Raw genomic sequence first — 72,089 nt, 5'->3', positions numbered from 1 at the left:
TTTAACTGATGTTAAAGCTTTGGATGTAATACTCATACATCTTTCCTTAATAATCCGCCTCAATCTATGTTTTGCTTCGATCTGTGAAAAGCTGAAACAAAACTATGTGGTGATAGATATATATCCTCCCTGACTGTAAGACATATCTAAATCTGCAGTGAATACATCTGTCATCCCTTATTCGAATGGATCAAGAAGAAATCTTTTGTTGTCATACTTCTTTGATGGCTCCTCTTAAAGTCGTAGCTGGGGTATTTTTCTCAACTCATCTTTTAAGGCGGTCCATTGCTCTGAGTTTTTAAACAGATGTGGGATTCCCAATGTTAACTCCCTGACGTGCAGTGCCTAAATATGGAGATAATAAAGACTGAAAACAGCCTGGAACTGTGCAAAGCCATCAAAAACAAAAAAGAGAAGTGATGGATGTTGTCACCTTTGGAAAGAGCTATGCTAGTTCTTCTGCTAAGCTAAGCTAACCAGCTGCTGGCTTGAGGCCATTTTTTTGTGCAAGTCAAACAAAGAAGATATCATTTTCCCCTTGATAACAACTACGTATACAAAGATTACATTTATCTATAACTTGCCTTCTTTTATAAAAATAAGTTTAAATGACTCATTAAGGCGTAGTTGCATTGAGTGACAGATGGCTGTTGCTAGCTAAATTTCTGTTTTGAGATGGCTGACTTTCCAGGATAAACTAGGCTTGTCGCAACACTATTAACTGTTACAGCAACATAGTAACACACTTCTTAAGCTGTGTTATTAGGTTAGCTATTGTTCTTGTTGTGCAACACGTTAAACGGCTCAATCCCTTGTTCTCAGTTCCCTTTAAGCTGTTGATCAGGAAGTGGACTGAATGTTTTTCGGGTTTTCCAGCTAGTGACCTGAAAGACAGCGGGAGATGGGGGAGGTATGTGTTACAGTGCAATAGCCGGTAAATCTCTTTGCAGTAACCACACCAGAGCAGTGAGCACATGCTTATAGAGGGAGGCTAATCAGCTTTCTTCAGATGGGCTAATGTCCTTACAGTGGCCGAGAGGGGGGCCTATATTTAGCGTCCACTCTCTCCCTCTTAACAACGGATAACATTGGTCCTGTTCTCCTTTTTTATAGCTCATCTCTGCTTAAAATCGCCTAGAAGAACATGCAGACAAAGATACACGAAATGAGTGAGGAAAACAAATCAGAAGGGAAAGAAAATATGACACTACTAGACTTGCACGTAGCAGATTTTTGAAAGAATGGTATTCAAAGAAATGAAGTAGAAGCTGAAAATAAAGAAGAAAGAGAAAGGATTACAAACAGACAGACAGGCGGCAGATTGAAAAAGAAATAAAAGAGTCTAGGAAAATATCCTTTCTCAATGACAGCAGGGAAAGTGACATCTGGAGGCAGAGGCCTGCGGGCATTAGAGTAATGCAGACCTGAAGCAAATCTACTCAATCAGTTACCATGTGTCTCTGGACACCAAGGCTCTGCTGGTACTGAGGTCTGTGCATACGGTTGACATTTACCCGCTTACCTGTGTTACAAATACACTTACATTTGATGAAGTCTGCAAGCGCTGCCTTGACGGCGGTTGACGCTCGTTGTGACATCTCTTGGAGGGGAACCCGTTAATTTTAGCTTTCACTGGCAGCAGCTGTGGTGCTCGTCAGGATTGTGCGGGCAATTTGGGACGTTGACCTGAAGAAGACTTTTGCTCTATCTGTAACACCTTGGCACAACACTTAAATGCCAGAGCTACTTATCTGTAATGAAGTTAAATAAGGATAAAACCTTGTAAAAACATCATTAGGGCCAGAGCGCGAGAGCGCTAGGACCCAACGGCGTCCTAGCACGAAGTGCGAGGAACCTATTGTTATCCTACATATTATTATTTTTCCCGTTCTTAGAACCCTGTTTTGAGCGCTTTAAGACGCTTCCAAAGTTTTATAATTTTGCACAGACGCCAGGACCGATGACAAATTTGATATTCTGGAGTCAATGGGTTCAAATTGTCAAACACATTTTTTTTTAATTAGAAACAAAACAGTGAAATATTCACTCAAAACAGTGAAATATTCACTTAAATTTCCATTTTTAGTTTTTCGACACCAAACTTAATATACAGCATCGGTGGAGGTTCACACACATTACCCTAGGCCCTAGGAAATGAGCATATTCAGTCGATAAATATGGCCGCCATTAATCAAAACGTATTTGCAAAAAGGCGGGGCTTAGAAATAAATGCTCATAACTCATCAACAATGTATCCAAATATCACAGATTTTGGTGGATAGGTTCAGTCTGTCTTGGGGAATAGGCACACGAAAGCATTTTCATTTTGGACTATATGGTGCGCCAAAAACACCACAAATGTATAACTCAAGAACGGATGGACAAAATACTTCTTTTTTTTATAGACATACTCTGGAGGTGAGTATGAACTGAGAGTTAAAGTGTCGCGACGAATGACGAATGTCATAATCACAACGGGAACAATTTGCAGAGCTCTGCTTCGTTGACATAAGTCCAGCCATGCGTCACGCCTCTTTTAAACATCACTGTTGGCTGAAATCGACTCCGGAGAATACATCAGTGTACCCTCGGTTATAGCTCCTCCAGAGAGACTCCTCTCTCCTCTAAATCAGTGTATCCTTGGTTACGGCTCTCCTCCAGACAGCCTCCTTGATAATCGTTCCTCGACGAGCCTTTAGAGAAATGTGTTTTCCTTCGAGACGGCGCACCGACATCCGTTTCCGGGTCGCTGCCGGAGGACCGAGGTGTCGAGGACGTGAAAATTAGAGAACTGACAAACGGCTAATTTCTGAGGACTCGTGTGCATCGACTTGACGCCGGGACGACCGGCTACCCTCCCCGACAGGCGCATTCTTTCACACACACATACGGGTATTGGGCCGAGGGCAACACCGTACTTCCGGTATCCGCCGTTTTACGCGAGGTGCAAGCAGGCCAAGGGTTTAGCCGTACACCGTCTAGGTGTTGCTAAGCTTCCTGTACTGAATATCATAGTCTATTGCCTTAATCAATATCTAGTCAACTCTAAAATACCACATATATGCAATGGCATGATAATATTATTGTGACAAGTGGGGTATTCACCTGGTGTTTCCAGAAATTAGATGTAGATGCAGCCAAAATCGACGCAGTCTGTAAGGGCAATCCGACAACCCACACAGCTCTAGTTTATGCTGGTAACGACCTAGAGCACACCCCTCAAGTCCAGAGATGTAATCCGAAGACATGCAGCGATTTCTTCGGTCGTTAATTCAGAAAAAAAACCTAGTGCGCTCTGCCTTGCTACGTTAGCTAGCTGTTTATATTTGCACTTCCAGGATATTTGCACCTCCATGAAAATGGCGTATTTATATATATATATATATGGCGCGTGTTGCATTGTGGGTAGCTCGTGACGTCACTGTGTGTGAAAGAATAGACGCGTGGGCCTGCTCATCACTGCGCGCACGTCTGTGACCGCAGTTTTAATTCAAATTGTTATTGTAGCAGGTACTGTTTCTGAGTCAAAAACCGAACTGAACAACTCTTGTCTGGTTTTTTGTTTTTAATTCTCAAGTTGATCAACTTGAACACACTTATCAGATCATTATTTTCATGTCCACAAAGGGCGGAAGTTTAAAAACACGTAAAACAGTGTAACAATCTCTTTAAAGCAACATAAACCCATGTAAAACAGATCGGAGCACACATGTAACAAACTTAAGCTAAATATGTATCTCATCCTGTTCTGCTCTTCATCAACCCAAAAAACCCACACATTTGCATACACCACAAAGTACTCCACGACACAGCTTTGGATCTGCCAGCTACATCAGCCAAATACAAACTGTACAAAAATCGATAGAAAAATAGGAGATCTGACATGTTTGAGAGAATACGCACTTGCAAAGCAAAAAAGTTACACCAGTTATTTTCATCAATATATCAAATACATGTCTTATAGCCCTTCAAATATCTTTGTGATGGTCCTCATCTGAGCTACACACTTTTTGCATTGTTCCCCATTGTTTGGTGCTTTTCCATGCTAAGGAGTAAGAATATTTTTGAACGCTTGTATCTGAACATACAGCCCAATTTCCACACATCCCAAACAATCAAAACAAGCTGAAATGTACCTTGGCCAATATTCACTGTGCTTTAATTATCTTTGAAGCTTTTCAGGCTTCGTGTAGCACATTTCTCTACATTGTTTCTCCTCTGCTGGGCCACTTCTCTCAGGAGTTGCTCTGCTGCTACATCCTTGCACACACAATCCAACCTCCACCCCTCTGACAAACATACAGTTTGTTTTGTGCTGCAGCGGTTCTCTTTCTCTCTTAAACAAAGAAGGAACTCATGTTTTTACAGTGCACACAGCATGTCAAAATCAACTTTATATGGCATACAAAAGATGTAAAAAATTGTTGAGTTATATATTCGATAACAACAAGATATAAAATGAATAAAATAACTGCATTTAAACTTTCCAGTGTAATTTAAAATAAATGGTTGTCCCTGTTTCAGAATGATTTCATACAAAATGCTGCCCTTTTTTGTGTGTAACATTTTCTTTTTAAGTCAATGGTACCCTGTGGACCTTCTGATCACTATGGACAAATGTTTTTACCAGTAGGTCCTTTTTTGGAAAATCTTAATTCAAGCACACAAGGACACATGTGTGAGATATCCTGTTATCAATGTCACACTCTTCCAGACCAAATCTTGCTTTAGACGAAGTTAAGAAGAAGCAAACAAGGATGTGGCCAATGCAAAGAAAACAATGATCCAAGTTGGCTTTGCAAATGGTTGAGGAGGAAGAAATAGTGTGCAACACTTTTGGTGAGCCAGAATGTCAACATAACTTTTGTTTGTTTACATGGAAACTCCAGAGGGCACCTTTAAGTAAGTTCGAGTTCTATGTTTCAGTTTTCAATCAAACATGTCTCAAATGTATTTTAGCATAGACTACATGAAATGAAGATGCATTTTTGGAAATATTCATTATGGAAATTATTTAAGTAGCCATTCTGTGATAAATTGCTTTTTGGAAATCAAGCGTTCCACCTTCCCTCTTATTTTGCATTTCAATAAAACTGCAGATAAAAGCTTTCTCTCTAGTTTGCTCTCTCAGTGCCAAACTTCTTTCTCTGTACATTTCTCTTAACATTGATCTTCTATTTTACTCTCATAAGAATTTGTATTCAACCACCACCTACCCCCTCTCTCTAAAGATGATGAGATTATGTTGCTACTTCCTCTTTGGTAATCAGGATGTGAGTTTGTCAAGCAGGGCTGCAGATAAGGGCAGAACTAAACATTGTCAGAAATGATTGCAAAAGCGTTAGAGACCTTACTCATCATAGGTAAACTCTCCGTTCCACAGTACATTAATCACCTCGGAAATCAATGACTCAACCGTTCTACGATAAAGACTCATAAAGACATCTCTTCCCTTTAGGCTTGATCTAGGCACTTAAAGAAAACATGCATTGCTTCGTTGTTTTTTTTTGTTTCAGTATTCAGATGGGAATCAAAGTCAGTAAACAGTATCCAGTTCCTTTTTTGTGTTGCATTGTCTATGAAAAGGAGTTTCATACGAACAGTGTCACCTCTTGTCTGACCATAACTCGATACCAGCGCATCACGTGTGTCCTAAGCCACTCTCCCCAGCTGTATGCAAGTCTGTTTTGGTTATAATATGAAGGGAATGTGCAAGTTCCTGTCAGTCGCAACATTCTTACAAAACTCTTGTTTGCCAAGTCAACCATAGCGCTGATGAGAGGACCCTAAATGTGATGGGTCAGCCTCTCTCTCGTTGGCATCCCTCCCTGTGTGCTCAGCTTCTCCTACTGTGGCACCTTGACCCAAGGAAAAGCCTGTCTCTGGCCCACTGCCTCAATCCAGGTTCCTTGTCCTCATTTCCCCTGCTTCCTTTATTCCCTTTTTTGTATCTGTCAAATTATGTCCCATGTCCTTTTCTCATTTCCCTCAATTTCTAATCTCAAGGAGCAGTTTAAAATGCATCCCTCTTTAAGGAGTTGGTTCCAAAAGTTCCAAAGTTTAGTTACACGGCAACCAGGTGGCGTACATGGGATGGTGCTGAGGAGGAATGTACCGGTGGGAAGGCGAGGGAGGACAGTGGTACATGGGCTGAACCTGCGCTATGTAATAGTTGCTGAAGTTGCCGTCTGACACATAAGGAGCCGGCTGGTAGAAGCAGGTGACGTTGGCGGCGTTTGGGATGGCGTTCTGCTCGGCCAGGACGCGCAACGCCAGCGACGATATTAGGCTGAGCGTCTGGCGCCTCTCATGGCCCATCAGACACACCGTGCTCTCCTGCACCACTTCGTACAGCGTGGCCAGATAGTCGTACTTCCTGTCCTCCAGGTCCACAAAGTGGTTCTGCAGATAAGACTCCAGCTTCCTTCTTTGCTCGCTGACATCGGGAAAGTCTATGAAGAAGCGCGAGCACATGTAGCGCTGCAGCAGTTTCATCTCAGGTTCAGAGGCTGCGCGGAAACCCCGCACCAGCAAGTGGCAGTACTTCAGCAGACCCCCGCCTCGAATCTCCTCTGGGCTCCTGGTGCAGATGAGGCGCTTGCGCAGGTGGTCGAGGGCGGTGGGGAAGTCGCCGTAGACGCTCTCCCCGAGGATTGTAGGGTGGAAAGTGGCAGCCATGGGGTGCTCCGAGCACTCGTAGAAAAGGAGAAGTGAGTCCAGGCGGATCTGGAAGGAGTCCACGCTGAACTCAAACTGCCGTCGAAGAGAGTCCACAAATTTGAGCTCCACGTTCTTGCCACGGTTGTTGGAGAGGGAGATGAGACTCCAGCGGTCCGAGTCATTGCACACTTTCACCATCTTTTGCACATAGGCCTCCTAAAACAAGGCACAAGGGAATTGTTAGGAGTTTTTACAAACTAAATAATGCACCAAAGTTTAAAGACAGTTGGTTCCAAAAACATTGTTGGAGTTAATCGGTACACAAAGATAGATTTAACTGCCATATCATCCTGAATCAGAGCAAATGCATAATTATCAATATAAACTGTTGCACAGTTTTCAGACACATTCCTCGTTTTATTCCTATTTACACACAATCATTTAATGATAAGAGGTCAATAAATATGTTATTCCAACTTTATGGGCAACAGTGTATAACAAACTTCAAAACATGTGTTAATGTGTTTGTCTATATTCAAGTCCTGAAGACTACTCCAATATAATCAAAGCAAATTAAAGGCCACAATGATGAATGTGAGATTTTCTTTTTTCCATCACACAGGCCTATACTTCTTTCCCTGTGTTTATCTCTTTTGTTCCTCCTTTTGCAGCTGGTGTAATAAGGTGTTAGTGCATCAACATAAACATGCTTTTCTTATTCTTCTAAAGACCACTCATGTACCCATGGTGGTGTTTAAGCACTGTGGGTGTTACATTGAGATCCTCTGAATAAAACATGTGAACAAAAACAGGATTACTTTGATCAGGCTTCAACAATAGGACATTAATGCTATTTGCAGTAGATAGAAATCTTGGATTTGGTCTGTTAGTAATGATGTTTTGCTTATCACATCTGTTAGTGGGCCATTAGTAGCTAGGTCAGTCCTCAGTATCCAGGTAACTGAGGCCAGACTTATTAATGTGGATCCAACTACAATTGGATTAGACAGAATCCTCTTTGAATTGGAAACAGACCTTTTTACTATTTCAGGGCTTATGTATCTGTGCAGATTGCATGTATTCAGGTCAGATCTAAATCTTTTTTGTGTACGATTTATTTACAGTACATTTAAGTGCATTTACAAAAAGAAAATGCATGTGACTGCAGCAGTGTTTACTGTGTAAATAAATGCGAAAGGAAAATATATAATGATGTGCATATTCTGTCAGGTTTGATAATCATATGATCTACATATATGAGCCACGTTAAATATAGGCCTACCTTTAAAGTCACTGGTGTGATCTTTTCTTTATTCACCCCCTCGGGCAGGAAGTCCAGAAGAGAGTCCAGCACAATATCTTTCACTATCTGAAACTCCATCTCTGATTTCAGGTCAGCGCAGAATATTAAGTCCAAATCTTTCCAGCCCAGACCGCTGTCCTCGTGCAAGACGTAGCTAGCCGCAGAAACCGTTCAGCCGCACCTCCCGGACATGGATTCGCTTCTCCTCCATGCGGCTCCGGACCACCTTGACGATATCCCGGGGCTTCACCTCCAGAGTAGGGAAGCTCCAGCGGCCGTGGATGGGGATGGAGCTGGTGAGGATGGTGTCCAGCCGCTGCACCTGCTCCCAATTGAGCACACTGAGGTTGATGCTCTCTCCGTCCGAACAGCTGTCAACACTATCAACACTTTCGTTCATGTTGAGAAGAGGTAGACCGAATGATGTAGAAACGTGCCACTAACTCCTACTGGAGCTTTGGGAGCTAATGAGTATCATAACATCAAGATTCTGGATGAAACATAGTCTGCGCGTGGCGGAAAGAACTAGTTAGACGGTGTCCTAACTTCTTACATAAAGTCTGCAGTCCAGACACATTCAATGTATTAGCTTCCCAGCCGTAAGGCTTAGTCACCGTCCAGCATCTGCTGCTACACTGCGCGCTCCGCTCCGGTTCGGTCGCCAAACTCTAAAAACATCAACTGCAAACGTTTGAACAATTATTCTTCTCAGTGTCAGTTTCTCATTTTGTCCCAAAGGCACACAAACGCATCCATTGCAAGCATGACAACGTTTCTTCCAGCGCAGAAGTTTTACTTTACCCCCTCTGACTCACTTTTACGCACGGAGTAGTGCGCGCCTCTGCTGCCTAACAACAACTTTACGAACTCGTTTAAGGACTGCTACACTTTCCCACTGCCCACCCACTTTCAGAAAGTGGTGTATGGCAGTTTCCTTTCACATTTTGTCCGTTTCTTGCTCGTTGGTACTGTGTGGTGTGCCACCGAGGTCCCACTCCACAGCTGCAGGAGAAGTTGTGAACAAAGCGCTTCCCGTCTGAGAGGCGTTTGGGCGGGGTGGTTTGATTGACAGCCCACACCTACTAATAGCTGCAGCCGCTTCCCATACTTTGAGTTGCTGCAAGCCCAGGGAGGCGTGTCTGGAGAATGGGCGTTACACCAACAAATGAGACACATTGGACCCACTATGTATCGATGTATCGACACTCCATCCTCTCCAAACTAGCCATACATATGGGTGCTCCCCTTTCTGTTCCAAATTGTTACGTTTGATCATTGAAGTAATGATAAACATGCTTAGATATCAGCTTAATTTACCAATAGATGCCCAATATTTGATGTCTGGAATAAATTTTAACTTGGTACAATAATGGCCAGTAAACAGAAAGGGTTGCTCAAGCTGCTGCTTAATTACAATTACTGTAAATTATTTCACTATTATATGACATTTCCTTAAGTGATCATTCACAGGAGAGGAAGGGGGATGTACATACAGCCACATTCCCCTAGGTCTTTTTTTTTTTAACCCACTATCATTTGGCCCTGCATACATTTATGTGCATCAATCCGGGACTACTACACACTTTTACAGGTACATTACTTGTATACAGTATATATCCAATGTAATATACATTTATAAATAAATGTAAAAAAGGTCTGTGTTCGGTGCATGTTTGCAATGAACTCCCCTGATGTTTAGGATGTAGACAGTCTGTCAGTAGGGTATAGGCCATATACAGTTCTATTAAGAATCTATCAGTACAAAGCTTGGCACGGATATCTGCGTCACTGCAGACGAGCCCATAAACCAGCTTACCGCAGATTACCCTGTATGTGCTGTGACACACACATTTACACACAGGCATGCATAGAAACACATGCATATACATATAATTCAATGCTTATGCCCCTTAGCTTAAAAGTATTATCACTGCATTCTCTGTGCATCAGACCATAACACATCAATGGAAGCTTGTTTTTAATAAGCAACCTTTAGATTTCTTTCTACAAAATTACTTTGACATACTGTTGTTTGTGTGTGTATTTGTCTGGATAAAACTGAATCTGATAGCACTTTATTCATCAAGCATTCCAGCAATTAATACCGAGATATCAAATGAAACACTATTATGTACAAATATGGCCTATAAGTCAAATTTACTCTGACATGTTAAAGGCTTTTAAGAGTGTTTTTTTTTCTTCTGACGTTACTAAGTTTGTGTTAATCAAATGTTAATCAAAAATGACTATTAGTTCAATATTGAACCTAAAACTTTATTCATGCCACGGTACAGAGTACATGTTGTGTCAACAGATTGACTGAGTTGTAAGTGTCACTAAACTTTCCCCATTCACCAAGGGGCTCAATGTCAGGCTTACTGCTGGGGATGCTTACCGTGAATCTTCTCTTTACCTGACCTGTCAAGTGGATGACACCTTGATTTTCTAATTTCTGACGACATTAGAGGATTGGCAAGGGGATTTCAGACAGACCCCTTGTTTGGCTGCCAAAGCAATTGCCAAGCGGAAACAATTGTGTTAGTTTTTGTAAATGAGCTGAATGTGCCTACATCCCTCTTTATGCACGTATGCAGGATTGTCAATTAAATTAAGTTTGTTGAAAGTGTTGTGTACACTTAGTTAACTCACCACTCGGTCTATGGCCACCTCTCTTCTGACCACATCATTCCTTCCCTGTGTCCTATCCCATCCCACTCTTCTACTTTTTTAGCTGAGCCTCTTTTCCATCCACTTTTCTTTCATTCCCACACGTAGAAGTTCATTATGAGATTACAGTGAGCCCGTTAGCTGAATGGCCTCTGCTCTCTTGCTGCTGCCTTTTCCCCTCTCACTCCTTAACACCGTCAACTATTTTTATTCTTTGGTCTGGATTTCAATTAGAAGGGAAAACTATCTGTCTTTGAGGCCATATTGACTGAATGCCCTCTTCCTTAGGCCAATTAGCAAAAACGTCTTTATTTGTTCTAAAGTAGCAGACTTGGGAGTACAATTCATTAAAGGGAATATGATCAGCTTTTGTTAATATCGGTAGAGGGTAACAGTATCCATTTTTAAGGGCTAAAAAATACTAAAACCACCCCCACATTTCCTATACACTGGCTTCCACTTTTCCACTTAATATTGAATTCAAGCCCTGGTGTTTGTGTACAAAGTTGCTAACAAGGACGTGTTTCAAAATAACATTCAGCAAAAAAAAATCAGACCTAAATCAAATATCATGATCAGACATACAAACCTAGCTAACCTCAGTTTACTTGAGCGAATGCTAGAAGAGATTGGCGAGGTAGCTAGCTGTGAAGAGCAACTAGTGGTTAGCTAGTTTGTGAAGATGCTAATGTTAGCTGGTTACATTTTTGCTACCTATTTTATGTCAACTGGGTCGTTCAGTGCATTGTTGAAAAATTGTTTTGCTGTTAAAGTTGAGCCAGATTGCATACACAGTGAGAAGTTCTGCTAATAAAGTGGCTAGTTAGCAACACCTGTTGGTCAGCTGACAGACTGGACCTGGGTTACTGTTTGTGTCAACCTGTTAGCACAGATTAATTGATGTTTGCATAACTAGATATATATCTGCCTCACCTTAAAGGACCATTTTGTAGGATTTAGGTTGATCTATTAGCATGTGATACAGAATATCATATTTATTTCTACCTTTTCATTTGTGTATAATCATCTGAAACTGAGAACCTGCAAACTCACAGTTATTTCCCACTATAATTATAATTATTTTGTTATTCTAAATGGTGGCACAATTAGCATTATAAATTCATTTACAATCTCATTTAATCATGATATATTTGAGATGGAAAGGATCAGCAAAGTGCATTATTAAGAATATATTATATATATATATATATATATATATATATAACAGCTTAATTATTTAAGAGAGGTACAGGAGGGATCGGTATTGTGATTCAAGGTTGCGGTAAATGAAAAATGATATTGCGATTTGAAGTATTGAAGTTGATACACTTGCACTTTTGCAGTAAAAATGAATCTGCTACAGACCTTCCTGTTCCTTCTACTGTACTATGCAAGAAACTTAACATTTTCAGCCCATGTAAAGCAGTAGCTAATTTAGCTAATGACACTTCATGCTGGACGAACCTTAATATTAGGCCTATTTCCAATCAGTTTTAACCCTGACCTCAGTAAGAGCCCTTTGCTGAGTAGTAGTGTAAGCCCCCACTAAACTCTTCCACAGCCGCTAACGAGATTCTCTGACGTGCTCTGCGCTGTAAGCCATACTGCAGCGCTCCAAAGTGCTCCGTGTGGGAGTATGTTAATGGAACATTTACACTGTGAGAATATCTTGTTTAAAAAAAGGGTAGTGAAGATGGTGGCTTTCCATATCACTTTTCTTCACCAAAACATAAAGGAACACACACAGTTTTGCAAATGTTCACATTGTTAAATTTAACATCTGCAAAATGTTCTTTCTCACTAATAAAAAACGCATATGATCATTTTCAGACAATGCATTCATTCAGATGTGTGTTGCTCAAAACAAAACACACATATTGTCCATGAGAAAATGTTTATACAAGTCTTAGCACTCCTAAGGTTTACAAGTTGTTTACAATTGAATGATCTCAGAGCATATATTGTAGAAAAACACTGTGTGAACCGAACTCAGTATTTGAAAGAAGCCCCAGAGACAGCCTCTCTGCCAATGTGTTTCGCCATTTTGGTATCAGACTGTTCTGCGTTATCGACCAGTCATGACTTAAGGCAGTAAACTGCTGTGACAAGATAAACAGGAAGCAAATTGTTCTATCTGTGACTCAGCTTCCTGTTTGATGCGGTAGCTGGAGATGTCAAGACCACATTGATATCTGCGCTGATCTGCTGCCCCATGTAAACAGACATATGCACAGACACACATTATGGATGTCTCCTGGCTGTGACCTTAAATTAGTTTTATGGGCACTAAACCACAAGTGGTTATTGAACCTGAGCGGTCCAGGGATTATTGACAGGATAGGAAAGCACGAAAAATCAGGAGCATTCATTTCTGCCCGTCTCAGATATTTATTGATTCATTAAAAAAGACATATTGGAACAAAAACAGGGAGACATCAGTCTTGAGTTGAACTGGTTACAATTGGTTTGTGGGCCCCTGAACTCCAAGGCCCAAATGCTCCTGTTTTAAATTATTGTGCCATTTTCTAAATATGTATTCCTTGCATGATGTTTCAAAAAGGGTTCCTGTGTCAATATCTACCCTTAATGCATTCATACATTCAGTTTTGTAGGTATTTGTCACAAATTCCTAAAGGAATAAGTGGAATCAAATGTTCAGGTTGTAGGATACACACATTTAAAAACGTTGATACTGTAGTTGTTGGATTCAAATATCAACCTAAGGCAGGAATTCGACAAAAGGTCCATACATTACTTTGTATAACAAATTCCAAGCAATTTTAATTGTGCACATTTTTTTCTTTGTCAGGCTTGGTGTAAGGATTTGTTAGATCTAAATGTTGCACAATTAAAATGTAAGGGTGCTGGTTGTAAGTTACTTCTGTCTGATTCTAAAGTTATTAGAATAATTGCATTTAATAAAAAAGTACATTGTAATTATAGATGGACAATTTACCTACATTTTCTTCTAGTTTCATGGAGAAGCTGGAACACCCCTCACAAGTCTCGACATAGGTCCCGCAGCATGAAAGAACTATGGTGCCATCTGCTGGATTTGACCAGGCAACCCATGTTGTAGCGAACTAACATGAGATGTGTGACTCTGCGATCACGTCCTCTGATATCTCACGAGGTGTCGCTCTTTTCATACTATTTATTTTAGAATAAATCTTTCCTCTCTTCTATTCTCTCTTTCCCACACTGCAGCTTACACTGAAACGTTAGCACATGTATTTGTACAGCTGTGTTGAGTAAACAGTGTCATCCAAGAGCCAAGTTAGGTCATCTTATCCTTTAATGTGGTTTATTGTGATTCTGGTATTAAAAGCTGAAGGAGTTGGATGAACCAGTGAAATGTATGAGAACATAAACCAAATCAGCCATCAATCATTCAAAGCATGTCCATCTTTCTTCACATGTGTATCTTATGTGCCGAGAGAAGAGGGGTGAGCAGATTTGGTTGTTTTTTTTAGTCCAGTGTTTCCAAATCTTTCTCCCTAAAAAAGAGTAATCAAACTGATGACCTCTGACTTATTTTATGAATATTTCATGGTGTATTCAATGCATAGAGAACATTATTACTGAAAACCTGTCAAAGTGACAAACACTGAACGCAATAACTGTAGGGAGTTTGTAAAAAAGTGATTATCCCCAATGACTACTGAATCAGAGATAAGTTTGAATAACTTTTCAATACAATAATAGGCTCACCAAATTTAGAATTGTATTTGACCTTACACTTGGCTCTTTTTATTTAGCTCTTGGCTATTTTATCTGCTATGGCTCTGTGGACATATAGCAGCCAGTGTTTAGTTATTCACCATGCCTTTTTTCTGATCTTTTTCAAATGTAAATCTTACGATATCTTAACAATAATCCAAACATTATAAATAATAGAAATGGATGAAATCCTGAGATATTCACCGCCCAAAAAAACACCTTGTGTTAAGGTGAGTGAAGCAGGCAGGACCCAAATGCAGAATAAACAGAAAAAATACCTTTATTTCAAGGTTTCTAAGGACCAAACGGAACACTACCCCGTGAACACAGTCAATGACAAACAATGAACCAACAATGACAGACAGAAAAACCAGAACTTAAATACACACAAGACTAATCACACAAACAAGACACAGGTGAGGAGGGAGGAGAAAACACAGGGACACCAGGTGAACACAATCGGGTAATCAGGTAGGAGGGAACACACAGACAGAAAGCAACAGGCAAGACAGGGGGTGAAGACTTTTCAAAATAAAACATGAAACCAAAGACAGAAAAATAAAAGACAAAACACAACACAGACAGATCGTGACACCTTGAGACCCCTCATGAAGCTTTTATGACTTCCATTTGGGGTTCGGACCCCCAGGTTTAGAATAATGCTCACATTTGAGATATTGCCGGTATCTGCTGTGTACAAACGTTGGGTCATCTAGGTTTCATGCATGGTTTAACCTCAGTATTTCAACATGTGTATTCTCTTCTGCAGTTTAGTTTTGGGAGACTTGTGTCAGCAGTAGCCACGACAACAGTGCTGAGCCTTTTCTGTTCCTCGTCTGTGGGACGGAGGACTCAAATGATTGCGGAAGGAATGCTCAGACTCAGTTTTGTTTTGACTCAGAATGATTAATGGCGTTGCAAAAGTAGGAACAAATGCCTTTGAGCTGTTGGCCAAGATTGTTTATGCACATTTCTATAGACCAATGTAAAGCTTACTGGATTACCATCTGGCGATCTGTATCTCCTGCATGTGCTCATGTAAACGGTGAGAAAGATAATTTATTTATTGCGCTTCTGCATCTGCAACTTGTTAGCTCAAAGTGGCCTCGGTTACACCATTTGTTGAAATGGCACAGAAAGTGAAAGCACAGCAAACCCACACATGTGCAGTCACACCCTGCTGGTGACATTCAGTTTATGGGGTCAGTGGTGCAAAGTAACTCAGTACTGTTCTTAAGTACAATTTTGAGGTACATGTACTTTTCAAAAATAAATTCAATTTTATGCTACAGTACTTTACACTTCTACTACAATATGGAAGCACATATTGTACTTTTTATTACTCTGCATTTATTTGACACCATGTGTTAAATGTTATTTTTCGAGTTCAGATTATTATGACAAAAATATAAATCAATTTATGAATTATGATGCTTTATTAAGAAATAACTCATTACAGTTAGCTTCATTAGCTAAATTAACATGCTAAACATATTAATCCCTCACTAATTATATCAAATATGATTCTAAAAATGGCCAATATGCAGGACCTTTTTAGTTTTAGTTTATTTTTGTTTGATTTTATGTAAATACTTTGTACTTTACTAGGCCGCACTTTTATTTGTAAATTAATATTTGCACACTACTAAAGTACAATATCTGAGTTCTTCTTCCACCGCTGCATAGATCAGGTTGGGTTTTAGGGAGATGTTTTCGGCTCCAAAGAAACAAAGATGATCTGATTGGTAAGATCTTGAAGGAAATCCCAGCCCTGTACGAGCTGCAGCTGCAGGTGATGTGGCAGTCATTTTGCACCGAGGTCAGTCATTTGGCTCTTTGCCCTTTCATGATTGAAGGTTTAGGGTGGAGCTCAACTCCTCTGCTCTTCTGTCTGGACGTCTATGACCTCGGTGAATAGTGATTTAGGGTGAGGTGTTCTTGTCTCTCTCCCACCATGCAGAACAGTGGCGGGGGATTGGAGGGTAAGAGGAAACTGATTTAAAGATTAAACGATAAAAATAGTCTCTGGTGTATAATTGAGGTCTTGAATGAAGAGACAGAAGAGAGAGGAAAGTGAAGACTACACGATGAGTTCAGGGAAGAATGAGGGGGTAGGGAAGCATAAACAAAACATTAAAAGAAGAGGTGGATAGATGATGGGAGTCTGAAGTCAAATTGCTAACTCAAGCCCCAGAGGAACGAGTCCCCGCCTCATATGCCAAGCCTGATGTCACAAACACAGATTTCTCTATTTCACTCACATGAGACTGCTTCACTTCTATGGCCTACTTCTCAAACTAGCCCATGTTTCTTTTGAAAGATAGCTTAAAACTCCTGCCTGCACTTGATATTTTTTCTCCTGTCTTTCATTAAATCAGAAAAGTATTTATTTAATTAGTGAATACTGTGTTTAAAGCAACATTAAGAACACTTGGGATTTAAAGTCTCCTCTAACAAGTTTGCTGCACAATAAAGCTATATATATTGTGATTTTGTGAATCTATGGCGCCTGATCTTGCTCTTTTTGAGCGACACAAGATAATACGAAAAGTCTAAAAATACAACTAGCATTCAAGTGATATTCTAATAAAATTCTTTAAATTCAGTTCCTGTTTTATATTTATCGTTCACACTTGTAAACAGCCTGATATGTCCGCAGCAGAAGGGTAACATATCTCTGAACCACAATGTCACATTAGCTTAAATGTGTATTTACATTTTCAGAAAGATTAACTTCATGTAAACAACCAAAAGTGTGTTTAAATTTGTGTGCAGCCATCATATTTTCAAAAGGTCTTGGTTTAATACACGATGCTCTGATAGAAATGTTGTGTCAATTTAGCTATCATGTTATGTATAATCCCATATCTGCATATGAATGAAAAAGCCAGTTTTCACATCAGAAGTACTGTGGTTTCCATAGTCCGAGTAGACCAATCAGTGAGCTCGCTTGAATGCAGATAACAGCCGTGGCATGAGATAATGGCATGTGTGTTGGCAGACTGTGTTTTCTCATACTTGCAGGTTACCATCATTGTTCATTTCTACATGTTTTTTTAATTAGTTTGGACCCTCTATTGTAATTGTGATTATTAAATTAGAAGTTTTAAATATTTAATGGTAACATTTAAATATTTACCAAAATGTGACACAGCCAAGGGACCCTCAACAGTTTTCAGTGATTCGTTGAACTTGATCAACTCTTTCTGGACTCTGTTTCCCAAAGTATTTATTGGACTGGATTCTATGTTGTCTCGTAAATAATTGTGTGTGTTTATAATCAGATTGCTTCCTGTTTGGAGCAGAGGAACGGACTCTTTAAGGTCGATTGCGGTTATAGAGAAGTGTGTGTGTGTGTGTGTGTGTGTGTGTGTGTGTGTGTGTGTGTGTGTGTGTGTGTGTGTGTGTGTGTGTGTGTGTGTGTGTTGGTGTTTTTGCATGTGTTTGGTGGTTAAGAAATGGCAAGAATTACACCAGAGGGAATTTCATCTATCATAAATAATTAGTAGATGGCCCTGCTGTGTTGTTTAGTTGGACCAATATTTTACTTTCTGTTCCAGCAGCTGATTTAAATGCAACTCAGTGTTCCATGTTGACGTGTTCAGGGAAGGAAAAAGTCAGATTAAAATCAACAGCTGCGTGTTATTTTACTTCATTAGTCTCCGTCTCGACCTGCCACCTTTCAAGTATCTGCATCATCAGTGTAAATTACATGGATTTTTTATCTTTCTTTGACCGTTTTTCCACATAAATTCTTTTTACTTTTTATTGTATTTTTGATATGTGGATGGAAACACAAGTTGTTTGGTTGGAAAGGGTACTTTTGATGTACATTAGTCAAATTGATTTAAAGGTGGAACCACAAGGCAAATTCTGTATATTCATGTTATTTTGTTCATTTCTTTGCATTTTAAGCAAAAATAAAATTACTTGACTTGGTGGAACAATTTGAAACCTTGCAAAATAATCTAAAATTACTCCAAATTAGGGGTTTTATTCCTGAATATCTAAAGCATCCTTTGGTATCTACCGCACGCAAGTGTTTGGTTTTCAGCAAATGAATAGATAAGGAAATTCAGCATTTAAGGTATCTAGTGCACAACCATCAGAGGTCATACAAAGGACAGAGACATTCCCAAAAAGTCAAGTGAGGTGACATTATCTCTTACTCTAACTTCAGTTGTTTGTGAAACTTGGCAACAAAGCTTGTTATCCTTTTCCATACAGATGGAATCAGACATAAACATAGCCAATATAGTAAAGAGGTGGATGATTTATGGATGTGTCATTATGTATTCAGTAACTTTGCCAAACTGTCTCCCACTATCACACATGACTTAGTAGGATTTTCTTGTTCAATCCCAAAACAGTGGACCCACTACTTAAACAAGGCGGGCGGCTGTCAAAGCATAAAGCATGATATAGCACAGCTGAATCACAAAGACTGAAGTAATTGCCAAAATACAGAGGAAGTAGAAAGAGTAAATCTGAACACATAAATGGTTAACCAGCTTGTCGGTGGTCATATTTCATGTCAGGTATTATTTACTGACATTTAAAAAAAATTCATTTTTTGCAAATAAATCTGACCACGCAAACTATATCTGCCAGCAGTCAAACTCTTTTCTTTGTTCGGTCACTGCCATGGGTTCAACAAGCACAGGCTGTGAGCTGGTAAACACAACTCATTGTATCCATTATACTCGGTGCTGCAAAGTTTCAACAGCAGTTGTTAGAAAATGCTTGCTATACACTCGCACAGCCCTTTTTTTGGAGTTGAAACAGAAACAACATGCTAAATATTTTCCTTATCCGAGCATTTCACCAGCAAGAGGGCGTCATGTCTGAGGGGAGATTACCATGCAGAAGAATTTCTCTTAAATTACAATGATGCAAGCTAGCAGTGCCACTTCTCATGGTACTAAATCGTCATCATCGTGCTAACGACACATGTTATTTAGCACCACACACCAAGATAAAATGCAGTTTAGCAAAAATCTGTCCCCTACCAAGTAAACATCCAAGAAAAATACCTTTTTTTCATCCCATATTGGTTTCTAAGTGAAGCTCCTCACAGACATGTTTTCTTCAGACATTATGGATAGCAAATGTAGTACATATGCTATCAATAACTTTTTTAATATTCCAAGGTGTCAAATGTAGTAATTCAACGAATACTACAAATTTGGAGCTGAATCATTTTAGCTACAAATGCAGATTCAATGCACTACTAGTGTATGACTCCGGCCCAGGGCCGGACTGGGACAATAAGTCAGGCCGGGAATTATACACCCAGCCAGGCCACTACCAGTTTTCTTTTGTGCTATTTTCCTGGATTTGTTTGTCAATATTTACAGCGTTGCTGCCCATAGTGATAGCCCTAAACTTTAAATCTACTACCCCAGAATAAACATATGGACATGGGTTACTATTTAAAAAAAATGTTCAAATCTATTTAGGAACCTATCCATGTGAACATATTTTAAGTGGAGGTGGACCTCAAATCCTCTAGGGCGGTCCGGGGGCATGCCCCAACCCCCCCCCCCCGGTAAGATTTTTTTTTTAAAAAGGGGAGATAAAGAGACTACACCCATATGAAACAGAACTGTATACATTTAAATAATTATAAAATCATAAGAACATGGCCATAACCAATAACATACCATATCCAATATGAAAAAACATTGAAACTTGTTTATTTATTTGTTTTTGGTTCATTTATAGTGAGTGTGTCTGGGCTCCTGAACCAGCCTCACTCGTCTCCCCCCTCTCCCCCTGCTCCTCTTTGAGGCAGCAGCTTTTAGCTCTCAACACGTTTTTTATTATTATTCATGCATATTTTACTAATCACTCCCCCTTCAAATGGAAATATGTGTTTACATAAATGGTGACCAAACTGTTTGAGACCCACTGAGATAACTCAGACTAAATTAACTATCTAAACACTCAGAGAGTCCTTTACCTCACCTGAGCTGTAGTTATCAGTCTCTCAGTCTGACAGGAGAGGACTCTCCTCCACCTTGTTGACAGCTCATTATATCCATTAGCGCCGCTAGCTAGCACCAGATGCTAACAACAACAATACACGTAACCGGTGCGCGCGCTTTCTCTCTCGCTCGCGCCCGCCACACATACACACACCCTCCCGAGCTTGAATGAGAGACCAATCGAGGGCTTTAGTGTATGCTCTGTATGAAAGTGGCCATGTCGGCAGGCCACATCATGTAGACAGCCAGTCACCCTCTGTGAGGCAGAGTCAGACCCACATTTGCGCAGCGTTGCGTTCACAATATATATATAAAAAAATCCTCAGGCCAGCAGGCCACTTAACAGGCCAGGCCATCGGGAAACCTCCCGGTCCTCCCGATGGCCAGTCCGGGCCTGCTCCGGCCCTTATTTATCTAATTGATTAGGTTTAACGGCGCATTTCCACTGCAGGAAAGCGACGCTGCGTAAAACTGCCATGACGTCATCTTCGATGCGAACCACAAAACCATAACATCAGCCGTTAGCTGTTAGCACTCAGAGCTCACAGTTCTTCATATCTGTTCAGAAACTAGACAAAAGTTAAACAAGTACAAACCACAGACTGTCTGTGTCATGGTGAATACAGTCGCTGGTTTATTTATGTCTGTATAGGCCGTTGTTGTGAGTGTGGACGGAACATATACAACGTTAGCTTAGCCTGATCGATCCGATCTCCATTCAACAAACACGCATTTTAAAGGGTTTTTCAACTGCCGTCTTGTCCGCAGACCGGTATCAGTATGTTGTTACTTCTGCATCATTTTGAAACGTGTATTACAATTAAATCACGGTAAAATATGTTCATTTTGTTGTACTTGTAGCCCCCTTGCCAGCGATTCTCTCTGACCATTCAGCAGTCGAGAGTTTTTACGTCACTAGTTTAGCATATTCAGCCCGGTTGGAACCTCGATTTTGGAGGGCCAGCAAAAAGGTGCCGGGTTTGGCACGGCACGGCATGCTTAAACCGTGCTACGTGCTGCAGTGGAAAAGCGCCATTAGAGAACTTTTTCAGCTTTTGGCAAACACACAGCGAGCTATTATTCATCAAGGAGGAACAGAGAGACATGCGCTACATTGCCAAAGGTTTGCAGACACCTGAATATTATACCCATATGTGTTTATTGAACAAATCATTCAAAAATGTTTTTGCTGCTATGACGACCTAAACTTGTCTCATACAGACACTAGCCAGGACCCTTTTGTGTCAGTTTTCAATGCAGTGGGCGTGTTTAACGTAATGATTTAAACAGAACTGTTCTGTTAGGTTCAGCAAAAGATCATGGTTTGGGCTCAAATATGTTTGTTAGCCAAGTTAAGGAATTATTGCATAAATTAACTATATTACGTGCCTAAGTTAACTTTGATAGTATGTTACAATAAGCTAACATTGAGTTTTGTTTCACATTGGACACAGCAGTATCCTGGATAAAAGTATTTCGTTGGTTTGAACCATCCATCAAATCCTAACTCTTGCTTATGCAGACTTAGTTGCTCTTGTTGCTCAGTCATCAAACTTAGAGGCAGCCCTGAATGTCAGAAACTGTGGCTATGGTGCACTTGGAACGTCATAGTTAGAAGTAAAGAGCCACTGATCAAGGTGCTATATTTGACGTGTTGGGAGTGAGAAACCACTGATTAGATGGGGTAGAGGTCAGGGTACTTTCATTAAAGGGCCTTCCCTGAACTGCTTCTGAAAAGTTGGACATCTTAAAAGGGAGTAGGGTTACAAATAGGCATTGCTTTGGGTCACAAGCCAAAAAGGTTGGTAGCCATAACTTTATCCAAGTAATGGTCAATATAGACTGACTGTAAAGCTGGCAGCAGGAAATCAGGGGTTTATTCAAGGAACTGATCTAGTGAGGACTGGCCTGTCATGCCATGCATCAGTATCTAGGTTCATTTAGGGATTACACTTCTTTAGATCTGTCCAACTGCTATGGTGGTCAGGTTTGTGATGTGTAACGCTGAGTGATAAAAGAAAAGAAACACAACAAAAGCGTAAACAGCAGACCATTATTGTGCCAGAGAGTCTATAAACAGAAACTATGGACCACACACACTTGTAACTGGTATACACACACACAGTAAGAAACACAAACACACCAACAAACATACCAACAGCAGGATGGACGTTTAAGTCTGTCAAACACATGCACACATCTGTTTTGATTTGGACTAATAGAACAACAAAACCTCCTCCTTCTGGAGCGATAACATCATGACTGTCAGCACACACATCAGCATGTTTACCAGAACTAGGCTTCACAGATGTTTTAAGGAACAAAAACGTCATCAAATTATATTTAAATTGACTTCAAGCCACCTTCATTTGTGTGAAGAATTGAAACTGATGGACAAAATCAGCAACTAGCTAGCTGGTAAACACAATTAGCAGCTACAAGCCTGGTCAATTTCTCACGAGTTGGTGGAGATTTTGCATTTGGCATATTTGACAAGTCAATTAAAACCTTCTACTCGCCTTGAATATTGATATTATCAAATGCAACACACTGCAAATTCAACATAAGTTGACACATAAATAACTAGTTGAATGAGTGCCATCTCATCTTGGTATACTTGGCTTCTAGTGGTCTGTGAATGAAGCTTAACAACTAGCTACAATCCCATGAACCACAATCATTGCTTTATTTCCAACGTAATTACATTTTTGAGACCTCCATGATTTGTTTGTTAAATTACTCATGTCGAAACTTGTACAAGAACGTATAGCCCTTTTTAGCATCTAGCAAGTTTAGCATTTAGCAAGTATTTACACTGTATTTACTTTCTGTGTCCTCCTCGGTTTATCACAACTTTGTGTTCTGTTGGCTGAGAACGAGACTGGACCGAAAGTGTACACTTATTTCTACAGTAGAGCCCTGCCCTTTGTGTTATAAATCCTCCAATGAGACATCAACAAGTCAGAAAAACACCCCCTGAAAGCTCAAATGGCCCATAACTTCTACATTCCTCTTTCATTTCACAGTTGTAGGTTACTGTAGGTTCTTTATTTACACTTCTCTGAAAAGATGTAAAAATCTAAAGGCAGCTGTTGGAAAGTCATTGTTGTAAGTTACCTATAGGAACTCGAGCTGATGTTTTCAAAAACGTCAGATCTCATTCAAATGAAAACAAATGTTTGGAAAGTGGTGCTGTTGTCTTTATTTCAGGTTAATGTTTTCATAGAAGTCAAAGACTTACAGATGTGGCTCTTTACAGTGTAGTGTAACAATGCATGACTAATCACAGTTACTAAAACGCTTGTGGGTAGAATGATTTGTTGGCAACACAAACAAACACAAGTGAGTTATTTGTGCATGAACTGCATTTCATCAATGCATGCACATAAAATGTCAAAATGCATGGCATTGGTTTCCGCTTGATCTGTTGTGTCATTGTGCATATGCTTCCTGAGAAATTGCTTTCACCATTACTCCAGTCACATTCATTGGCACCTGCATTCGGCCACCGTCTGCTGCACTGATGAGTACTTCAACATGTGTGTCCATTATGTTCAGTGGTGGAATGTAATGAGTACATTTACTCAAGTAGTGTACTTAAGTACCAATTCAACTTACTATTTGCTCATGTCCTTTGTAGCGAAAACCATTATCTCGAGATTTTGTGATTTTGTATTTACAATATTTCTACTGAACTGAAAGAAGAAGTGTTCCTTCATGTTTGAGAAAATTACCTAGAAAAATGCTGTCTCATGAAGCTGAAAATAATGTGTTTTGTTCTGATAAAACTTGATGGATGGTGACCAGTGGCGGTTCTAGAACATTTTACATGGGGGGGCAAAGGGGGGGCAAGAGGTCATGCCAGGGTGGCATGGGAGGGCGGACAGTACGTGGTATTTTATACTGTATATAACCTATTTATTGTTAATTCATGCCCTAACACAAGTGTTCTTAATGCACAAGAGAAACAAGGTGTTCAGACAAACAATCGGGTGCCCTTTGAGTCCCCAAGCTTACCTCAACCATTTTAAATGAAAGGAAACTACAAAATGTATTTTAAAGCAATGAATTAATGGAACAGGTTTGTTTGCATTACAATGTCAAACTAAATATATATTTAGTTTTTTAAAAATTGGTTTTCTTAGTATTAGACAGACATATTTGCATGTCCTCACTAAGCATTATTACATATTAATTTAATATCAAACAAATCAAAATGGCCAATTATCCCAAAATGTTGCTGCTAATATAATCATATGCTTGTCAACTTTAACTGATCAAAAATAAATTCTGAAAAAATACTTGAATTATCTATGAAATTGCAATATTGTCCCTCAGTTTGTTTCAACCCAGTCACGCCATACCATTTACCCTCCTATTAAAATAATGGATCAGTCCGTGTGTGATCTGCATTGAGGGAATTACATCATAAAAGTGTCCGTTTCTTCTCTTACCTATATTTCAGTTTTTGTATTTTCAGATTAAGATTGACAAACTCAACATTTCAACTTATAATTAAGTACACAAATGACATCACCCATCTCTTCAGAGAGCTACAGGTGACCTGTGCAGCAACACATTTCAATCAATATTTGTCAATACTAAGAGCTGCTAGATTGTGCTGCTGTGATGGAATATGTAAGGAGAATAAGAACATACCATGTGGTCCAGCTGGAGTTTCATCTGCCTCCTGATCCCTGCCTCTGTCCCTCTTTCTGACACTTCATCTTTATTCCTCACATACATTTCTTCTTCTTCACTAATGTCTTCATCTCCTCCTCCTGCTCTGACCCTCCTGGTCTCTTCATCTCCTCCTCTTCCTCCTGCTCTGACCCTCCTGGTCTCTTCAGTGAACTCTCTTTTCCTTTTCCTCTTTCTGTTCGTCCTGATCACTTCTCATATGTCTTTGTGTTGTTGTTGAATCACTCCTACTCTGGCCTGCAAGAGTCTACTTGTGAAAAGCAATGGTACAAATGCTTGTATAACTTTACACGTTAGGGCCATGTAGCCTAGCTAATATGTAGCATATATAACATCAGAAAGTATTGATCAAGCGCACACAGGCAGCTGTGTTTGGATCCAGTTTTTACAGTAAAGCCCCTGTCACACTGTCCCGAAATTGACACCCGATGGACACACGAATATGGAATTTTGAATTTCGCACGAAGATGGCCCCGAACCACACACGAAGGCAACATTTATATTACAATTAAGACATACAACTGCAATGAAAGTACCAAAAACAATTATGTTACAGTACTATGATACTGTACTGATATCTTCAGACTTTGTTCTTTACTTTATCCGTCGTTATATGTAGAAAATATTACGTTTTCTCCGTAATGTTGTTTCCATAACAACAACAACTTCCTGTCAACTGTCCTTCAAAATAATATATTATATCCTTTTTAGTTTCACAGAACACAAATTGGGTTATTTACATAATATATTTACATGATTTTGTTGTGCAATAAAACAACCCGATGGACACACGATAAAGGAAATGTTCAAATTCGGCTGTGATCGTAGCAACATCGGGCCATTCGTGAGGGCATCTTAAGCCATCGTATGACCGCTGGTGGAGTTTCTCAGGCTCCGGCAGCAACTTCGTGAGCGGTGACAAAATCTTTGGCATGCCAAAAAATTGCCGAAGGACCTTGCGAAGGTTCATTTTTGTGTTGAATTCGTGTGTCAATTTTGCCCTTCGTAAGGCCATCGTGAGGGCATCTTGTTATCATCGGTGCCATCGGGCATTCGCCCCGATCAGAGTGAGGGTGAATGCACCGATGATAACACGAAGATGACACGATTTGACAAGATGCCCTCACGAGTGCCTTACGAAGTTGCCGCTCACGAAGTTGCTGCCGGAGCCTGAGAAACTCCACCGGTGGTCATACGATGGCTTAGATGCCCTCACGAATGGCCCGATGTTGCTACGATCACAGCCGAATTTGAACATTTCCTTTATCGTGTGTCCATCGGGTGTCAATTTCGGGACAGTGTGACAGGGCCTTAAAGGATGTATCCTGGTTTCATTGATCTGGCCTCATGGCTGTGATGTGTAGTTTACGTGGATGTAATAGTAGGCTACCGCGTAGTTTAGCAAAGTGATCGATCTCCCAGCTAACGCTGTCTGCGTAGTATTTTGTAACGTAACGCCCCAAACAGCGCCCGTCTGTTAAACGCTATCGATTCAAACGGCAGCGTTTTATTAATATTTAGTTTCAAGCTCTCGTCCTTAGTAAAAACAAAACTAGTGGAAAGGGAAATGCTCCCAGGGGAAGCTGATCCATAGGTGCTGGGACAGCTTGCTCCCTCTCTGCAGCGGTGTGAGCCGCGGTCTGTGTGAACGCCGCTCCGCAGTTTAATGCAGGGCCGTAGCTGCGTTTTTAACGGGCCTAAAATTATATTTAAAATGATTCTGTTACGCTCACCGGTAGTTACAGGAGTGAACTCACAATGCTGAACACAGGACGATGAAACAGAGCTTTTGAGGTAGAAAAAGGTTTATTAACCAAAAACCTATATAGAGTCAGACGAGGGAGTTAATATCCAATAAACCCAAAGCCAGGGTTTGTCAACTGAGGTGGTGCGGATATGCACGGAGATACTCTGGCGAGGAGAGCCGGGGAACCAGAGCTGGTGAGAGTTGACAGGAAGGAGCTGGTGTGCGTGGAAGCACGAAGGTACACTGGCGAGGGAAGCCGGGGATCCAGAGCTGGCGATAGTTGACAGGTTGGAGCTGGTGTGCGTGGAAGCACGGAGATACTCAGACGAGAGGAACGTGGCTGGATGTGGCAGGCAGAGGAGTAGGCAGATGGATTCTGACGGAGAACACAAGGGTTAGATTTGGCAGGCACACAGAGAGTTAGTTTTACCATAAACTACATGTACCAAGTCGAATTACCATCGAGGTGAAACGACGAACTGGTGAATACTGGATGAGAGGACCGGGCATATAAGCAGGTGAAGGTGAGTAGTGTAATCAGGATGATGAGCAGCAGCTGCGGAGGTGAGTTGGAGGGAATCAGAAGTGGGTCAGCCACACCCAGCCCGGGAGACAGACACACAGACAGACAGAACGAACATAACAAACATAAAACAAAGAAGAGAAGAAGGAGGGAGATACTGCAAATCCTCACAGATTCACTTTTAACTAATGTAATGCTTGTTTTGTTGCTTGAGAAGCTTGTGGAAATAGTGTAGGTTTGTTTTAGTACAGTTTTAGGGAAACAAAAATTAGGGGGGCAGCTGGGGGGGCAAGGCTCTACAGCTGCCCCCCCTTGCCCCCCCGTAGATCCGCCCCTGATGGTGACAGAGATGTGTGGTTCTCACAAGACAGCTGTGCTAATGACCAATGCTTATGACTATTTCTCAAATAATGTTTTGAATGCAGGGTTCATACTTGTGTCATTACTTTTGTAGTAAAGAAGAAAGAAAAGACAATGAACCTTTATTTATGCCCCTAGCGGGAAATTTAGTTTTCACTCTGGTTTATATTTTTGTACAGATACAAAGAGTTTCCTTTAGATGACATTAGTTACATATAATAATGTTAAAGGCATAAGGTAATATTTTTCATGGTGATGGTTGTTTATTTACAGTAGTTTATTCTCCATGTCCACAACCTTGGTATCTCATTGTATCATTTAAATATGTTGTTTCGATGAGGGTTAAGTGTTTAAGTGTCAATGCGTCACCAATGAGATGATTTCACACCCCGAAAACAAACCACTGTGAGGAAAGTACTCACTTCCTCTAGGCTTCTTATAAGCAATCAGAGATATAATGCATCAATGATTCAGTTATGTTTCAAACATTATTGAGAAATTAAAGTCAATTATCTTCTATCTATGTTTTTGATGATCCATTTTTATAAACCATGTTTTTGTTTCACATAATATGCAGATGAACTGTTTATTTCCTTAAAATAATAATAACCCGGAAGTAGTCTGTCTTTTTATAGAGATGACATTAATTACATAACTCATAATGTTTTGAGAAGTCATCATTATAAATGTTGCCATAATGGATTATGCAAAATGTTCACTTACTGTATGACATTTTGTAGGATGAAGGTTGAGTGTTCGAGTGTCAAAGCGTTACCGATTAAATTACTTTACACCTTAAAACTAAAACAAACGGGAAACACATCTGTCACTTCCTACAGGCTTCTTAAGAAGCTATCAGAAAAATATTATCAGTGGGAACGTTTGCATCAATGTAGCAGTTGTTTCACCAAATATAAAGGAACTTAATGCTAAAGTATGCAGGGCTACCTTAAGCTTTCAGTGCACACACTTAACACCCTAGGTCTATATAAAACAACTCAACCCAACATGTTTGCACAAAAATAATTACCCAGACATTCACCCACACCCTTGAGATGTGTTTACCCTTAACAAACCTTTCTGCCCAAAGTATGTCTTAAAAAGAAAGAAGCTAGTAATTCCTGACCTGTCATTATATTTCCATCTTTGTTGATTAATACTGGCAATAATGCTGGAGTTATTCAAGCAACCAAAGGCCACGTTATCAAAAAGATATCAACCCCCCACTCAGCAGGTCCCACTGAGCCTTAATACTCAAATATGTAATGCTGCTGATGGGGAAGCTTTTCCACTTACTTGCAAAATTCCACTCACTTCACACAATAGTTACGGTTAGACAGGAACCAGTAAAGCTCTAAATAAAGACACAGGAAGGTGAAGAGAGCCAATATAAACCAACTCCTTGTCTTTTTCCTCACTATCTCTCACACCTGGCTTCTCTGTGAATACTGCCAGCTGGAAGAAACTTAAATGGGGGAGGGAAGAGAAAGAAAAAGGAACGTACTCATCTTTTAATAAAACGTAAGAGAAAGATTGTAGAATGAAAGAAAGGACAGGACGTGAGAGGGAAAATGAGAGAAAATCTTAGATGCGTGAGAAGAGAGAAAAGCTCAGGCAACAATGAGTCATCTACCATCCCAGACTGTTATCACTAGTCCTCCATAGACTTGACCCAACTTAATTTAAAAAATCTAATTTCGTCAAGGTATTGGCGTCTTTCCATATGCTTGCTTCCCACAACTGTAGTTATTAAATTATCTGGGATAATAAAAGCATTTTTTTTTTTTCACTGAATTTCCTGAATTGGATGTAGGACTTGAATGTAGAACTCAAGTTATTTCCAAAGACACACATGTAAATAATGTTTAGAAAGAATAGGATAATAGGAGGAATAGTTCAACATTTCAACAACACATTTTGCTTTTTGGGGCGAGAGTTTTGTGAGAAGATTATAACCCCTCTCATAAATGTGAAGACATTCTGGCAGGAGGTAGGCCTAGTTAGCTTAGACTAGCATAAAGTACAAAAACGGGGAAACAAATACAGACCGGCTCTTATGGTAACACGGTTCAAGCGTTAAAGCAGCATGTTGCTGGACTATTACTTGACAAGTACCTGTAACTTCCTGGAGTGACGTCTTCACTGCTTGCTACATGTAACTGTTAGTTCCTTGTCCAGTCTAATGTAAGCTAACCGTCTACCAGCTGTAGCTTCATAATTACATAGTGTGTTATCAATCTTCTCATCAAGAAAGTGAATAAGGGTATTTCCCAAAATTGAATTAGACGTCAGACTGCTGAGCAAAAACAAAGATTAAGCTCAGTTTATTGCTTTATAATAAGCTTTGCGGTTTTGTAAACACTCCCTGATTAGATGGATGTAGCCATGATGGAATTTATGATGTTGCAATCTCCATCCATCTTCTCCCGCTTATCCGTGGTCGGGTCGCGGGGGTAGCAGTTCCAGCAGAGAGCCCCAAACTTTCCTTTTCCTGGCCACCTCAACCAGCTCTGACTGGGGGATCCCAAGGCGCTCCCAGGCCAGCGAAGAGATATAATCCCTCCACCTGGTCCTAGGTCTACCCCTTGGTCTCTTCCCAGCTGGACGTTCCTGGAACACCTCCCTAGGGAGGCGCCCAGGTGGCATCCTAACTAGGTGCCCGAACCACCTCAACTGGCTCCTTTCGACGCGAAGGAGGAGCGGTTCAACTCTGAGTCCCTCCCGGATGACCGAACTTCTCACCTTATCCCTAAGGGAGACGCCAGCCACCCTGCAGAGAAAACCCATCTTGACCGCTTGTATCCGCGATCTCGTTCTTTCGGTCATGACCCATCCTTCATGACCATAGGTGAGGGTAGGAGAGCTTTGCCTTCTGGCTCAGCTCCCTTTTCGTCACAATGGTGCGGTAAAGCGATTGCAGTACCGCTCCCGCTGCTCCAATTCTCCGGCCCATCGCATGCTCCATTGTTCCCTCACTCGAGAACAAGACCCCGAGATACTTGAACTCCTTCACTTGGGGTAAGGACTCATTCCCTACTTGGAGTGGACAGTCCATCGGTTTCCTGCTGAGAACCATGGCCTTCACACTCGGTTGCTAACCGATTCAGTGAGTGCTGAAGGTCGCAGACCGATGAAGCCATTAGAACCACATCATCTGCAAAAAGCAGTGGTGCAATCCTTAGTCCACCGAACTGCAGACCCCCTCCCCCATGACTATGCCTCGAAATCCGATCCATGTATATTACAAACAGGATTGGTGACAAAGCGCAGCCCTTGCGGAGGCCAACCCTCACCGGAAATGGGTCCGACTTACTGCCGAGGACCCGGACACAGCTCTCGCTTTGGGAGTACAGAGATTGGATGGCCCTGAGTAGAGACCCCCTCACCCCAGCACCTCCCACAGTAACTCCCTGGGAACTCGGTCATACGCCTTATCCAAGTCTACAAAACACATGTAGACCGGATAAGCGTACTCCCAGGCCCCCTCCAGGATCCTTGCAAGAGTAAAAAGCTGATCCATCGTTCCACGACCAGGACGGAATCCGCATTGTTCCTCCTCAATCTGAGGTTCGACTATCTGCCTGACCCTCCTTTCGAGTACCTTAGAGTACACTTTCCCGGGGAGGCTGAGTAGTGTGATGCCTCTGTAATTGGCACACACCCTCTGATCCCCCTTTTTGAAAAGGGGAACCACCACCCCGGTCTGCCACTCCTTCGGTACTTTTTCCGACTTCCACGCAACGTTGATGAGACGTGTCAACCATGACAGTCCCTCAACACGCAGAGCCTTCAGCATTTCTGGGCGGATCTCATCCACCCCCGGGGCTTTGCCACTGTGGAGTTGTTTGACGACCTCAGTGACCTCCCCCCTGGAGATTGGTGTTGATCCCCCGTCATACTCCAGCTCTGCCTTTAACATAGAGGGCAGAGTTGTCGGATTCAGGAGTTCCTCAAAGTGTTCCTTCCAACGCCCTAACACTCCATCAGTTGAGGTCAACAACGTCCCATCCTGACTGTACACAGCTTGGATGGTTCCCTGCTTCCCCCTCCTGAGGTGTCGGACAGTTTTCCAGAACAACTTTGGTGCTGCCCAAAAGTCCTTTTCCATGTCTTCTCCGAACTTCTCCCACACCCGCTGCTTTGCCTCGGCCACGGCTGAGGCTGCTGCCCTACCTTGCAACTGCCTCGGGAGTCCCCCGGGATAACAAATCCCTGAAGGCCTCCTTCTTCAGTCGGACGGCTTCCCTGACCACCGGTGTCCACCAGGAGGTTCGAGGGTTACCGCCCCTTGAGGCACCTAAGACCTTGAGACCACAGCTCCCCGCCGCGGCTTCGGCAATAGAGGCTTTGAACACCAACCACTCTGGTTCAATGTCCCCAACCTTCACAGGAATGCCCAAAAGGCTCAGCTGGAGGTGTGAGTTGAAGGCCTCCTGAACTTGGGCCTCCTCCAGACGTTCCCAGTTCACCCGAACTACACGTTTGGGCTTACCAGGTCTATCCAGAGGCTTCCCCCGCCACTCGACCCAACTCACCACCAGATGGTGATCAGTTGACAACTCCGCCCCTCTCTTTACCCGAGTGTCCAAAACATACGGCCTCAGGTCCGATGATACGATAACGAAATCGATCATGGACCTTCTGCCTAGGGTGCTCTGGTACCACGTACACTTATGAGCATCCTTATGTTCGAACATGGTGTTTGTTATGCCCAATCCATGACTAGCACAGAAGTCCAGTAACAAACCACCACTCCGGTTCAGATCAGGGGGGCCGTTCCTCCCAATCACGCCCCTCCAAGTGTCTCCATCATTGCCCACATGTGCGTTGAAGTCTCCCAGCAAGATTAAAGAGTCCCCTTCAGGAGCCCCATTCAGGACTCTTTCCAGGGTCTCCAAGAAGGCCGTATACTCTGAACTGCTGTTTGGTGCATAAGCACATACAACAGTCAGAGTTTTCCCCCCCATAACCCGCAGGCGTAGGGAGGCGACCCTCTCGTCCACTGGGGTAAACTCCAACAACAAAGCACCCAACCGGGGATTTGTGAATATCCCCACACCCGCCCGGCGCCTGACACCTTGAGCAATTCCGGAGAAGAATAGAGTCCAACCCCTATCCAGAAGTAAGGTTCCAGAGCCAACGCTGTGCCTAGAGGTGAGCCCAACCAGATCCAGCTGGTAACGCTCCACCTCCCGCACAAGCTCCGGCTCCTTCCCCCCCAGAGAGGTGACGTTCCACGTCCCCAAAGCCAGCTTCTGTCGCCCGGGTCTGGTCCGTCGAGACCCTCTGCTTTCACTGCCACCCTTCTGGCAGCGCACCCGACCCCATCGCTGTTTCCCGTAGGTGATGGGCCCGCGGGACGGAGAAGCGGAGGTGTTGCCCACGTTGCCTTTTCGGGCTGTGCCCGGCCGGGCTCCGTGGCAAGCCCGGCCACCAGACGCTCGCTGACGAGTCCTCCTTCTGGGCCTGGCTCCAGAAGGGGTCCCCGGGCTTCCTCCAGGCCGGGTATCCTCACTTCTTTGTTGTTCTTTCATGAGGTCTTTTGAACCAATCTTAGTCTGGCCCCTTGACTGAGACCAATTTGCCATGGGAGACCCTACCATGAACACAAGGTTCCAGACAACACATCCCCCAGGTTCATCAAGGCACACAAACCTCTCTACCACGGTAAGGTGCTGGTTCTTCAGAGAGGAATTTGAAAAAAAAAAATGTTTTAATTAGCAGATGTTATGATACGCATCATAACCATAATTATCCCACAATGTATTCCTTTGCATGACTAAACTGCGTCTTTAAACCACACAAAGTACATTGACAGAAACATAAAAAACTAAAAGTATTTGTATAGAGTCATTTTTTATTTTGTTTTCATTCCCACAAAGAAGAAATGTACCACTTCTTAAGCATTTAAGCATTCAAATACACTCATTCTTTTAAGATATTATTCCTTTGTTTGCTCAGCATCTAGATGACCCCTTTCTGATGACCAAAAGTGTTTGATATTATGAAATTGCAAGAGAGCCTCTTGGCAACAGGACATGAACTGAATTTAGAGGATAAGTCATCCTTGCATGGGAAAGGGGTGCTTTCCTTGTTGAAAACAGGCCAGAGAAAACCCTGCCTGGGCCTAAAGGAGCAGCTGGGGGAAATACTGAGTCACAAAAACTCTCCCCAGCAGCAGTTCTGACCCTTTGGTTAGACTGTTTTTTTATTAATCAACAGTGGTGCCTGGACAGAGATCATCAAAAAAAAAAGATGGTTGTGAGGTGACCCAGCCTGCTGCTCACACAGCCTGAGGAGAGAGCTTAAATTGTGGAGTTTTTGCAGCCTATGAGGGCAAGACCGTCTGAGTAACTTCAGGAAAAAGTCCCTCTTCTCAGCCAAACACAGTAGAAGACCCCCTGGACTTCCTGGTTCACAAAACATATCAAAGTCTCAGTTCTAGTTGTTCCCGGAAATTAATGAAATTAAGGCACAAAAGGTGAAGGCTGAAGAGGGTGCAAAGGGAAGGAGAACAAAAACATGCAGTGATGGATGTAGCCAACTATCATGGGACACATCAGCAGAAGAACAAAGAGCTTTATTGAGAATAATTTGTACAACGACTAAGCATAGTCTCATAGGCCGTAATAAAAAACAGGAAAACAACACATTTCAAACATCATATGAGCACAGTCCGACAAAGACGTTGTGGTGTGTAGGACAAGAACTGTACATTACATTAGTTACAATTATAATTGTTTTACTCTGCTTCAATCAAGAAGAAAATGTTTTAATTAACTTTTTTACATTGTGATTGTCCCTGGGCAAGACACTTCACCCCAAATTGCTCCTGTGGGGATTGCCCACAATATTGAGTATGTAAGTCGCTTTGGATACAACTTGTAACATGTAATGTAATCACTGAACTAGTTCAACATTAGATCCACATCAACCAACTACAACAATAAAACACTGCTAACTAATTTATGCAAGAGTTACTTAAAGGTATAACTAATAATCATAAACTGAGAAGTATACAAGATGTAACTTTTGATTCTTCAAGTGCATTCTGAAAACACTTCTGTGCTATTAACAAAATCCATATAGAGGAAACAAATATAAAGGCTGAAAATGTGTCTGGATGGTCTGGATTCAAGCTGTCCGTACACATGCCCGATAGAGATGATAAAAAAGCATTTAAGGAAGTTAGAAAGATTATCCAATAAAGTTATTACCAGTTGTTCTTAATTCCTAAACACATAGATCAGTCGTTTTTCAGGACTTCCATAGGTCATAGACAAAGGAAGGAGAGTAAATGAATGGGTTTACAAATCTGAAGTACAAGTACATTCTTTCTCTCTCTGAATACTTCCTTTTAGCTTTCTCGATGTCTGTCTGTTATTTGCAGATACATGGTCTTTCCTCTTCTCTTGGTTGCACACCAACACATACATTTCAGTCAGACAACTCATGTGTTCTTAATATGTTTATTATAAGCAGCATATAGTTTGAGTTTGGCGTCTAGGCTCGGGCCTCATCACTCCACAGATTTACAAAGAACATTGAGTGATGATTAGATAACTATCCCCCGAGCCTACAGGTGGAGCTGGGGTGGTGGTGGGGCAGGCAAGTAGCAGCAGCATGAAACACAGCAGCAGGAACATGAATGCAGCAATAGCAAGTGAACCCAGCAGTGGCAGCAGCAGCATAGCGAGGCAGGAAGACATGGCAGCTTAAATAGAGTGGCATGTTTAGGAGAATGTGTTTGGTTGGTTGTACGAGGGACGAGGTGCGTCACGTGTTAATGAATCATTGGTGCTCGAGTTGACTGCCTGAACTAGCTCGCAGGCGTCGCCCCATTCATTTAATCTATTAGTTAGTGTGAATGCTGTTTACAGCATTCCACTATAGTACTTCGAATCTTTATTCTTCCCCTTAATATTATTATTATTTCAGCCAATACTTTGGCTCTCCATAACTTCAGCTTATTTTCAGCTACAGAAACCATTCAAATATTAAACTATTCAGCCTTTTCAGCAATTGATGGGAAACTTTCAACTTTTTCAAAATATTTCATACTTTTTGAAATATTCAGCTTTTTAAACTCTTTTTTTAACATTGAAGTCAATGGGAGATGCCTTCAAATCCTGTTTTCCTACACCAGACTACTACTTACATTTGATATCTTTATTTAACTCCTTCAGCCTAATTTCAGCTGCAGGAACCATTCAAATATCAAACTATTCAGCCTTTTCAGCACATGATGGGAAACTTTCAAATTTTTCAAAATATGTTAGACTTTTTAAAATATTCAGCTTTTTAAAGTCTTTTTTTAACATGGAAGTCATTGCAATGCATTTGAGCTGTAACAATTAACACACACACACACACACACACACACACACACACACACACACACACACACACACACACACACACACACACACACACACACACACACACACACACTCTCTCTCTCACACACATACACACACACACTCACTCTCTCTCTCACACACACTCGATCAAGAGAAGAGAGAGAGGGCGAGCAAGAGAAGAGAGAGAGAAGAGAGAGAGGGCGATCAAGAGAAGAGAGAGAGAAGAGAGAGAGGGCGATCAAGAGAAGAGAGAGAGTAATTTAACCTCCTAATGGAATGAATAACTCCTACGAAAATGTTCAAAAAGTGCTCAAACTTCACATGTGTTCTAATAGTTCAGCCGTGAAGACATCTACGGTTCAGTTTTGAGATTTCTTCAAATGCCGTTGCCATGGCAACACAATGCTCACCATGAAACACGGTTTTTCTCATAACTTCAGTGAAAATGCTCGAAATGGCCCAAAACTTCACCCGTATTATGGGGTGTCATCAAATGCTGTTACCATGGCGACAGATAATTCACCATCAAGTTAGTTCAAAAGTTTGCAGTTCAAATATTCTGCTGCTTTCCCAAGCCTTTTTACTTTCTTTTCTCTTCTTAATACAAATTCATTCACTACTACTTACATCCGATATTTAACTCCTTCAGCCTATTTTCAGCTGCAGAAACCATTCAACTATTACATTATTCAGCTATTTCAGGACATCAAGGCTATACATGTTGTTGTTTATACCTTTTTTTAAACTTTTTCTTTAAAATATTAAGCTTTTTCTGCATTTTTGTAGCTAAAAGCAACTACCATTCAGTTAATAACATATTCAGCTTTTTCTGCTAAATTCAGCCACAAATGTTCACAATTTACAGCATTCGCACGCATTTTCTGCAGGAAATGCATTTTCTAGTTAACTGTTGTTTCCTCTGAATGGATCCCTCCAATAAAGATAAGATGCTTATGGATATAATGTACACAGTGACAATTGCATTATTTCACAGTTTCAAAGGCTTTTGGACAGTTTGACCATACACATATTCACATCAAATCACCCAAAAAATAATATATATATGAGGAAGTATACAAAATATATCTGGGGATTATCCACACATTTCAAAGAAAACTTTCATTTTCTATGGAATTTCTTTTTTTAATTTTCAATTGAAAAGATTATATTATTCCTGTGTTCGTCTTTTCACTGTGTCTGATTCATTTTATTTGTACAGCTCTGACTTAAGGCCACAGTTGGTTTGAGGCAAGACATTGCCTATTAACCTTAAATGTTTCATTAAACTACAAAACATCCATAGCGAGATTAGAGAGACACACCCTCAAAACAGATCAGTAGGGAAGTAAACTTTTTTTAGTTCAACAAACTGTAACGGCAAGCCTGTGCATTAACATCACTATTCATTTTCCCTTTTACGGCACACAGCAAATGCATAAAGGAGTGGATTAAGGCAGCTATTCAACACTACCAGTGCTGTAACAAGGTTCCAGATTTTCCAGCAAAACTTCAACAGGGCTTCATTTTTGAGTGAAAGAGCTGCCAGACCAAGAACATTTGTGATGTAAAATGGCATCCTTAGAACAAAAAGGGTCACAATGATACTTGTGACCAGCCGGGTCGTCTGTGGGTTGTTGAAGAAAGCTGCTTGGTTCACTTTCCTGTGGAGGCCCATGTATGAAAATGTGACAACAGAAATTGAAAAAAATCCTATCAGGCACTCTTTCAGCAGCACAGCCACCAGCTGGGAAGGGGGAGCGTGGGTACCTGTGCAGAATGTCCAATGATGGCCTTTGATCACCTGTCGAACCACTAAAGCAGGGATAGACAGGATCATAGTAGGTAGCGCTGGACACTCAGCACTGTCACCGTCAGGAGGATAGAATAGAGGCTGCAGTACATGAAATATGCCAGAAGCTTACAAGCTACCAGGCCGAGAGTCCAGCCTTTCACAAAAGTGTAAATCCACAGAGGCAGGGGGAGCAGGCAGATCAGATCTGATATGGCCAAATTCAGCATCAGACTCTGGCTCAGACTGGACAGGTGCTGCCAGTTTGGCTTGAGGATGATCACAGCAAAATTTCCAAGAACTCCTAGCAGGAAGCAAATTTTAAAAAATGAACATAACTGCACTGCGTTAACTAATTGTGGAACAATTAAAGTTTGGTTAACTACACCTGCTGCAGTCTTTCTGACAGAAGATTTAGGCCAGACTTGTATTCATCTTTTTTCACAATAACCAAAAATGACCATATCTTTAGCATAACAAGGTTGATTTTGAAGTCATCAACAGTAGAGGTTGGCAGCATGCACTCTTGTACAATATCAATAACAGACCAGCATATACAGTAGATTAAAAAAGCATTTATTAAAAAAGATAATAATGGTAAACACACAAACGTTCTTTCAGCAAAATATCTACTCCTAAAAAAGAAAGCGTGTGTGTGTACCATAGACTGTATATATAAGGGTGTGTACACGTGCGCGCAAGAGCATTCATCAGGTCGGAAAAAAAACATGTGGGTAATGATGAGCTATTTTTAACTTTGTATTTCTTCTCTGTGTGTCTTTGAAGACCAACTCAAGGTACAACTATTCAATAACGTGACTTGAAAGAGACCAAAACAATAAAGCTCACTTTCTAAAATGAAACCACATGAACATTAAGACTTTCGAACAATATTAAGCAGTCCTATTCTTAGCCAAATATGCTATAAAAACTATATAATATCTCGATTTCATAAAAAATGCTAAACGCTGTTATGTTATACTATCGAAAGTTCTCAGGACGCTGTTCTCAAGACAAAGATGAACATTGAATCTCAACATTAGCATTTAGTTTGCAAAGGAAACTTCCAGATGAATTACTCTAATTCATCTTGATGACCACAAACATCATCCTTCAGTGTGATGACAGTAATTACTGAGCCTTTGATGTGTGGGTGTGTTTATCATTACAATGTTCATCTTTCAACTCTTCGCCTGATTAAATATAAAAATATATTACTTTTTGGGAAGTCCAGGGAAGTCAATGGTTAACCTAACAATTGATCAAAGACTAAAAACAAACTGCATATCAGCTGATATCTTTAGACTAACATATCTTTTTTTAAGTTCCATGAGTTATTGTAAAATGATTTCTGTGCTTTCTTTTAACATCATAAAAGTTCAGCATTTTGTACAGTTTTTTTGTGATCATGCAAAATCAAATGATTAGGCGTCCTATAATGTTGAGCTACTGCATTAACAACAGTATTACATTTCGCTTTCTCTGCACCCAGTGCACATGTTTCTGCACATGTTTCTAGAAGCAAAAGCATAAAGGAATGGATTCAGAGAGGAATTCAAAAATACCAGTGATTTGACAAGTTTGTAGCTGTTCAAGCAAAACATCCATAGGCTTTGATTTTTGAGCAAAATTGCTGCAACACCAAGTACATTTGTGATAAAAAATGGCATCCATAGGACAAAAAAGGCCACAGTGATACTTATGATGAGCCGGGTCGTCTGTGGGTTGTTGAAGAAAGCTGCATGGTTCAGTTTGCTGTGGAGGCCGATGTATGAAAATGCCACGACAGAAATTGCAACCAATCCTACAAGACACTCTGTCAGCAGCATGGCAACCAGCTGGGAAGGGAGAGAGTCGGTACGTGTGCAGGATGTACCATACTGGTCTTTATTGACATGTGGAACCACTGAAGCAGGGATAGACAGGATCATGGTAACCAACCAGAGCAGAACCAGAAGCCTCCTCTTTCCTACACATTTGAAGATCGTCTGCAGGTTCACCACCTGTAGGTAGCGCTGCACACTCAGCACCGTCACTGTAAGCATGCTAGAATAGACAACACAGTACATGAGATACGTGAGGATCTTACAGGCCACCAGGCCAAAAGTCCAGCTGTACAGTAAGGTGTAAATCCACAGAGGCAGGGGGAGCAGGCAGATCAGGTCTGATATGGCCAAATTCAGCATCAGACTCTGACTCAGACTGGACAGGTCCTGCCAGTTTGGTTTGAGGATGATCACAGCAATATTCCCAGGAACTCCCAGCAGGAAGCAGATGGACAGCACCACTGAAGGGACCAGACCGTAAAAAACCCAGAGGGCATTAGATGGATCTCCAGGAGTGGAGGAGATGTTAAAGGTGATCGCAGAGGTGTTTAGTTGTTCCATGCTGCAAACTTGGTGCTAGACGAGCTGAAAGTTGGGGACCGAGCGAGTAATGGCGACTCAGTCACTCTTTCAAAGTAACAATAAATCAGGAAACCAATGTCACCACTACACCCCCAGAGAAGTTAAAAATAACCTGACCACTACTTTTGACTTACTTTCTATTTGGTTGTGTGTGTGTGTGTGTGTGTGTGTGTGTGTGTGTGTGTGTGTGTGTGTGTGTGTGTGTGTGTGTGTGTGTGTGTGTGTGTGTGTGTGTGTGTTGAGACCAACTCAACACAGCAAAAACATTTAACACCAGTTTCTGGATTTATATAGGTCCAAGAGTTTGGTGTAAAATGTAAAATCCAAATAAAGAGTTAGATTTGAACACTATATAAATATATTCTATAACTGGTACTTTTTTGACACTGTTTGATTGCTTTCCAACACGTGCAGTGTAAACCTAGAACCCTCAGAGAGTTAAAAATGTACTCTTAGTCAGAGTGTCACTGTGCAGAGCTGATTATTCAACATTTTGAGAGAGAAAATGTATTTTTAACACTGTTTCAGTGCTGTTTAGCTGGTGTACACCAAACAAACAATTTCGGAGTGAATCATTAATACTTCAGGAAATAAAGTACACATCAGATTCTTGAAAACATGCGTTCATTTTCAAAAATGTGATTTTGATGTGTTTTAAATATAACATCTAATCAGTAGCAACATTAAACAACCCACAAAATACATTGGTCATACTGTAGGTGGAAATGTGTATACATTTGCTCATTAGGCCTCTTTAGCTCGGGGAAACACTTTAGAGGTCATCATTCCAAAATCCTGCTACAACAAATGGACAACGTGGATTACCATACACTAGTGATAATGTGCAAAGTAAACTGACAAAAATAGTGTTTTGAAACACTAACAATCACCGAGCAGGATGACCAACATCTAAAAGTGTACATGGCAACCGGTTTACATCAATGTTGTAGATGGTGGTCTGCAAAAATGTGTACATGCCGTTTAAGGCCTGGTCATAGGAGAACCCAAACAGATAATGTGCTTTAAAAAGTTCATCAAAGCTGACAAGGAAAACTTGGCCTTGCAGGGAAGGAGCTCGTCATCCAACGCAATGTAGTACTCATGGAGCTGTTTCTTGTGGTCCCAACACTGGACCAGAGTACTCCTGATGACTGTAAGATAACAATAAACACAAATATAACTACACTATGCATCATATTTTGATGGATGGGTCAGACACTGACAACAACCTTTGATAGCAAATCAGATCAGCTCGGCCATTACCATGCACAGAAGTCAAATTTAACATACACATTAATGCAGCAGTAATATAAAACCTAAAAGCATCCCAAAAATAGTAAAACACTGACAATTTCACTGCACAATGAGTGCTTTTACTTGATACTTAAAGTACATTTAGCTGATTATACTCGCATACTTTTACTCAGGTTTCAAGTGCAGGCCTTTTACGGCACACTTTATATTAAGGTACACAAATTAACCATCAACTAGTTGTTAATTAACATGCATATTAGCAGTATATTGGCTCTTTATTAGTCAGACTCATTATAAAACACTTATTAATGCCATATTCTACATGACCATATTCTACAAGTAATAAGCCATTATTTGAGAGTTTTTCCTCAATAACCCTCTAATTAGTGCTTATTTATTGCAAGTAAGGAAGAACCACGCTCTCCTTCACCACCCCAGGACAGACTGCGAATTCTCACAACACATGACCTCTCAACCCAATGCTTACATGCGTCCCCCCCTACTGAAAGAAATGTCCCCATTTCCACACACATGGTGAGAACACAACGAAACATAAAAAAAATAATAATACACATCCACAGCCCAAATAAAACATCAACTCGGTATGACATAACCTATTCCCCTGTCCTGCACTTGAAACATGAAAAAAAAACACAATTATGCAGCATAGAATACACAGGAGAAAATAAGCACACAAGCATGTAAACACCAGTCACTCAGCCCATAACAAAGTCCATAAAGCGGACAGGAGGCCACGCTAACCTCCCAGCCCGGGACACCGTCGGTGCGGCTTGTTCGAGCTCAGGGTAATCACCAGCTCCAGAACCCGGCCCAAGATCACTGTCACTTTCCCCATCAGAAAACCTCAAGCGTCCAGAGCTCTGTGGGGAGACTGCATCTTGCAACGGAAGAGGCTGAGCAAGGTTTAAGAGCAGAGGTTGCACTAGATTTTTTCGCTGCCCGTCATTTTAACACAAGCTATACCCTGTGTGGAGGAAACTTCTGTGTAGCAATGCAGTGGGAGTCACCGACTCATGAAGGAGACACGGGATGAGCAGGAGCTTTGATGTCAAACACTGATGATTTATTTGGAGTTTCGGCCGGAGAGTTGACAAGACAGGTGGTGTGTCACGAGTTGACACAGCGGTTGCCAAACCAATTCTGAAGAACTCTTTCTGTAGCTCGAGGTTTTATCTAGTTCGGAGTGTAATAATCAACATTCTTCATCAGTGAGACTAAACAAATATGGACCCTGAATCTAAGAGCTCTCGTCCATAGAAAAGAATGCGCGCCAGGGAACCTTCGTCCCTGAACAGTAAATTACCTCATGGCTGCTTGTGCTCTGTCATAGACTGGCAACAACAATGTGCCCAAGCTGCCCCTCTTTAAGAGAGATAGCAGCAATACCCAAGGCCGTAGACCTATGCCATGGGAAAGGAGACAGTGAGAGGAGAAAATGATGAACTGTGTCGAAGGTTGAATACCTAGGCAAATTATTCCCTAACAGTCTTCTCTTTTTATCAATTTTTGATAACCTAAACAACCTATTCTAATAATAATTTGTTCAATACCCTAATAAATAAGGTTCCTCAGAAAGGGTGTAGGGCAGGCATTCTACACAATGTTGCAAATATTCACATGAATAAAACATTTCAGATTGAAACAGGCAATCACAATCATAACAATTATCTCTCATCAGTGTTTGGAGCATCTTTTCAAAAGCACAATAATGAACATACATGAAATAATCACAGATACATAATAACATAAACATTTTAAAACAAATACATTTTATCATTTACTCATTAGTTAATTGTATTTAGCCACCTACAAAATCAAGACTAACTTGTAGCTCAAAGATTTACATCACGGCAAACATTTAGTCAGGGCGTCAATAAATCAGGATCATGAGAGATCGAACTATGGTTTAAAAAATTCACACTGGTGAGCTAATCAATCTATAATCTGCAAAATTGCAGTGTCAACAATTTAGGATTATATTTACGTTAGCTTCATTAAATATGAAATCAAAAGACTATGGCATGATAACATAATTACATTACTTGAACTATCAATCATTATGTCATTTCAAAATCTGAAGGGTAATCGTAAACAATTCTCAAAATGTTTAACAATCTGAAAAGGAAAAGTTAGGCAAATATTCAAAGACTTTTGTAAAAACCTGGAAAGGAAGGATTAAACATTCCTAAAACTTTAATTCCTACATTTGTAAATGCTACAACTGATCTGTACCAAATTAACTCCATTAATTATTCTTATTAGCCATACTTACCTGAACATCTACTTATGGCACTTTGAAAGGGTTCTTCTATGTTTATCTAATGTTGAATATAGAATATCAATTTCTTTAAATTATACTTCTCTAATTTGAGGATCAAATATGCTACATAATTGTTATATGACTTATTATACATATTTGTTTTGGGCCAACACTGAAATTAATCCAGTACTTGAAGCATCATTTTAGGTCTGTCTGTGCATGGATAATACATTGAAGAGTAATGTTGTTAAGCCTGATTGCTGGACAATTAAGGATATTAATATATATATATATATTTCTATGTTATAATATTAGAAATATCTTATTATTCAATACCTTATAATCTGAGAATATTTATTTATTTATTTTGTTGAGTGCGAAAGTGTAATCTGATCTGACAAAAATATATTAATCACCACTATTCAACACATGTCTGGTCATTGAAAATATCAAAAACAGTCAATAATTGTAGATCTGTAAACATCCAAGGTATACAATCAATTCAAGGTTAATCTTTGTACGAGAGCTGGAAGAACATGTCCGTCAGCCTTTCTGACTCGTTCTCCTCCTCTCTTTATGACACAGAATGTCTGGTGTGTAAAGGCATCCTGATACTGTAGATTAGCACTGAGGTGCTGATTGGCTCAAAACTCTTCTTCATCAGAGCGCCATATTTCAACCCCCCCCCCAATTGCTCTGCTTTTGTGTGGCTCATTCAGTGAGCACTGTAGTTGATCCCCCAATGAAACGGAGGCTCATCTGCCTGCATTCCTTCTGCTATCTGCTTGAGAGCAGTGCAACTGCGTATTCTAAGTGGCGCATCCAGGTGTCCCCCCGTGATGGGAGAGGTTAGGAAGACATCAAACTCCTCCAAGAAACAAGGAACCTTGTATTATAGAAGCCTCCGAAGCCCTCGCTCGTCCTGCAGGGTTGTCAGCTTGAGCCCACCGAGCAGAAAGGTGAAGAAAAGAACCCCCTCTTATCAGAAAGGTGGAGAGAAGCATCCTCTCATCTCGAACGACCTCGTGCTTCCTTGCCCGTGGCTGGGGGTGCCCTCTGCAGCCGGAGAGTGTGACCCTCTCTCTCTGACCCTTGGCCTTCAGAGCTGTCCTAGTTATTGGATTAACACTTGATAGGGATGTTTTCCTGAGTGCAGACAACTCAAGGTAATGGATTAGCACATTATCATTTAATTACAACAATAGGATAGGCCCCTCAGAATTATTTGGGAGACTTCCTGACACATGCACATGCATAAATGTAAGGTTTGTGTTAGTCATTTAACATGCAAGAATCATATACTATCAGTCCAAAGCAGAGAAATTTTATTTTAAGTTAAAGGTGAGCTAGTCCCTGTGGATATAACCCCTTCTCAATGATTCTAAATCTTATATTAATTTACCATTTAATAAAATATTATTTTATCAGAAATATTTTTTTCTCTTCCATAAAACATAGGTTTGAGAAATAAATGTTCCAATATAAAATCAATTACACAATATAATTGACTCTTCCCTCCCTTTTCTTACATATGTTACATATGAAATAATAACGTGGTGGTGTAGTCCAAACGATAGCTGGGGATTCTGGGTAGTGTAGTGTCTTCTGCCATCCTTTACTCGGAAAAAACATTTGTTTCTCCGAATCGAAGGGGAAAAATACAAAAGCATTGCACACAATTTAAACCAATCAATGTTGTGTAATTAACAAGGATAATCTGGTGTTTTTTAGTCGATGAGTAGTGCAGATATCACTGTAAAATCAATCGACAGTAAGGGGAATACTTACTTCCGGGTGTACAATTCTCCGTTATCCAATGAGAATGGACGCTCACATTGCCTTTAAGGGCAGTCGACACAAACGAACGCCGTGCTTCCATGAGCGTCCATAGAAGCATATGGACATCCCGGAAAGCTGAAAATGGACGCTAAGGGCCCCCCCCCTTGCGTTGAAAATGGACGCTAAGGCCCCCCCCCTTGCGTTTGAAAAAGCCGACAGGGGACTTGACATAACGTCAATATAGGCCGACCTGGGAGTGAGGATGTGTTGGTTTTAACTGCTATTAGCCTATTACATTAACACAAAAACAATAGTAGAGGTTACATTCACTCTTGTACAACATCAACAAGCATTTAGATTAAAAAGCATTTATTAAAAAAAGATGATAATGGTAAACACACACAACATTCATTCAACAAAATATATTGACTGAAACAAATGGAAGTGTGTCAGTGTGTTGATTGCGCGACATTAAGAGTGTGTGTGTGCAAGAGCCAACAAGTCCTCCAACTCATACGACCAAATGGGTCGATTGTTTAAGCCCTTATTACGACCAAATATGTCGTTTGTTCAAGCGCTTAATACGACATATAATTACGTTTTAAAGTTGTCGGCCTCTAGTGCTCCCGTTGAATGCAAACGTTACAGATGGTCGTTTATTCACAAATAACCCTCTCTGTAAAATCCTAAATTGTAGGATAGTTTGGCCATTAAAACGCTTTATGATTAGATTTCTAGCGAGAAGTATATATTGTACTTTTAGAATCCACGTCCAGTCGTTATGTAGGATCTATAGTTTGATAGATATTACGAAGATGATTTGAGGTTTCGTCAGGAGAACGTGTATATGCGGCAAGCGTCCATGTAAAGTTACGGGTTGAAAACAGTATTTCCGGTCTCGACGTTTTCATAATAAAACCAATGATCAAATGATTTAACAGTGATATCTGCAGTACTCATCCACTAAAAAACATCAGTGTATCCTAGTTAATTATACGACATTAATTGGTTTAAATTGTGTACAATGCTTTTGTGTTTTTCCCATAGGGTTTTCTCTTTCGATTCTGAGAGACACATTTCTTTTTTCAGAGGTTTTGATAGGCTAAAATCACGCCGCAATGCACGTCGGGATATGGTGTTTATGTGATATGAAATCGGAAAACATTTAAAAAATAAAAAATAATACTTTATTCCGAGTGTTCTTGCTTTTCTCTTTGAAAGTCATCACATAACGGCATTGTAATACACGGTTCGGCTGCATTAAATATTACATATCTGCCGTAGATATGTATTTATAGAGCCCTGATCAGAAGACCTTTTGACAAACTGGAAGAGATGCCGCCAAAACTGAATACGTGACGTGGACCATAAAATATCAACAATTAAACAACATCTTCCATTTCTTTTCACACAATACGTCTCCTTGCAGTATCAACACTAATTCGGCTGACTTTTATATTTGATCCAATAAGTAGATAGTCTGTATTTACACCATAACGGTGCACAGCTGATAGAAAGGGATTTTTTTGTAGTTTTTAAAGATATTACTGATTTTCTGAACTACCTTTCCAACTCCTCATGTAGTTGACTGTTACAGGTCTATAAAAGTGTATGGTACAATGCATAAGCTTCACATTGAGAGACTGAAACTGTATTTTCCTTTACCGTTCTGTTTTAATTTCACAATAAAGTGAATAGTCATATTATGTTTGATATTATTATGTTTTATTAACTAGACCACTGGTCTAAACCGTACCTCCTAGTGGTTAAAGCACGTTATTGAATTTAGTTGTTGAATAAGTTTAATTTTTATGAAAACATTTAAATATTAAGAGTAGCCTACATACAAAATAGGGGTCAATGATAGAAATATAGAATTGAAAATATCTAGAAGATACTGTAGTGATGATCTCTACAATAAAACAGTTTAGTGCAGGACATCCAAAGATATTAACAGGTGGATGTGCAAAACAGACAAACTGATAAGGCTGAATTTTACTCAGGTGTAACGAAAGTCTGATTTAAGGGTTGTTTATATTTCACATCATTAATCAGAATCTGCAAAGTAACAAAAATAAATGTAGTAGAGTAAAAATACCAGGTTGACCTCTGAATTGTAGTGGAGTAGAACAAAGTAGTACATGCTGCTGTAACAAAAACATTTCCCAACTTGGGATCAATAAAGTATCTTATCTTAAGATGATCGATGGCTACTGCCATATTTGCTAAATGTGCATCTGAACCTTGACAAGTGCATGTTTCAGGCTTATCAATTAACAACAGGAGGGGTCACAGACATAAGACCAGCTGTTAAATAAAGCTCTTCTGACCATAGCTGTCATGTGGGTATATTAATGCTGCCCATTATGGGCACAAGCAATTTTCACCCATGTATTAATTATATGTTTTAAATTTGATAACACCAATGTGTTTCGTATCCCCTAAACCTCCAGGGATGTATACAGTTTAATACTGGCAACTTCTAATTGTGGGAAATACGAAAACGTCTTATAAAACTACAATTCCCAGTAGAGACGTGCCATAGAACATATTGCGAAACACACAATAGCCAGCATGTGTAATTCTGGGGGGGGGAGGGCTGGGCTGGACCCGTCCAAGTCCAGTTTTGGATAGTCTGGCGTGGTTCCATTCCATTTCAAAGAGCTGTTTGACATTCGGCGTAACCTTGTCGCACTGCCACTCCAACATCCAATCACAGAGCTTGAGGGATAATCACGGGGTTTGTAAAGCAAGGCGGGTGTTGTAGTCCCAAACGATAGCTGGGGATTCTGGGTAGTGTAGTGTCTTCGGAAACTCTGTAGTGTCTAAACTCCGAAAAAACTATTTGTTTCTCCGAATCGAAGGTTAAAAACACAAAAGCATTGTACACAATTTAAACCAATCAATATTGTGTAATTAACAAGGATAAACTGATGTTTTTTAGTGGATGAGTAATGGAGATCATTTGACAGTGTGGGGAATACTTCCGGTTTTATTATGAAAACTTCGAGACCGGAAATACTGTTTTCACCCATGCTAACTTTACATGGAAGCTGCCCCATATACAGTACACCAGGGGTGCCCAACCTTTTTTTAACCGAGAGCTACTTTTAAAGTTGCCAGTCTGCCGAGATCTACCAGTCCAAATAGAGAGGCGTAGCCATTACTGACAGGTAAATACACACTTCTACTTGTATAAAACTGACCTTTGTACGATTAATACTTCATAAAATACTGCAAATCCTTTATCTTACCTCTTTCTAATCTACACACATACAAGTATTTAACTGAAGTTACACAACAGTGTTGTTGATACAGAGTTGGAGTTTATTCACACGTCACACTACAGTGGGTGATGTTTTCAAGAAACATTGAACAGTGCTGCCACATACAGTACTGTATGACACTGGGAAAAAGAAAAGACTCTGAACCCTTTCTTTGCCATTATATACAAATAGTGTTGCTACAAAAGTATAAATTAGGCTTATTAATAAGACAACTCAGATCTGAAGCTACACAGGAATCTGCTGCCAAGGTGCAATAAAAAAGACAACATTAATATAATCAAACCCTTTTTTTGTTGCATTTTAGTAGATTATAAAAAGAAATGCCTTTTTAAAATAGGATGCAAGCAACACTAGCTTCTTAACCTGAATTGATTATAGACTATAATCAATTTAAGTTTGCATTCTTATACCATTTTGTACAATAATTATAATGAATAAGTTCAAACAAACTCACAGCTGATTAATAACGGTATCTAACTTGAGTTTTTATCATATCAAAAACCTGTTGAAATGCTACTGTTATTTTTATTACGCATCGGCAGCCTCCAGGAATGCTTCTTTCACAACTTCGCAGTCTTTGAAAGACTTGTGTTTCGCAAGAACGTGACTGACATGATAAGATGCTATGGTAGCAGCCTTGCTCTTGTTGTTGGGCCTGGTGAAAATGGACTGCTGTGCATTTAGCTGTCCTTTCAGGCCCCTCCCCTTTTGGGAGCGTAGGGCAGAATTAGGAGGGAATTCCGTCTCGTAGCGTTTGTGCACTGTTTTGAAATGCCGCTCCTAAATGACCCTTCTTCGATAAAGCCACGCTCGCATTGCAGATGAGACAGATGGACTTTGAATTGGAATAGATACAAAAATAATCATCCTCCCACTCGGAGTGAAAATTATATATGTTTTGCTTCTGCCATAATTGCGGTCTTGTGTGTGTGCGGACTGTCACTCCTGTTGACACGGACAACGTTAGCGAACTAGTACACTGCCCACTGCTCACCAGCCACGCCCCGACACATGGGGTCACGCCAGCCAATCACAAAGCGTTGATGCGTTCAAGTGCATTATTCTGGCACAGGAAGATTATTTTACAAGACATTAACGATAAAACAGAATATTGTTGTTCTATTTTTAGACACATCTCGTGATCGACTGGGAATCTCCCCGCGATCGACCGGTCGATCGCGATCGACTGGTTGGGCACCCCTGCAGTACACGTTCTCCTGGCGAGACCTCAAATTATCTTCGTATATCTATCAAACTGTAGATCCTACACATCAACTGGACGTAGATTATAAAAGTACAATATACACTTCTCGCTAGAAATCTAATAAAAAAGAATTTTAATGGCCAAACTATTCCACAATTTAGGATTTTCCAGAGGGTAATTTGTGAATAAATGACCCTCCGGAGCGTTTGCAATCGACAGGAGCATGTTGTTTCTTACACGACCACTAGAGGTGCTACACTTTAAAACGTGACTCTGGGTCGTATTTAGCTGCTGAACAATCGACCTATATGGTCGTTTTTTGTAGGAGGACAGGCTGGCAAGAGCAGGTGTCAGGTCAGAAAACAACATCTGGGTAGTGATAAGCCATTTTGAACATTGTATTTCCTCTCTGTGTGTCTTCAAAGACCAACACAAGTTACATGTATTCACATACATAACTACTCAATAACATGACTGAACAGATATTACAACAGTAAAGCTCAGTGAACAACATTACACATTAAACCCAATCAATACATGAACATTTACAAAAGTAAAGTAGTCGTGTTCTTTGCCAATACCTGTTGCAACAACAATAAATTATCTTGATTTTGTATTTTCTTTTGTATCTTTTAACATCATAGAAGTTCTGCATTATGTAATGTTATTTGATATCATACTTAATCATGAGATTACATTACCCAAAATGCTGCCTTACTAACACCACTAATGTTCCCTTTCTTTGCACACAGTGCACATATTTTTAAAAGCAAAAGCATAAAGGAATGGATTAAGGCAGCTAATCACAAATACCAGTCCTAAAACAGCGTTCCAGCTTTTCAAGCAAAACTTCCATAGGCCATCATTTTTTTGCAGAATAGCTGCCACACCAAGTACGTTTGTGATGTAATATGGCATCCATAGAACAAAAAAGGTCACAATGATACTTGTGATGAGCCGGGTCGTCTGTGGGTTGTTGAAGAAAGCTGCCTGGTTCACTTTTCTCTGGACACCGATGTATGAAAAGGCCACGACAGAAATTGAAACAAATCCTACGAGGCACTCTGACAGCAGCACAGCCACCAGCTGGGAAGGGGGAGCGTGGGAATCTGTGCAGAATGTCCCATGCTGGTCTTCGATCACCTGTCGGATCACTAAAGCAGGGATACACAGGATCGTGGTAACCAGCCAGAGGAGAACAATCAGCCTCCTCCTGCCTGCCTGATCCAAGCAATTCTGCAGGTTCACCACCTGTAGTGTGTGTAGCGTTGGACACTCAGCAATGTCACTGTTAGCAGGCTAGAACAGATGCTGCAGTACGCGAGATACGTGAGGAGCTTACAGGCCACCAGTCCAAGAGTCCAGCTGTACAGTAAGGTGTAAATCCACAGAGGCAGGAGGAGCAGGCAGATCAGGTCTGATATGGCCAAATTCAGCATCAGACTCTGGCTCAGACTGGACAGGTGCTGCCAGTTTGGTTTGAGGATGATCACAGCAATATTCCCAGGAACTCCCAACAGGAAGCAGATGGACAGCACTACTACAGGGACCAGACGGATAGAGACCAAGGAGGTAGGAGATGGTTCTCCAGGAGTGGAGGAGATGTTAAAGGGGACCAGAGAAGAGTTGAATTGTTCCATGTTGCAAACTTGCTGCTAGACCAGCTGAAAGTTGGCCACCGAGTGAGATAATTGAGTGTTACACAGGAGAAAGAAGACACATCTAAAGAGGAAATGCCAACGTACTTTATATTTAAATGCAAACAATTTGTTTCATGGCTTCATTATCTGACACATTTCCCCATATTCGGTTCCCTTAAAACAGCTTTCAGCCACGCACTTCTAATAGTTCATGAGTAATGACTGAGAGCGATTACTTTTGTATCAGCCTGTATTTTTCTTTAGGACATTCCTGCAAATCATACATTTAGTTCATATTAAAGTTCCTTCGAGGAACTACCCTTTGAATAGGGAAAAAAATATAACCAATTGATTTAGTTTCATAAAATGTACTCATCTATAAATTAAGAAATGTATTTAACAATACAATTAATAACTACAACCAACTATGACCATATTGATATCTTACCTAGGTTAAAGGATTTTACAGTGATCAATAATAGAGGTTGGCAGTATTCACTCTTATACAACAAAATTAACAGAGCAGCATATGGAATATAGAGCATTTATTATTAGATACAAAATTGTAAGCACACAAATATTTATGTAACAAAAGATAAAGTGAAGGAAAAAAAAAAAAAAAGGAAGTGTGCGTGATAGTGTGTGTGTGTGTGTGTGTGTGTGTGTGTGTGTGTGTGTGTGTGTGTGTGTGTGTGTGTGTGTGTGTGTGTGTGTGTGTGTGTGTGTGTGTGTGTGTGTTGTCCTCCCTATGTAAGTTCTGTGTGCCTGAGCATTAACAAACGTGTCAGGTCAGAACAAAAATGTGGAGAGTTAGTAAAGAGAATGTTAAAATGCATGCAATATCCTGTGTCTGTGTGAAATATAGCTACCAACAACTTAACAGTGTGGTGAGAGGCTACTCTAATATATGACCTAAAAAAGTACAACAATGAAACTCAGTAAACATCATTAAACATTAAACCCAACCAATACATTTACCAAAAAAAAAGCTGTCCTAATCTTTCCATTGAATGTTGCAGATTTCTTTGTCCAGTAACAATGACACTACTGTGTAAAACATTCATACTTTGTATGCAAAATAAACTTCTAGATGATTCACTCGAATGAATCTTACAGACCACAAACATCATCTTTCAGTATGATGACAGTAATAATTGATATGTGGGTGCCTGTATCATTACCGTCTTCATCTTTCAACTCTTTGCCTAACCAATTAAAACATGTTTTTTTCTAGAATCAGAGGAAAGACTATGGTTAGCCTCACAATTGATCATAAAATGAATTCTAAACTGTGTATAATGTTAGAACTTTGGACTAAATCACCTTTTTTGAGTTTCACAGGTTAATGGGTATATTTTTTGTGTTTTCTTTTCAAGTCAAAAAGTTCTGCATTATGTAATGTTATTTCAGATCATACAAAGTCAAGTAATTACACTACCTGAAACATTGAGCTACTCCATTATCAACAGCACTAATGTTCCCTTTCTCCGCACAGAGTGCACATGTTTTTAGAAGCAAATGCATAAAGAAGTGGATTAAAGCAGCTGATCATAGGCACCAATGCTGAAACAGTGTACCAGCTGTCCATGCAAAACTTCAAAACTCTTTCATTTTTGTGTGAAATTGCTGCCACACCAAGTACATTTGTGATATGATATGGCATCCATAGAACAAAAAAGGTCACAATGATACTTGTGACCAGCCGGGTCATCTGTGGGTTGTTGAAGAAAGCTGCCTGGTTCACTTTTCTGTGGAGGCCGATGTATGAAAATACCACAACTGAAATTCTTTCAACAAATTATCTAGATTGAAAAAAGGAAGTGTGTTTTTAAATTCTGAATGGTAATGGTAAGAATGGTAAATTGCATCCAAGATCCTGCGTCTGTGTGAATTTTTGCTGACAACAACTTAACGGTGTGGTGAGAGGCTATTCAAATATCTGACTTGAAAGAGATCACAACAATAAAGCTAAGTGAACAACATTAAACATTGAACACAACCAATACATATAGATGAACAAAAATATATTTTTAGACATTGACTCTAATGGTGTGCTTGAGATGCAGATGATTTACTCTGATTAGTCTTGCTAACCACAAACATCCTCTTTCAGTATCATAACAGTAATAATTACATGGAAGAATTGACTAGAATTGTGGGTAAAAACAAGCTGTGTATCAGCTGATATCTTCAGACTAAGTTACACTAGTAATGGTGGGGTTATTTCTGTGAATTATTTTAACATTACAAAGGTTCTGCAATAGATAAGTGACTTCCTCAGTCCCTCGTTTTTAAGCCAATATGTTCGCACACCAGCGACATTAGTCATATCTGGCATTTCCAATCATACTATGTCAAATAATTACACTTTATTTAACAGCAAGCTTCTGCATTTACAACAGTATCAATATGTACTTTCTTGGCACACAGTGCACATGTTTTTAGAAGCAAACGCATAAAGAAGTGGATTAAGGCTGCTGATAACAAACACCAATGCTGAAACAGTGTACCAGCTGTCCATGCAAAACTTCAAAAATCTTTCATTTTTGAGTGAAATAGCTGCCACACCAAGTACATTTGTGATATGATATGGCATCCATAGAACAAAAAAGGTCACAATGATACTTGTGACCAGCCGGGTGGTCTGTGGGTTGTTGAAGAAAGCTGCCTGGTTCACTTTTCTGTGGAGGCCCTTGTATGAAAATGCCACAACAGAAATTGCAACAAACCCGGTCAGGGTCTCTGTCAGCATCACAGCCACCTGCTGGGACTGGGAAGAGTACTGGAAGTGGCAGTCTGTCCCATGCTGGTCTTTGATCACATGTCGAACCACTAAAGCAGGGATAGACAGGATCATGGTAACTAACCAGAGCAGAACCAGAAGCCTCCTCTTTCCAACCCGGTCGAAGATGTTCTGCAGATGTACCACCTGTAGGTAGCGCTGGACACTCAGCACTGTCACTGTCAGGAGGCTAGAATAGAGGCTGCAGTACATGAAATATGCCAGAAGCTTACAAGCCACCAGGCCGAGAGTCCAGCCTTTCACAAAAGTGTAAATCCACAGAGGCAGGGGGAGCAGGCAGATCAGATCTGATATGGCCAAATTCAGCATCAGACTCTGGCTCAGACTGGACAGGTGCTGCCAGTTTGGCTTGAGGATGATCACAGCAATATTTCCAGGAACTCCCAGCAAGAAACATATTGACACCACTACTACAGAGACCAGTTTGATGGAGGCCCAGGACGCAGGAGATGGATCTCCAGGAGTGGAGAAGATGTTAAAGGTGACCGCAGAGGAGTTGAGTTGTTCCATGCTGCAAACTTGCTGCTAGACGAGCTGAAAGTTGGGCAGCGAGTGAGTTATAGGAACTGTGTCAGGCTTTCACAGAAACAGGAAATAGTCTTCACCACCACTCTTCCAGAGAAGTCAAATTAAAACCTGAGTCCTATTTGTATTTTATTTTCTTTATATAGCAAAAGTGTTTGTATGTTTCTTTCAGGTGGCCACCAGTGAATGTAGTGAATTTTTTTCATATCATCATCAATGTCTTGCACTCAAAAGTGATTAGAATTATACTACAGTATATCCAATGATTAGACTTTGTGAGACAAACAGCTTACTCTGCATAAGTAATATGATGTTTCTATCTAAATCATAAGAGTTTCGTTTATCTAACCTACCGTTATTTGGATCTGTGATTTGGTTGTATACTAAGAAAACCAGGCTAGCTTTGGTCAGTGCATGGATTATAGACATGTATCAAATGTATACAAAAGGGCAGTCACGTCCGAAAACTTCCACTTTTAGAACTCAGTATTTCTATTCTCATGAAATGGTATCCTGTTCATGCCTTTTTGTTTCCGATGAGTCACACTTCCCATGAACTACACTGATCAAATTAGACACAACACATTAAATGGAGCTTTGACTTTATTGACCATGAAATGGCATGGAACCTTTTGCACTCATGAAGCACACTTGCTACAGTAAATGGAAAAACAGTATTTAGATAATGTAGAAGTAAAAGCATTTTCACACATCCCAATTCTGATATATAAGCGATTATAAATCATATATATTTGCCTCAAACTGTGTATTTCAAAAACAATTTTCACCATTTTATAAATTATATAAATATATCTTAATCAAACCTTTAATATTTTGAGAAAATTAATCTCGCCACAAGTCCTATTCAGAGGCGGTTCTGATGGCCAACACTGAAAAAACTGAAACTTTGACTTTTATTAAAATAAATAATATTAAGTTTAAACATGTTCAACCTAATATTATTGCTTTCAACTAACCTAATGCAGTTATGTGTTTTTTTTTGAACGTTTCAGTTTTTTTAGTGAAGGATAAACTTTGCATGTCATTTGCATTCCGTGTTTGCAATAGACACTAAACACAGCTGTCTTTTGAAGTACAAAAAACTGTCTTTATAACTAGTGTGTGTGTGTGTGTGTGTGTGTGTGTGTGTGTGTGTGTGTGTGTGTGTGTGTGTGTGTGTGTGTGTGTGTGTGTGTGTGTGTGTGTGTGTGTGTGTGTGTGTGTGTCGTGCGTACGTACGTACGTACGTACGTACGTACGTACGTACGTACGTACGCGTGTGTTGCCCTCCCTACGTGTATTCTATGTGCCTGAGCCACAAACATATCAGGTCAGAAAAACAAATACGGGGAGTTGGTTAAAAATTTTTAAGTTAACTTTAAGGTCAATCTTCCAGTTTGTGTGTACAGACAGAGAGATTGAAATACTGTTTCCCACTATCCCGAATATAAAAACAATGAATATAGAGTATAAAATATAAAAATATGTGTGCAAATATATACACAGTCAAAGACACATTTTTACATGTGATTGTGGACACATTAAGACCTAAATATAAACACAACAATCAATATATACAAAATAACTTCAGTTTGGTGAGAGGCTAATATAATATCGGCATCTTTGCATAACCAACAGCACTAATGTTCCCTTTCTCCGCACAAAGTGCACGTGTTATTTAAAGAAAAAGCATAAAGGAGGGGATTAAGGCAGCTAATCCCAGCCACCAGGCCGAGAGTCCAGCCTTTCAGCAAAGTGTAAATCCACAGAGGCAGGGGGAGCAGGCAGATCAGATCTGATATGGCCAAATTCAGCATCAGACTCTGGCTCAGACTGGACAGGTACTGCCAGTTTGGCTTGAGGATGATCACAGCAATATTTCCAGGAACTCCCAGCAAGAAGCAGATGGACAGCACCACTACAGAGACCAGTTTGATGGAGGCCCAGGGCGCAGGAGATGGATCTCCAGGAGTGGAGGAGATGTTAAAGGTGACCGCAGAGGAGTTGAGTTGTTCCATGCTGCAAACTTGCTGCTAGACGAGCTGAAAGTTGGGCAGCGAGTGAGTTATAGGAACTGTGTCAGGCTTTCACAGAAACAGGAAACAGTCTTCACCACCACTCTTCCAGAGAAGTCAAATTAAAACCTGAGTCCTATTTGTATTTTATTTTCCATATATAGCAAAAGTGTTTGTATGTTTCTTTCAGGTGGCCACCAGTGAATGTGTTGAATTTTTTTCGTATCATCATCAATGTCTTGCACTCAAAAGTGATGATTAGAATTATACTACAGTATATCCAATGATTAGACTTTGTGAGACAAACAGCTTACTCTGCAGAAAAAATATGATGTTTCTATGTAAATCATAAGAGTTTCGTTTATCTAACCTACCATTATTTGGATCGGTGATTTGGTTGTATACTAAGAAAACCAGGCTAGCTTTGGTCAGAGGATGCATAGACATGTATCAAATGTATACAAAAGGGCAGTCACGTCCGAAAACCTCCACTTTTGGAACTCAGTACTATTCTCATGAAATGGTATGCCTGTTCATGCCTTTTTGTTTCCGATGAGTCGCACTTCACATGAACTACACCGATAAAATCAGACACAACACATTAAATGGAGCTTTGACTTTATTGACCACATGAAATGGCATGGAACCTTTTGCACTCATGAAGCACACTTGCTACAGTAAATGGAAAAACAGTATTTAGATCAGTGCTTGAATTGGAATGAAAAAGGTGCCAGTACTCTAAAATCAGCAACTTGTTCAAGTCAATTTTATATATACAGCCCACAAACAAGAATTTGGCTACTATAATGCTGGTGGGTTTGTCTCTTTACTACTGTATATTTTAGAAAGGTTCACTGTACTTAACATTTTTTATGATAGGCAGCGGATATGGCCAAAGCTCAGTAAGGTCAATATTAACTGAAAATATAGCAATCAAAGTCTAGATCTTCTGCTGAAGACACATGAAGCAGAGACCTTTCAGGTGAGAGCCCCTCTGGTGGTGTTCAACATTAATGACAAGGAAACAAAGCTCTGGTCAGAAGCATTTTTTATAAAAAGCTTTAACAAAATTAAGTATTTCTGTACATTTTGAATGCAATCTAACTTTCCAACTCAGAAAACGAAAAACGAAAAAGTGCCAAAAGTCTTCTCACATGGCTGAGCTGCTTTGCAATATACTTCACCACTGAAGAATACAAATATGTATAAAGTAAACTATGATGCAATCTAACTTTCCAACTCAGAAAAATGATAAAGAGCATGAACAAAGAACATGTAAAAACAAATGCAAAATTTGCACAATCTAAATGAGAAACTGTAACTGCAAGTAACAAAGTCTGAGCCATGGTAAAGAGTTACATTGAACACCAAGCTGATCAGATAACTCCCTGGTTGGTCTGAAGTCCTTCTATCTCCAGGATCTGTACAAATCGGCACATTATGCCAAAAGTCTTCTCACTGGGTGAGCTGCTTTGCAATATACTTCACATTGTTAGAAAAGGCTCCAGAAGGCCTTGGGGACATCAGTATCAGGGGCTGGAGCTGGACAGGCTCTTTCATCAGCACTTCTCCTTCCCTTTGCCAGCCAGGACCTCACATACTGTTCCGGATTGAACTGTCCTAGTGATGGTCCATTACATTTAATGAAAACCAGGCTGGACAGTCGGCTGACAGAGCAACACCTCCTCACTCCCAGGTCGGCCTATGTTGACGTTATGTCAAGTTCCCTGTCGGCTTTTTCCAACGCAAGGGGGGGGGGCCTTAGCGTCCATTTTCAACGCAAGGGGGGGGGCCCTTAGCGTCCATTTTCAGCTTTCCGGGATGTCCATATGCTTCTATAGACGCTCATGGAAGCACGGCATTCGTTTGTGTCGGCTGCCCTTAAAGGCAATGTGAGCGTCCATTCTCATTGGATAACGGAGAATTGTACACCCGGAAGTAAGTATTCCCCTTACTGTCGATTGAGTTTACAGTGATATCTGCACTACTCATCGACTAAAAAACACCAGATTATCCTTGTTAATTACACAACATGGATTGGTTTAAATTGTGTGCAATGCTTTTGTATTTTTCCCCTTCGATTCGGAGAAACAAATGTTTTTTCTGAGTAAAGGATGGCAGAAGACACTACACTACCCAGAATCCCCAGCTATCGTTTGGACTACACCATGTGCTCTGTTTGACAAACCCGTGATAGTCCTCAAGCTCTGTGATTGGAGAGTGTGCTCCGAGGGTTACGCCGAGCCTCGAACAGCACTTGAAATGGGATGGAACCACGCAGACTGTCCAAAACTGGATTTGAACGGGTCCACCGCGTCCCCCCTCCCCCACCCTGTCCCCAGAACTACAAATGCTGGCTATTCTGTTTCGCAACATGTTCTGTATCTATGGCACGTCTCTACTGGGAGTTGTAGTTTTAAAAGACGTTTTCGTATTTCCCATAATAAGAAGTTGCCAGTATTAAACTGTGTACATCCCTGGAGGTTTAGGGGATAGGAAACACTCACATTTAAAACATATAATTAATAAATGGGTGAAAATTGCTTGTGCCCATAATGGGCAGCATTAATATATATATATATATATACACACATGCCAGCTAAGGTCAGAAGAGCTTTATTTAACAGCTGGTCTTATGTTTGTGACCCCTGTTGTTAATTGATAACATTACATTACATTACATTAATTGATAAGCCTGAAACATGCACTTGTTAAGGTTCAGAGGCACATTTTGCAAATATGGCAGTATAGCCATCGATCAGCTTAAGATAAGATATACTTTATTGATCTCAAGTTGGAACATTTGCGTTACATCAGCATGTGTAACAGTTAAATATGCAGTGGTGTTTATTTGTAAATCATTTAGTATAATCACACACATTCTGTGTTTTATATTCAACAATTCTGTGTTCTTTATTTATTGATTGTTCAATACCTGACAAGGTCGGAGATGAAATATCTACATACATCTTATAAGAGTATAATACATTATGTATAATATCAGTTAAAATAAGTGCTTCAACATAGTTAACATTGCTGGAGGTACGCACAAATATTGATAGATGTCTTGTAATGCACTATTGAGGAACCTGCGACCCAAGTTTTTCATTCAATGCATAACTACACCATAGTTGTGTAGGCCTATATGATATGTCAATAAACCTTAGAAAATCTTGAAATCTTGAAAGGGATGTGCAAAATAGTCATTATATACAGTCTTTAATGGACTATTAGTAGAGAATAACGAGTAATTAATATACTTTATAGGGATCCTATTAATATCTAATGATAAAAATAATGAAATTCAATAACATGCTTTAACCACTAGGTGTCCCTTTATATCAGCTGTGCACCTTTATGGTGTAAATACAGCCTATCTACCAATTGGATCAAATATAAAAGTCAGCCGAATTAGTGTTGATACTGCAAGGAGACGTATTGTGTGAAAAGAAATGTAAGATGTTGTTTAATGGCTGATATATTTATGATCCACGTCACGTTTTCAGTTCCTCATGTTTGTCTAGAAGTCTTCTCATCAGGGCTCTATAAATACAGAACTACGGCAGATATGTAATATTTAATGCAGCCGAACCGTGTATTACAATACCGTTATGTGATGACGTTCAAAGAGAAAAGCAAGCACACTCGGAATAAAGTATTATTGTATTTTTTTTCAATGTTTTCGGTCTGTTTCCGTTATTTGTTCATGACGATGTGCTGTGAGATGTGAGACTGGAATTGCACAGGGGGAAATAACGTAGGCTATCTTTAGATGCGGATTTTGTTAAACTAATATGTTTTCGCTGTGGACCAACACTATACATTGACGGGGAAGGGGGTAGCAATAAAGATAACACCATTAAACAGTTAAACAACATAACAGAAATAATATAGATAGCAGCGTCCCTAGCAACCACCTTGGTAACAATGAAAACGTTATGGACGCAATTTCCTGAAGTAATCTTCGTAATAACTAGCAAACTAAAGATCATGTACATCCACTGCACACATAATCTGAAATAACAACTCATATTTCTCGCATCAAATGACATCAAAACGCATTTTAATGGCCAAACTAACTTTAAAATAGGCATTTTCCATCGAGAATAAAACGAAGTTCGGCCATGTTTTTTTTTTCTTCAGGGAGAAATTTGAAGATCACGTGACGTCAAACAGAGCACATGGTGTAGTCCAAACGATAGCTGGGGATTCTGGGTAGTGTAGTGTCTTCTGCCATCCTTTACTCCGAAAACATATTTGTTTCTCCGAATCGAAGGGGAAAAATACAAAAGCATTGCACACAATTTAAACCAATCAATGTTGTGTAATTAACAAGGATAATCTGGTGTTTTTTAGTCGATGAGTAGTGCAGATATCACTGTAAAATCAATCGACAGTAAGGGGAATACTTACTTCCAGGTGTACAATTCTCCGTTATCCAATGAGAATGGACGCTCACATTGCCTTTAAGGGCAGCCGACACAAACGAATGCCGTGCTTCCATGAGCGTCTATAGAAGCATATGGACATCCCGGGAAAGCTGAAAATGGACGCTAAGGCCCCCCCCCCTTGCGTTGAAAATGGACGCTAAGGCCCCCCCCCCTTGCGTGGGAAAAAGCCGACAGGGAACTTGACATAACGTCAACATAGGCCGACCTGGGAGTGAGGATGTGTTGGACAGAGAGAGCATTCCTTTTTGCAGTAAGGATATCGTTCATGCAGCTGAATGCCCGCTCACACTCACTAGTGGAGACAGCGATGGTTCGGACTGCTTTCAGTAGAGGCTCCATGGCAGCAGGTGTACGGGATGCCCTGGTTTCCTTGTATTCGTGAAAGCCCTGAACAGTCTCTCTTCTGTCCACTTTCAGCACTTCGCACAAACGTAGCACCTCTACGTCCCCATACTGTACGTCTAACTCCTCTTCAGGCCAACTTCCAGGATGGATAACTTTCATGTCCTGGATTAGCTGATTGTCCCGGGCCTCCCGGCCATGTAATGGGATTTCTCTTGTGCTGACATGAGAGGAGGTTGTGGAAGTCATTCTGTGTCTCAGATTCTCTACCATACTGCGGAAAAACTGACCTGCATGAATCTGTACAAGCCTGCCATTCTCACGCAGGGCAACACCCTTGAAGGACTTCTCAGCTAGAGCTGTATGAACTGTAGTCATGTGTGGGCCAGGCATGGTGACCATGGATTCAAAAACTCGTATTTCTCGAGTTAAGAGCCTATCTGCTGTAGGCAGTGTCATCTCTCTTTTTTGGAGTTGCCGAGAGAGGTCGCTGAGCTCTGTGAGCGCATCGTACATCAGTCCCAGATTGCTGACAAACGTTGCAGATGTGAGCACATCATCCAGGCCCTTGTACTTTGCTCTGTCTCTGGAATCCCTGCTTGTGTCGTTTGCAGCATTTGTGAAGTGATCATGAAGCACTCGGTAGTTTTCCCAGACTGCTCTGACGCTCCTTTCACTTGAAGCCACCCAGCGGATGGACAAAACACGCCCTATCACCAGGAGACGCTGTCCGACTGCTTGCGCACAATTTACTACACAACTGGGTAGCAACGCCTGTTCTCTTCCCTAGCATGACTGAAGCCCCATCACATGCAAAAGAAACGAAACACTGACCTAAAAAGTCCTCGTTAAAATCTCTTCCAAGACACTCCATTAACGCCTTTGTGATGTCATCAGCCGTTGTTCCATCCAACTCGATCAGCTCCCAAAAAAACGTTTCGGGCTCAGCATCAGCTAATGCTGAGCGTAGACACACAACAAGCACCGTTTTACCACTAATAGTGGTAGATTCATCGACCAAAACACAGAGTTTTCTTTGGTTTTCTGTAATGTCTTTTGCCATTTTTTTCTTCAGCTCATGAGCTATGTGGTCGATGATTTCGCCACAGGTTTTATTGGAGTGCAAAACCCTGCCCACGTTCAGCCCATTCAGTTTCTGTACATTCAAATCAATTGGCATGTCTGTGAATGGCCGGCTATGTTTGCCAATTTTATATGCTGTTCGAACAACTCTGATAGTGGTGTCTAATTCAGATGTATGCATAGACTGCACTTGATGTTGAATAGTTTCACGTGAAGCAGATGTAAGGATGTCAGCAGCTTTTACATGGGCTTGTGATTCTTTATGTTCTTTGATTTTTTTTCTCAGGCTAGCTTGTTGTTTGCCCTTGTCAACACCGAAATGAGACACTGCACACTCACCCCATTCAGTTGACAGTTTCAGTCCTTGTCCAGTGTGTATTCCCAAAGATTTGACATCTCTGCATATCCGACATCCTAGCTTCTTATCTTTAAGAAGGAGCCATGCATTGGTCTTGCAAAAATATTGCACCTGGTCCGTTGTCCAGCAGTCAGGTGCATCGCTTTGCCCGGTGTTGGTGGTGGCAGTTGCGCCAGCAGCAGCTAACGTTAGAGGCTCTGGAGGAGGCGGCGGAGCTAGTGCTAATGCTAATGCACTAGAACTTGGAGCAGGAGGATCAACCAAAGAAAGCTCCCCATCAGACACAATTTCCAACACAGGCACAGCATTCTCTGTATTTGAAGTTTCTTCCGGCGACAACCGCTGTCTTTTTGCACTTTTATTAATCCAAGCTAACATTTTAGAAATGCTAATTTGTGACGTGACTTGCTTTCCTTCTCTCGGGGGCGTGCCTGCTCTGTTCTATCACTCTACATAGCCACCCACTGGGTGGGAGTTGCACTGCATAAACACAACACACGTGCATCTAGGTATGTAAATTGTAAAGCATTAAAACATGGTTTTACTAACAGTTTTCAGTATGTTGTTACTTCGGCATTATTATTATTATTATTATTATTTGAAACGTGTATTACTATTAAATCACGGTCAAATAGGTTAATTTTGACATAGTCGTTTCCACCACAGTATTTACATGGAGAAGATAAGCCCCGCCCCCTCTCCAGCACGTTCTGTTTGAATGACAGGAGTAAACAGCTGACAGCCGCTGTGAAACTCCAGCGGTTAGAGCGATGAGAATGTCCGTTCTGCACTTCATGACGCATCTACTGAGTACCGGGCGGCTGTATATATATATATGGATGTATAATAAGAACGGCGGGAGAGTGTTGAGTACTGGCACGGTGCATGAGTACCGGAGTACCGCCAGCATGCCGGTACTGAGCAAGAAGTGCCGGTGTTACCGTTTAACTGGTTACACCGGGGAACTCGTTACGTTACATTAACGGTAGGAATGGGGCGTGTACTTTGAGGAGCCATTGTCGAATAACCACGAAATACACATTTCGATCGCTTCTTTTGTTGTTTACATTTATCTTTTGGTATATTTGGCTCCATAGGAACACTTTGATGCACATTCAGTACCAGTGTGTGAGGTTGTGGTTGCGATGCCGATATCCGGACGCGGACAGCGAGGACTACAAAATGACAATGACTGGGGATGTCTGTTCAAAACATTGCCAACGTGAATAAATCATTTCAAATATGTATTTGTCTCCGACTTTCATTTGTACATCGTTGTTAATGTGATGTTTAGTAGCTTTGATAGCTGTCCATACCTCCAGACAGCCTAAAAGTAAGACACAAGTTGTTTACTCACAGCCCGAATGCAGCATCGAGATCCGTGGCCAGCTGTGATCCTCTCCGATTAACTTGTGACAGGACTTCTTTAGCTATTCTCCAGCGAGCAAGGTTTTTATTAAATACCTCCATCCCTCTCATCACAACAAGACTCTACACTGTGCAGAAAAAAAACAACATAAATGAAAATAACCTTGCTGGATAGCTTAGAATGAAACAAACAAACTATCTTCCATGGCTGATACTGATGTCACAGTAACGGCTAAACCACAGACAAGTCCAGCGGGGGGGGCACAAGTTGAATCCATATAATGAAATTGTTATTTTATATATATATATATATATATATATATATATATATATATATATATATATATATATATATATATACATGCTATATATATTTATATTTATTTCTATCCTACATTGTACATTGTACATCTATCCTACATTGTACATTATATAAACCGGCGGAAGTGTCACACTTTCTTGGTTTGTGATTATAGAGAGAGAGAGATAGCGACAGAGAGATAGATAGCGATAGAGACATAGACAGAGATACTGTAGAGATAGACATAGATAAAGATCGGCTGTGTGTGTGTGTGTGTGTGTGTGTGTGTGTGTGTGTGTGTGTGTGTGTGTGTGTGTGTGTGTGTGTGTGTGTGTGTGTGTGTGTGTGAGAGAGAGAATAGATGTAGGGCTAACCAAGAGGGGATGGATTCAGGAGTTGTTAAACAACTGATGGATTTTATGATCCACGATATTTATGCTGATGGCTTGAAAAAAAGAAAATTGTTGACAATTATCCTTTATTATCTTGTATGAATATATCTGGTATATTGCTCATTTTCCATAAAAGAAAAACATGTATTTGAGTTTGATGCATACAAATACTGTAGATGATGATTGTTGAAAATGCACTTTTACCATAAAATGCCAGCAAGACCAGTTGGTTGAGGCTCATAAAAACAAAACTGTGTAGACAGTAAAAAAAAAAGTAGTTTGTGTCCCATTTGATAAAAAAATGCAAACAAATACTTTTTCCATAGATATTTTCTTGGTCTGCCAATTAAAGGGTTAAGCCTATATGTTTAAGCAATTATGTCTGCCTTCCCCGTCTTGCACCATTAGGACCCACTGATATAAAATGCTTAACTGCCTAAATTGCAACTATGCACTTTTTGGTGGGCTAAGCGCAAGCTTCACATATTTTTGGCTACGTTTAAAGTGCCAAATGTAAGTTTAGATATTATGCAATGCAACGTTTTTCTTGGCCTACATCAGTGTTATAGAAGGAAAGACAACAGTGATAGTTATGTTTCAGAATAACATTTATTGGAAATTGTTGGAAAAATATCACTTTTCACCAGTTTGAGCTTCAACCTCAAGATCCATGTGTCTGTGATCCTCTCCAGAATGGAAGTAGTCATCACATACAGAGCATCAACTAGTTCCTGAACAGTGTCCTTCACATGCTGATATCCAAGAGAGGGAGTTACACAGTCACAAGATGGAGGAATAGAAAGCAGTATTCAATGTTTACTTCAGATTAGCTCCACGTCAGAAATGAGCATGCTTGATGTCAAGCTATCCAGCAAGGTTATTTTCATTTATGTTGTTTTTTTTCTGCACAGTGTAGAGTCTTGTTGTGATGAGAGGAATGGAGGTATTTAATAAAAACCTTGCTCGCTGGAGAATAGCTAAAGAAGTGCTGTCACAAGTTAATCGGAGAGGATCACAGCTGGCCACGGATCTCGATGCTGCATTCGGGCTGTGAGTAAACAACTTGTGTCTTACTTTTAGGCTGTCTGGAGGTATGGACAGCTATCAAAGCTACTAAACATCACATTAACAACGATGTACAAATGAAAGTCGGAGACAAATACATATTTGAAATGATTTATTCACGTTGGCAATGTTTTGAACAGACATCCCCAGTCACCTCATTGTCATTTTGTAGTCCTCGCTGTCCGCGTCCGGATATCGGCATCGCAACCACAACCTCACACACTGGTACTGAATGTGCATCAAAGTGTTCCTATGGAGCCAAATATACCAAAAGATAAATGTAAACAACAAAAGAAGCGATCGAAATGTGTATTTCCTGGTTATTCGACAATGGCTCCTCAAAGTACACGCCCCATTCCTACCGTTAACGTAACGTAACGAGTTCCCCGGTGTAACCAGTTAAACGGTAACACCTGTACTCCATGGGTCAGAACCAGAAGTGCCGGTACTGCGTACCGGTGAGTACCGGCCCAATTCCAGCACTGCCTCCGACGGTCAGATAACATGGGCTGGAAATCCTCAGCTGGCGGCGCGACCCTCCGAGACGAATCCTGGAAGCTGGGAACAACATCTCTGTTGCGTCGACGCTCCCTCTCTCTTTCCCGAAGACGGTTATCGATCCGGATGGCCACAGCGATGAGGGATTCCAGATCCCGGGGTGTCTCCAGTGGAGCCGGCTGGTCCTTTATCGGTTCTGAAAGTCCCGTCATGAAGGCGTCACAAAGAGCTGGAACATTCCATCCGCTGCTGCTGTACGAAACTCGATGGCATAATCAACCACCTGACGGTTGAGCTGACGTATTTGAAACAGTCTTCTGCTGGCCTCTGTAGCAGGCGATGAGTGGTCAAAAATGCGACTCATAGTCTCTATGAAATCGGCCAATGAGTAACATAGTTCGGTGTCTCTAGACCAGTGGTTCCCAAACGGTGTGCCGGCAAGTCCGGGTGTGCCGTGGGATTTTGTGACAACCATACGTTATTATTGCAATATAAAACTACACAAAAATAATTGTTTTTTTTATTACTATATCAGTACTTTGTAGGTTTATATGTACGTAATCTGCGCGACTTGCGCGTCCACATCTCCACGTGCAGTGCTGCATAAACATGGCTGAGTCAGCAAACTTTCGAGGGGTGGAGGCAGTGCTGGAATTGGGCCGGTACTCACCGGTACGCAGTACCGGCACTTCTGGTTCTGACCCATGGAGTACCGGCACTTCTTGCTCAGTACCGGCATGCTGGCGGTACTCCGGTACTCATGCACCGTGCCAGTACTCAACACTCTCTCCCGCCGTTCTTATTATACATCCATATATATATATATACAGCCGCCCGGGTACTCAGTAGATGCGTCATGAGGTGCCGAACGGACATTCTCATCGCTCTAACCGCTGGAGTTTCACAGCGGCTGTCAGCTGTTTACTCCTGTCATTCAAACAGAACGTGCTGGAGAGGGGGCGGGGCTTATCTTCTCCATGTAAATACTGTGGGTGGAAACGACTATGTCAAAATTAACCTATTTGACCGTGATTTAATAGTAATACACGTTTCAAAATAATAATAATAATAATGCCGAAGGTAACAACATACTGAAAACTGTTAGTAAAACCATGTTTTAATGCTTTACAATTTACATACCTAGATGCACGTGTGTTGTGTTTATGCAGTGCAACTCCCACCCAGTGGGTGGCTATGTAGAGTGATAGAACAGAGCAGGCACGCCCCCGAGAGAAGGAAAGCAAGTCACGTCACAAATTAGCATTTCTAAAATGTTAGCTTGGATTAATAAAAGTGCAAAAAGACAGCGGTTGTCGCCGGAAGAAACTTCAAATACAGAGAATGCTGTGCCTGTGTTTGGAAATTGTGTCTGATGGGGAGCTTTCTTTGGTTGATCCTCCTGCTCCAAGTTCTAGTGCATTAGCATTAGCACTAGCTCCGCCGCCTCCTCCAGAGCCTCTAACGTCAGCTGCTGCTGGCGCAACTGCCACCACCAACACCGGGCAAAGCGATGCACCTGACTGCTGGACAACGGACCAGGTGCAATATTTTTGCAAGACCAATGCATGGCTCCTTCTTAAAGATAAGAAGCTAGGATGTCGGATATGCAGAGATGTCAAATCTTTGGGAATACACACTGGACAAGGACTGAAACTGTCAACTGAATGGGATGAGTGTGCAGTGTCTCATTTCGGTGTTGACAAGGGCAAACAACAAGCTAGCCTGAGAAAAAAAATCAAAGAACATAAAGAATCACAAGCCCATGTAAAAGCTGCTGACATCCTTACATCTGCTTCATGTGAAACTATTCAACATCAAGTGCAGTCTATGCATAAATCTGAATTAGACACCACTATCAGAGTTTTTCGAACGGCATATAAAATTGGCAAACATAGCCGGCCATTCACAGACATGCCAATTGATTTGAATGTACAGAAACTGAATGGGCTGAACGTGGGCAGGGTTTTGCACTCCAATAAAACCTGTGGCGAAATCATCGACCACATAGCTCATGAGCTGAAGAAAAAAATGGCAAAAGACATTACAGAAAACCAAAGAAAACTCTGTGTTTTGGTCGATGAATCTACCACTATTAGTGGTAAAACGGTGCTTGTTGTGTGTCTACGCTCAGCATTAGCTGATGCTGAGCCCGAAACGTTTTTTTGGGAGCTGATCGAGTTGGATGGAACAACGGCTGATGACATCACAAAGGCGTTAATGGAGTGTCTTGGAAGAGATTTTAACGAGGACTTTTTAGGTCAGTGTTTCGTTTCTTTTGCATGTGATGGGGCTTCAATCATGCTAGGGAAGAGAACAGGCGTTGCTACCCAGTTGTGTAGTAAATTCCCAAGCCTGTTTGTGTGGCACTGCTCCAATCATCGTCTAGAGCTGGCAGTTGGGGATGTGGTCAAGGAGGTCTCAGGGCTCAATCATTTCCAGATCTCTTTTGACAAACTCTATTCCTTGTTCCATGCCTCCCCCAAAAATCAGAGGCAGTTAGCGCAGTGTGCGCAAGCAGTCGGACAGCGTCTCCTGGTGATAGGGCGTGTTTTGTCCATCCGCTGGGTGGCTTCAAGTGAAAGGAGCGTCAGAGCAGTCTGGGAAAACTACCGAGTGCTTCATGATCACTTCACAAATGCTGCAAACGACACGAGCAGGGATTCCAGAGACAGAGCAAAGTACAAGGGCCTGGATGATGTGCTCACATCTGCAACGTTTGTCAGCAATCTGGGACTGATGTACGATGCGCTCACAGAGCTCAGCGACCTCTCTCGGCAACTCCAAAAAAGAGAGATGACACTGCCTACAGCAGATAGGCTCTTAACTCGAGAAATACGAGTTTTTGAATCCATGGTCACCATGCCTGGCCCACACATGACTACAGTTCATACAGCTCTAGCTGAGAAGTCCTTCAAGGGTGTTGCCCTGCGTGAGAATGGCAGGCTTGTACAGATTCATGCAGGTCAGTTTTTCCGCAGTATGGTAGAGAATCTGAGACACAGAATGACTTCCACAACCTCCTCTCATGTCAGCACAAGAGAAATCCCATTACATGGCCGGGAGGCCCGGGACAATCAGCTAATCCAGGACATGAAAGTTATCCATCCTGGAAGTTGGCCTGAAGAGGAGTTAGACGTACAGTATGGGGACGTAGAGGTGCTACGTTTGTGCGAAGTGCTGAAAGTGGACAGAAGAGAGACTGTTCAGGGCTTTCGCGAATACAAGGAAACCAGGGCATCCCGTACACCTGCTGCCATGGAGCCTCTACTGAAAGCAGTCCGAACCATCGCTGTCTCCACTAGTGAGTGTGAGCGGGCATTCAGCTGCATGAACGATATCCTTACTGCAAAAAGGAATGCTCTCTCTGTCAGCCGACTGTCCAGCCTGGTTTTCATTAAATGTAATGGACCATCACTAGGACAGTTCAATCCGGAACAGTATGTGAGGTCCTGGCTGGCAAAGGGAAGGAGAAGTGCTGATGAAAGAGCCTGTCCAGCTCCAGCCCCTGATACTGATGTCCCCAAGGCCTTCTGGAGCCTTTTCTAACAATGTGAAGTATATTGCAAAGCAGCTCACCCAGTGAGAAGACTTTTGGCATAATGTGCCGATTTGTACAGATCCTGGAGATAGAAGGACTTCAGACCAACCAGGGAGTTATCTGATCAGCTTGGTGTTCAATGTAACTCTTTACCATGGCTCAGACTTTGTTACTTGCAGTTACAGTTTCTCATTTTAGATTGTGCAAATGTTGCATTTGTTTTTACATGTTCTTTGTTCATGCTCTTTATCATTTTTCTGAGTTGGAAAGTTAGATTGCATCATAGTTTACTTTATACATATTTGTATTCTTCAGTGGTGAAGTATATTGCAAAGCAGCTCAGCCATGTGAGAAGACTTTTGGCACTTTTTCGTTTTTTCGTTTTCTGAGTTGGAAAGTTAGATTGCATTCAAAATGTACAGAAATACTTAATTTTGTTAAAGCTTTTTATAAAAAATGCTTCTGACCAGAGCTTTGTTTCCTTGTCATTAATGTTGAACACCACCAGAGGGGCTCTCACCTGAAAGGTCTCTGCTTCATGTGTCTTCAGCAGAAGATCTAGACTTTGATTGCTATATTTTCAGTTAATATTGACCTTACTGGGCTTTAGCCATATCCGCTGCCTATCATAAAAAATGTTAAGTACAGTGAACCTTTCTAAAATATACAGTAGTAAAGAGACAAACCCACCAGCATTATAGTAGCCAAATTCTTGTTTGTGGGCTGTATATATAAAATTGACTTGAAAAAGTTGCTGATTTTAGAGTACTGGCACCCTTTTCATTCCAATTCAAGCACTGGGTGGAGGTATGCCCATTATTTTGAGTTCGTCCGAAGAATAGACAGGAATGTGACGGTGAGGTGCAAACTGTGTCCAGGCCAGAAGCTGTTATCCACTGCTGGAAACACCACGTCAAACCCTATGGTCAAACCTCAACAAACACCTGCAAAGAACACATGCTAAGGTGAAGCTACCACACACGCTATTTGTTGTTTGTTTATATCACGCAGTCTGTTCTTCTTCTCTGTCTTCCGGTTGTTGCCTGTTTTGAATGACAAATACACACTACCGCCGCCTGCTGGTAAGGAAAGTTATTGCCACTCACGCATGCGCAGTTCGTACGTGCTCGGCGAGTAAAGTAACGAGTAAAGTAACGAGTTACTTTATGTAGATAGTAACGAAGTAATATGTAATATATTACATTATTTTAGTAACGACCCCATCTCTGGAGTTGGCGTTCTCTACTCTGATTTACATGAAGAACAACAGGAGGTCACGGCTCTCTGTTGAACAGGACTTGCGAGTGGCCCTCTCCTCAGTGCCACCAAGGATTACAAAATTCTGTGCGCCCCGAAAGGCACATGTATCTCACTAATTTGTAAGTCGGCAAAATATTTACAATAGCACATGTTTCAATGCTGATTGCTGAAATGTTACATTTATAATTTGTAGTTCAGGACCATGGACAATGCAGCTTCCTTGCATTGACAGTTCTCTGTGCTGAATTTCTGCTGAGTTTCCTTTGCCTCATTTTTTATGTTGTGACCTGTCTGGTTTAAATGAGTGTGTTGCTGCTTTGATGAAGCCTAATTTGATAAAGTTTCAAATTAATTTCTGAAATATTTCGTTAATAAATATTTCACGAGTAATATAGTTGTCTTTGTCACATTTTATTTGGC

The 72,089-nt window shown here is 40.9% G+C and overlaps 2 protein-coding genes and 3 pseudogenes across 2 annotated transcripts; all 5 read right to left on the bottom strand.

Moving 5' to 3' along the window:
- Positions 1-3,547: 3,547 nt before the first annotated feature.
- On the bottom strand, positions 3,548-9,028 carry LOC117538568 (terminal nucleotidyltransferase 5A-like). Its single transcript, XM_034204406.1, is given in 3 exon segments — positions 3,548-6,876; positions 7,943-8,128; positions 8,130-9,028. Coding segments are annotated over 3 exon segments (1,236 nt in total). The 5' UTR covers positions 8,364-9,028; the 3' UTR covers positions 3,548-6,060.
- A 28,399-nt stretch (positions 9,029-37,427) lies between these two features.
- On the bottom strand, positions 37,428-38,528 carry LOC117538546 (C-C chemokine receptor 1-like protein 1). Its single transcript, XM_034204351.1, has 3 exons — positions 38,507-38,528; positions 37,871-38,169; positions 37,428-37,772 (listed from the first exon to the last, which is right to left on the bottom strand). The coding sequence occupies exons 1-3, from the start codon at positions 38,526-38,528 to the stop codon at positions 37,428-37,430; spliced, it is 666 nt and encodes a 221-aa protein (XP_034060242.1).
- Positions 38,529-39,283: 755 nt separating this feature from the next.
- LOC117538545 lies at positions 39,284-42,335 on the bottom strand (annotated as a pseudogene).
- Positions 42,336-50,756: 8,421 nt separating this feature from the next.
- On the bottom strand, positions 50,757-51,834 carry LOC117538544 (annotated as a pseudogene).
- A 1,022-nt stretch (positions 51,835-52,856) lies between these two features.
- On the bottom strand, positions 52,857-57,016 carry LOC117538543 (annotated as a pseudogene).
- Positions 57,017-72,089: the final 15,073 nt, after the last annotated feature.

The sequence above is a fragment of the Gymnodraco acuticeps genome, unplaced genomic scaffold (genome assembly GCF_902827175.1).
Source record: "Gymnodraco acuticeps unplaced genomic scaffold, fGymAcu1.1, whole genome shotgun sequence".
Lineage (NCBI taxonomy): Eukaryota > Metazoa > Chordata > Actinopteri > Perciformes > Bathydraconidae > Gymnodraco > Gymnodraco acuticeps.
The sequence above is the reverse complement of the archived record's forward strand: the minus strand, read 5'-3'. Positions and strand labels throughout refer to the sequence as shown.

Coding starts and splice junctions, on each gene's coding strand:
- LOC117538546 (XM_034204351.1), bottom strand. CDS start 38,528: ATGAATGCTCTTGCGCGCACGT. Junction 38,170..38,506: donor GAATGCTCTTGCGCGCACGT/GTACACACCCTT, acceptor TTCCACAATTAG/TTAACGCAGTGCAGTTATGT. Junction 37,773..37,870: donor TGCTGAGTGTCCAGCGCTAC/CTACTATGATCC, acceptor CCCCCTTCCCAG/CTGGTGGCTGTGCTGCTGAA.